Here is a 72,089-nt window from a genome sequence, read left to right on the forward strand (position 1 = left end):
GAAAAAAAAATGAGTGCAAAAAAAAAACCCACAAAAGAGGCTGGAGGAGGGGAGAGAGAGGGAGGGAGAGGGCGCCCTGGGATTTTTTTTGTGAATGGACGGCTCTCTGGGAGCGACAGTGTGTGTGTGTGTGTGGCTGGCACTGTGTACCTGGAATGTGCAACCCAAAGCCCTGGCAGCCAATGGCGGGCGTCGTGTTGGACAAGGACGGCGCGGCGGCCCGACCAATGGGAGGCGGGGTCAGGTGGGCGGGCGGCGGCGGCGGCCAATGGGCGGGCGCGCAGGGCGCTGGGGAGGGGGCGGGGCGCCGGGCGGAAGGTTCCTGAAGATGGAGGCGGCGGAGCCGGAGCCGGAGCGGCAGCACGCGCGCGCTCCGGCCCACCGACCTGACACTCGCCGCTTTCTCTCTCTTTCTTCACCCTCTTTTTTTTTAATTTCGCCCCCCGAAATTTTCAACCCCTCCCTTAAAAAAAAACCGGGAGCACGGTCGACAGCCCGGTTTTAACCCCTTCCCCACCCACCCCCCTCTCGCCTGTCCGCCTGGGGGTGGGGGAGAGATGCGGGCGGAGCCGGCCGGTAGGCCGGCAAAGTTTGGAAATATTTTGCACCGACTGCCTCCATTTTTTTTGTGATGGGGGGGAGGTTTGCAACTTTGAGCTTGCGTGTATTTATTTATTTGATTTGTTTAAGAAGAAAAGCTGATTTTTTTTTTGCTTGCAGGTACCATTCAGTAAAAAAAATTTCCCGGGGGCTCGCGAGTAGCATCCGGGTGATTGCGTGGAAATGGCGGGAGCTCAGGGCTAAAAAAAAAGGAAGGGAAGGGAAGGGGGGTTTAAACCGAGCCTGGGCTTCTCAGCAGGGCGAGAGGGAGATGGCGAGGGGGAGGGGAGGGGACGCCTTGCAATGGCTTGTTTGCAATCGGTAGATTTTTTTTTAAACGTATCTTAAGTACCCCGCCTCCCCAAAGCCACACACTGCGAACATTAGGCTTTTAAAAGAGGAGATGATCGGAGGGAGAGAAGCAGGCTTAACCTCCGCAGCCAAGAGTGTCACCAGCTACGCTCACAACTTGGCCAGACGACGAGGTAAATCTGCTCGAGAACTGTTTTTTTTTGCAGAGTGAGTCAAATTAAGGTTTTTATTTTAAAATGTAATTTATGTAATATAGATTTATTAATTTTACGCATCTGGCAGCCCATCCCAATGCGAGGAGCTCGGCCACGCTATGTGCCTTTTAACCCTCGCGGTTTCAGAGGGAGCCAGCTTTTATTTTTTAAAGGGACAACAAGCCATTGCTTCCATCGAAGCCTCGGGGTGTGAAGCTTGAGTGACAAGCGCTGGTTCCCGAATTGGATCGAGATCTCTGATCCAACAAGGCTTCGGATCGGGACTCCACGTGTATTTTTTTTTAAAGAAAATATGTTTTCTCTTACTAGTTTGACGATTCCCCCTCCTCTCCCCTCCCATGCAATTCCTGCTTTTCTAGTTTCTGAAGCTTCGTGGATGGCTGTTTACGGCGTGAGTTGGGGGCTCCAATCACTGGTAACGTGAGGTAATGAGATTTCGCAACTTTCTGCGGTGCAGAGGGGGATGTTTTGGACATTTTTAGTTGTGCAGCAGGAGATTGTTGTGATCTCGCCAAGTGCTGAACTGTTTACGTTTCGATCGTGCCGCTACCTTTTCTGATAAATAACGTAACATTTTTCTTTGCATCACAACAGTTTTACGTTTATCAATCCGTTAATCGAAACTATTTATTTTAGTTTTGAAAACGAGGTCGGTAAAAACATTGTGCAGCAGTTTTATCTGGTTTTTACTGTATCGATTTCGGGCTGTTTACTGATTTTGTTGTTTATGTTTTGTTTTTTCCTCCTGGGTGTCAGATACCCTCCTTGTTCTTTCTTACAGGCTTGTGCTGAGTTTTTTTTTGGTGTTTTGAAACGGGCGGGGTCGTATCGCAGGAGAGCCCCGCTTGTTTTGGCTGATCTTGGCGTTGTTATTGAAATCTGTTGTCCGGGGCTCTTTTCATGTTGTACTACTGAGAGATGAGTTAAGCAGTGCAATATTAAAAGGGCATTGGCTGGCAGCGTTCTCCACCCCCCTTTCTCTCCCAAGTTGAGGAGAGAATGAAACACTTCAACCACACGCGTACAACCAAGACTGTTTTGTGCCGATTCTGTTTGTGACCAGGTTCTTGGATGATTATCAATTTTGGGGCAACTTGCCCTCAACAGGTTTTCCTCAACCTCGATTGTAGTATAAATCCGATTAAAGGTAGATTTTATTTCTGAAAGGCAGTCTTACCGGGTGCTGACTGTTTATTTGGAATGTTACCATTATGCTTTTATAAAGAGTAAATTTGTTTACTGGAAGCTCCACAGATCAAACTTCCACACCCCTTCCCTTGTAATCGTGTAGTTTGTTGATGTAGATTGGAGTGGGTTTAACCCACAGTGCATTGAGCCCTGGGTCAGGGTTAACTGCTGTCGGAGGCTCTGACGATATTGCACTACTGTCCACACAGTCAAGCAGTGCAATAGTATTGTCAAAGCGTCAGGCACCAGAGAACGAGCTCTCTCATCTGTCGCCATTCTAGGACACGAAGGAATAAGAATTGCCGAATGGCCACAACCTGGCTTCATATGGCTAAATTTGGGGCAGCCGAGTGTTTGGCGAAAGTAACAGTAACATTGGCTGGATTTCACGATAATTTGTCGGGATTTAAAATCCTTGTGTCTGAGTCTCTGTTTTAGTTCTGCTGCAATTACTTGAATGGGTGTGCGTTTGCTGAGCCGTTCAATAATTATGTATGTCATATTTTTAAAAGTTGAATGAAATGGGCGTTTATGAATTATGCATAGCAGCTTGAGTTACCTTTCTGATATCTAGACATGTAGTTAGTGCCCCTCTAACTTTTCTGGTGAATTTCCCCCCTCACCCCTGTTGCCATTGCGGTGAAGTGTCAGTGATTTCAAAGCAAAAGCGTCGATTGTCCGTAAATGACAGCAGCCTGATACTGGGTGCAGTCACCATGTGACTCTGGAGGGACATGTTCCGCAGCTGGAGTTGGGATGTATGTATGTTATAAATGGCTAGTTACTCTCCTCCATGTTGGTGCATAGAGTGCATTGACTGCTTATTTCTGCGGGTTACTGATGGGTCCGATTCTAACAGTTGCAGTCTCGAGACAAACTTGCAATGGTCGGATTTGCTAAACTACCCAATGAGTTGAGAGAGAATCAGTTAATATTCTAAAGGCTTCAACTAGTAATTTTTGTATATAGATAGCGAGAAGGATAAAATACAAGAGAGCGAAAGAACATAAGATTAGTTATAACCTAGAATAGGAAGTTTAAATCACAACAGTGCATTTGATAAATCTGGATATCGCTGAAAATAATGCACACGTTTCTATTCGTTTGAAACGCTTCGAAAACATTAAATAACGTTGATGTTTTAATGTATCTTTTGATGTTTTAATGTATCTTTTTAATGTGCTTAAACCGGTGGGGAATGGCAAGCAGTTAGTTCCATAATGGGACGGTTGAAGAGCGAATCCGTCGCGCTTTCAATGCTTTCGTGAAGCGATGGGATTCTTTTAAGCCCCTCTCAGTGAATCGTGGGGTTACCCATTTTCTACAGAGCAGCAACGTAGCCTTCCCAGCGCGGATGTCCCAATCTGGATTTTCATTGTGGGCCTGGCTAAGCCGCTAGGGGAGGGGGAATGAATTCGCAATCGGGTTGAAATCTCCGGAGACCCCCTGTGCACAGGGTGTCGTTTTGTGTGGGGCGGGAGATTGATTCATAAACCGAAACTGCAGTTTCTGTGAGGCCTCTTGAAAGTCTGTGAAGGGGAGGGGGCGGGGGGATGGGAAGTTATCCTGAGGAGGGGGAGGGGTTGTTTTTAAAGTGTATTGGATGGCAGGTCACACTGTGGGGGGAGGGGCGAGCCTTCTGCTGGGGTATTTTTTTTTAAAAGCTTTTCCTGCTCTTTTAAAGCATATGTTGCTCCAAAATGTCCCGGTTTGTGTGCGTGCGTGATTGTCCAGCAAAATTAGGTAATGGGACTGGGCGCGGAGATTTGGTAATTCACTCTGGGATTTTGTCTCTGCTACAATGACTATGGTTTCGGTGCCGTCCGTGAACAGGTCGTAGCTTGCCTGCTAGTTTTTATTTTTTTTTAAATGCATGTCGAATACTTCGTGTAAGAGCTTGCTGAGTGTTATTGAAGTACATGGGGTTGGAATGCATGGCACAGCAAGGCTGCTGGAGCGGATTCTATTCGGGTGTAGCTGCCACCTCGATCCAGCCGGTTGCTTTTCTTAATTTAAATGACCAACCCTCTGCATCTTTGAACTCTCAATTTGGGAAGTGGGCGAGTTGGTTCCCCCAAAATATAAAAGATTCTGCACCCGTTCACAGTACGCAAACATAAACAGCAGGTTTAAAAATCGGTCGGCGTGTGTGCGAATAAGAACTCTCCTTGAATCGTCCCGTCCCTCGGGTTTCTGTCCTTTTTCTGTTCACTGACAGGTGCCAGTGTGATGTACCGATCCTTTTTAAAGGGGGAGGGAAAGGGAAAAGAGTTAAACATTGTCCAACTTTTGAATGTGTTTCTCACACGCTTCTAAAGTTAGGAAGGTTGTAGTTGCTATGTTTTATTGATCTGAACTCGGTATTTAAAAATTAACACATTCGGTAAACTAATTAATGGGCTTCCTCCTCGTTTCTTCCCCCGCCCCCCGCCCCTTTTTGACCTCTGGTCAGCACTTTGTACGAGGGATGTACATGTGTAGTTTTGAAGTGGCCTAATTTGAAACATTAAATTGTGTGTACTGCCAGAGTATTGCACCCTAACTATGCCAAGAACTGTGCTCCGTACAGCAATCGGCCATTTCTAAACAAGTTCTCTTGTCCCGGCCTAGTTGGTTATAAAATAAATGTCAACGATTTACTTGTTCCTTCTATCGAGCCCAAAGTGAAACGTGTCTGTTTAACACGCGTTAACTCGCCCCGTACTTGGGCTGAAATCTGAATTGTACTGTCTCCGATATTAAATTTCACTGCATCAGGAGGAACCCCCGTACTGTCAGTAAATGTTCACTCGTAATGTTTTACTGGAACTCTGTTTGCCTCCAGCTCAGCAGCAGCATACTAGTGCCGTTTTTAAAACTTGCTGACCCTTGTTGGAAATGGGTGCGTCCTTATAGAAGATGGTATTCTGGTTTTATAAATTGGTGAGGCGCTGGCGAATTTCCTGCACCTCACTTTGCTGGAATCTCACTAAAATAAGCCCTGTTGATAATACACTAAATAACAGGATGTGTGTGTGCGTCGGTCGATAGAAATACAGAAATCACTACAGTTCTAAAGGGACACTTGGGATGACAAACTATAAGTGCAGTGAAAGCCTTAGTAACACCTTAAAGCTCTTTCCATTGTATCTGTGCTGCTGGCGAGCACATAAACAATCAGATCTGCTCTTGTATATCAGACAGATTTCAGAAAGCCTAAAGCTGGGTGAGTGAAATTTTCAGACACTTGAAGGTTGAAGACACGTAGCAGTACAGTGATAGATGTTCTCCTTCCAAACATGGATTGTGTGTGAGGAGAGCTGTAGAGGTGTAACACTAGAATGATGGGTACAGGGCTGTTACTGGTGGGCAGCAATGGAGTTCATTTGATATGTTTCATTTAAAAATTATCATGACCTTGCTGGAATCACACGAAAATTAACTTTTTTCAGTTTCAGCCCTACTGATGCTAATACACTAAATAACATGAGTCCTCAGTTTGTGTGTGTGTGTATATGTGTGTGGTGTGTATATATGTATGTGTGGTGTGTGTGTGTATATATGTATGTGTGTGGTGTGTGTGTATATATGTATGTGTGTGGTGTGTGTATATATGTATGTGTGTGGTGTGTGTATATATGTATGTGTGTGGTGTGTGTATATATGTATGTGTGTGGTGTGTGTATATATGTATGTGTGTGGTGTGTGTATGTATGTGTGTGGTGTGTGTATATATGTATGTGTGTGGTGTGTGTATATATGTATGTGTGGTGTGTGTGTATATATGTGTGTGTGGTGTGTGTATATGTATGTGTGTGGTGTGTGTATATGTATGTGTGTGGTGTGTGTGTATATGTATGTGTGTGGTGTGTATATATGTATGTGTGTGGTGTGTGTATATATGTATGTGTGTGGTGTGTGTGTATATATGTATGTGTGTGGTGTGTATATATGTGTGTGGTGTGTGTATATATGTATGTGTGTGGTGTGTGTATATATGTATGTGTGTGGTGTGTGTATATATGTATGTGTGTGGTGTGTGTATATATGTATGTGTGTGGTGTGTGTATATATGTATGTGTGTGGTGTGTGTATATATGTATGTGTGGTGTGTGTATATATGTATGTGTGGTGTGTGTATATATGTATGTGTGGTGTGTGTATATATGTATGTGTGGTGTGTGTATATATGTATGTGTGGTGTGTGTATATATGTATGTGTGGTGTGTGTATATATGTATGTGTGGTGTGTGTGTATATATGTATGTGTGGTGTGTGTGTATATATGTATGTGTGGTGTGTGTGTATATATGTATGTGTGTGGTGTGTGTGTATATATGTATGTGTGGTGTGTGTGTATATATGTATGTGTGTGGTGTGTGTATGTATGTGTGTATATATGTGTGTATATATATATATGTATGTGTGTATATATGTATGTGTGTATATGTGTATGTGTGTGTATATATGTATGTGTGTGTGTATATGTGTGTGTGTATATATGTATGTGTGGTGTGTGTGTGTGTATGTATGTGTGGTGTGTGTGTGTATATATGTATGTGTGGTGTGTGTGTGTATATATGTATGTGTGGTGTGTGTGTGTATATATGTATGTGTGGTGTGTGTGTGTGTATATATGTATGTGTGGTGTGTGTATATATGTATGTGTGGTGTGTGTATATATGTATGTGTGGTGTGTGTATATATGTATGTGTGGTGTGTGTGTATATATGTATGTGTGTGGTGTGTGTGTATGTGTGTGTGGTGTGTGTGTATATATGTTGGTGTGTGTGTATATATGTATGTATGTGTATATATGTATGTGTGTATATATGTATGTGTGTATATATGTATGTGTGTATATATGTATGTGTATATGTGTATGTGTGTGTATATATGTATGTGTGTGTGTATGTGTGTGTGTATATATGTATGTGTGGTGTGTGTGTATGTATGTGTGGTGTGTGTGTGTATATATGTATGTGTGGTGTGTGTGTGTATATATGTATGTGTGGTGTGTGTGTGTATATATGTATGTGTGGTGTGTGTGTGTATATATGTATGTGTGGTGTGTGTGTGTATATATGTATGTGTGGTGTGTGTGTGTATATATGTATGTGTGGTGTGTGTGTGTGTATATATGTATGTGTGGTGTGTGTGTGTGTATATATGTATGTGTGGTGTGTGTGTGTATATATGTATGTGTGGTGTGTGTGTGTATATATGTATGTGTGGTGTGTGTGTGTGTATATATGTATGTGTGGTGTGTGTGTGTATATATGTATGTGTGGTGTGTGTGTGTATATATATGTATGTGTGGTGTGTGTGTGTATATATGTATGTGTGGTGTGTGTGTGTATATATGTATGTGTGGTGTGTGTGTGTATATATGTATGTGTGGTGTGTGTGTGTATATATGTATGTGTGGTGTGTGTGTGTATATATGTATGTGTGGTGTGTGTGTGTATATGTGTGTGTGGTGTGTGTGTGTATATGTGTGTGTGGTGTGTATGTATGTGTGGTGTGTGTGTGTGTATTTTGTGTGTGTGTGTATGTATTTGGTGTGTGGTGCGTGTATGTGTGTGTGCGTGTGTGCTTGGTGTGCGTGTGTATTTGGTGTGTGTGTATGTATATTTGTGTGTGGTGTATGTGTGTGTGTATTTGGTGTGTGTGTATTTGGTGTGTGTGTATTTGGTGTGTGTGTATTTGGTGTGTGTGTATTTGGTGTGTGTGTATTTGGTGTGTGTGTATTTGGTGTGTGTGTATGTGTGTGTGTGTGTGTGTGTGTGTATGTGTGTATATGGTGTGTGTGTGTGTGTATATGGTGTGTGTGTGTGTGTATATGGTGTGTGTGTGTGTGTGTGTATATGGTGTGTGTGTGTATATGGTGTGTGTGTGTGTGTATGTGTATATGGTGTGTGTGTGTGTATGTGTATATGGTGTGTGTGTGTGTATGTGTATATGGTGTGTGTGTGTGTATGTGTATATGGTGTGTGTGTGTGTGTGTGTATATGGTGTGTGTGTATGTGTATATGGTGTGTGTGTATGTGTATATGGTGTGTGTGTATGTGTATATGGTGTGTGTGTATGTGTATATGGTGTGTGTGTGTGTGTGTGTATATGGTGTGTGTGTGTGTGTATATGGTGTGTGTGTGTGTATGTGTATATGGTGTGTGTGTATATGGTGTGTGTGTGTGTGTGTGTATATGGTGTGTGTGTGTGTGTATATGGTGTGTGTGTGTGTGTATATGGTGTGTGTGTGTGTGTGTGTATATGGTGTGTGTGTGTATATGGTGTGTGTGTGTGTGTATGTGTATATGGTGTGTGTGTGTGTATGTGTATATGGTGTGTGTGTGTGTATGTGTATATGGTGTGTGTGTGTGTATGTGTATATGGTGTGTGTGTGTGTGTGTGTATATGGTGTGTGTGTATGTGTATATGGTGTGTGTGTATGTGTATATGGTGTGTGTGTATGTGTATATGGTGTGTGTGTATGTGTATATGGTGTGTGTGTATGTGTATATGGTGTGTGTGTGTGTGTGTGTATATGGTGTGTGTGTGTGTGTATATGGTGTGTGTGTGTGTATGTGTATATGGTGTGTGTGTATATGGTGTGTGTGTGTGTGTGTGTATATGGTGTGTGTGTGTGTATATGGTGTGTGTGTGTGTATATGGTGTGTGTGTGTGTATGTGTATATGGTGTGTGTATGTGTATATGGTGTGTGTGTGTGTGTGTATATGGTGTGTGTGTGTGTGTGTGTATATGGTGTGTGTGTGTGTGTGTGTGTATATGGTGTGTGTGTGTGTGTATATGGTGTGTGTGTGTATGTGTATATGGTGTGTGTGTGTGTGTATGTGTATATGGTGTGTGTGTGTGTGTATGTGTATATGGTGTGTGTGTGTGTATGTGTATATGGTGTGTGTGTGTGTATGTGTATATGGTGTGTGTATGTGTATATGGTGTGTGTATGTGTATATGGTGTGTGTATGTGTATATGGTGTGTGTATGTGTATATGGTGTGTGTGTGTATATGGTGTGTGTATGTGTATATGGTGTGTGTGTGTGTGTGTGTATGTAGATGGTTGTGTATGTGTGTATATATAAACGCACATTGGTATGTTTGCACATTTTATGTACAGGGTGGTGACTAGGGGCTTGGGCCTTTCTGCAGCATTGTTAGCCCCCGTTCTGCTTGCATCGTGCCAGTAAGTTAGACATCACACTCATTCCTATCCTGTGACTAACCCATTTGCCACATCATCTTATTCGCCGATGACGAATTTCCAGGCAAATATTAGTCATCTCACATTGTAGATTTTTTGTTGTTGTTTCTAGTGCTCTTTGAAGTAAAAGTGGTATCGTGCGTTCATTCATTTGGTTTTGTTGCAGTTTAAGGGCTTATATCGACTAACGTGCGGGCGATCTCTGTATGAAGGTGGACGTACAGTTGGGGCTGTAGGCCTATCTGATATCTGGGTAAAAGATGGGGTTTTATCGAGGACGAGAACTAAACATTGGCGACTTGGCTTCCCAGCTTGTGTGCCAGTTTCTGTTGGGTGAAACCGAACTCCAGGAAATGGTGACTGTTTACAGCACTTACTGGGATGAAATCGGTGCTATGCATCCTCTCGGTCTCCATTTCGAATTTTCACCGGATATCGGAGGTTGACTCTCGCTGCTTTTGGGCTCTCGTTAGGTGGGCGGCTGAGATTGGGAAATCCGTGGTGCTTTGTGCTGATCAGCATTGCTTGAAGTGGGTCCGTCCATCCCCCATGCAGGACTCTCCCTCCCAGCAACTCTGAGCGTTGGCCTCTTCATTTTTGGCCTCCATATCCCTACATCCTCCAGTGTGGGTTACCAGATTTAAAAAGCCGAAGGCTGACCCTTTTTTAAATTGTAATTTATTTTTTACGAGACCAAAGATTCAGCGGTCCCAATTAGTCTACGTCGCTTCAATTACCAAATAAAATAGTCACTTTTAAAGTTTTGGCTTCATAACGAATTCAATTTAAATGTAATTTTGCTGATGTGTGTGTGTGTGTGACTTCATCGCTCGCTGCCCTTGCACTGTGATTGGCCGAGTTGCCTGTCGCTCAAGGGTTGTTTTGCAGGAATAGTGTCTGCTCCGAGTCCGGCTCAGCCCTGCCTCCGTACGGTCCGAGTCTCGCTCTCCGCCCCAGCCACCCACTACCCCCATTGCTCCGCAGGCCCCTCTCCTTGACTTCGGTTCTGCCCGCCGGGGTGCCTCCCAAAAGTCGCCACCTGCCCAGCTCTGTCCCGCACCCGCACCTCCCCATTCACTGGAGCTGACGAGAAACTCCTTGTGCAGTGCGAAGCGCCATCACACAACGGCGCCCGGGGAGCGCGCTCCCCTCCAATGTCCCGACCTGAGCTTATTCTTCCCACACCCCGCAACTGTTGAGCGGGAGGGGCAGTGGCGCTTTAAGGGCAGAAGTTGTATACTTTACCCCAGAAGCCCAAAAAGGTCCGGGCGGAGGGGAGGGGAACTTACTGTAAATGCTGAAGTGATGCTGTTGGGGAACGGTGTTGTAACATCCGTCGATATTCTAACTCATATAATCGGCAAAATCCTCTCCTGCTCCGGTATGTCACCGAACTGCGAAGTTCCTTGGGATTTCTTGCTGACTTTTTAAAAGGCGCTACATAAATAGAACTTGTCCCGTTTATAACGCATCTAGTTCCATGTTGGTGCTTTCCATACCCGGCAGTGCACGAACTGAGGTGGGGAAGGGAAGAGAGAGAATCTGCAGCCTCCCATCGAAGATGAGATGGGTGGGTGGCGGTAGATAAAGAACCCCCGGATCGTGTGCAGAAAGAATCTAAATCTGTGTTACAGCGAAGTGACGGCATACTTCCTATGTTTTTCTGAATCAGTAAATTTAGACTTTATAGTGGGGGTGGACTGTAGGTTAGAAATGAGTGTCTAGTGCCCCGTATTGTGCACACTAATCTCCATCTGATTCATTCTGAACGAAATAATCTGCAAAAAAAAATCCCCTTCATTCCTAAGCAGCAGTTGTCCATTTAACAATGCGAAGCATCGCCCGGCTAAAGAAACCGACATCGGTGTTAATCCTAGTGATCTTCAGTTGTATTCATTCAAACCAAACACACATCCAATGGGCTCCAGTTTCTTGGTGCCCCCATCCCAAACTGGACCTTCAGTACCACTCGGCTACCCAACCATGGGCATAAATATGGTTTCACAGACGGGGCGAGCACAGCAGCAGCCGGGGCAGTAAATGTACAAGTTACAGAGCCCGAACATCTCCGCAAAAATCCCAAGGGAGTCCGATTAATGTCTGACAGTGTCCCCAATGAGAGATTTAGGACCGTGAATCGCACCGTATTCTCACAATTATTTTCAAACCCTGTTTGCATCTGTCTCTATATAGTTGGGCGATGCTGCTATCCCCGTGTGCGTTATGTTTGTGCTGATTGCCTGTCTGATCTGCTTACTTTGTGCAGCGTCGAGGTGCAGTGGGGCCCTGGACGTACGGGCTATCACTCCCCAGCAGCAATATCGCGCCACAGAGGAAGGGAATCGCTGGGGTGAGGCTACTGGCTGCACTGTCAACAGGAAGGGGCTTGTGCATCACCCGGGGTCGCCTGTAACAGAGGCCGATCTCCCGTAGGCGGAATGCAGGCCCGGCTAGTGTGATCTGACTGGGAGTCGGCTCAATGGCCTTCTCCCTTGTATAACGCGTTACTACAAAAACTGCCATGGCCCAATGCCCTTCCTGCGCCTTCGCTTTGACGGGGAGCACCGCCTGCTGTAAATGGTGATCAGTGAGCAATGCGGTGTCGGACAGTGTGGTGACCCCGCGGAGCCAGAGAATGAGATGAGCCTGGTATTTAGATCCCCAGTGGTTAAAACAAAAAGCGTTGTGAATGATTAGACAGGAGCTCTGTATATATCCGCCGGGCTCTCCCGGCCCCTCACCCCCTTGCACTGGGCCCTTTTAGGAATTTTGCAACAACAAAAAAAAGGCGCGCATTCTTGAGAGTCGATTTCGCCAAATGATTTGTGCAACTCCGGCATCGCCGATAAAGATCAAAGTGTAGCCGCCTCTTGACAGCGGCATGTGGAACGTGAGGAATCTTTATGGCTGAAGGAAGCAAAGAGCAGGCAGGACCCGGCGACATCAATGGCAAGCGCATGAATTACTCAGGAATGCACGAATTAGACCATTGTCTCCCCCAGCCCCCGACCCATTCCATTCTAATCTAGTGCAAGCCTGGCCGGGGAAAGAGGCTTAAAGTGTCAAGTCATGAATTGATCTCCGATTCACAGGGGTTGAGAATTTCAGCCTGCGGCTATCGCTGTGCAGGAGATGCCCTGTGGGGTCAATATGCTTCCCATATCCCCCAAAGACCCCTGATAAACACAATCTACTTCCATTAGATGGCGAATCTTTTATTCTGATGCTATTGGGCTGGGCGCTTTTTTGGAATGGGTCCACGCTGCTGGTGGGGAATTTATATTGCAATGTGTTCGGACACTAAACTAGAGTTTGTTGGCGAGAGAGCCCACAGACACGTTTCTATTGCAATAAATGTCGGTTTGTGACTCCACCCCGGAGCGGGGTCCACCCGCGGGGAAGAGGGTGGGAGAAGACGTTCTGGCCCAGCTCTGCTCAGAACTGTGAAATCGGGCTGAGGCGAGGCCGCCCCCGGAGCTGGGACCCTATCTATATTGCGTCTGCTTTGAATTTTTCGCTTAAGTAGTGCAATATCGCTTATAGGGTTTTGGCCTTGGGTTCAATCGTCATCCGCCCGGATAGAAAACCAGGAAGCGGGAGGCGAAGTCCATTCTCACCGAAGACCATCCACGCCGCTCAAATATTCTGCTCTACCTTACTATTTATATTTATATTTAAAATAATAGTGCGACGGGTTAAGCTTCCCGCGTTAAGTGCTTGGTGACCAGGCCGGGAGAGGGCAGCTTTGAGCCATGTATCAGATTGGGGGTGGGGTCGGAGCGTGGAATGGCTGGGTGGGCTCGGCTGCTGATTTCAGGTGGTCTCTTGCTTCTGTTGGACTTTGAGGCCCCCGGTGGGATGGTGAGGGAGGGACTGGATTTTTAACATTCCTCGAGCTCCATTGAAGCCATCCGCTAATCTCGACTGCTTTCTTTTCTGTGTGTGTTTTAAGGCGGACAGGACCCGGAGAAATACTCACACTCACTCACTCGCATACAGCCATGTCCGCAGATCAAACCTCAATGCCCCCGAAACCGCGGTCCTTGCGATGACGTACAGCCAAGCGATTCGGAAGAGCTGCGGGAGGGGACGCTCATAGATAGCGGGAAATAGAATTAAACTCGGACGATTTTAAATAACAAAAACCCAAGGAAATATAATCGGTCGGGCGCTTCCCCCAGGCATACACTGTACCTTGAATATTTATATTCGCAAACTTCAGATGAACATTGCAGGGAAATTAAATGTGTGTGCAACTAATGACTACTGTGTTTCTGTTAATCAACTAGAATGTAACATTTGTGATCATAATAGAATTTTTTAAAGTAACAAGTTGTGAGGGATTCGCTAAGTCCGGGATGATTCTAAATGCAACATTTCCTCCTCTCCTTCCTGATGCAGTTCCTCAGGCGCCTGAGGCTCTGTCAGTGTTGCGCTACTGTGGAGCTGTCGCTAGCAGTGCAATATTGAAAGAGCATCAGTGCCTGAGAAAGTTCGACTGTTGTGTGTGTTTTTAAAAAGAAGCAAGGGAAATACGATCTGTACCGTGCGACATCTCTATGGAAACCGGCCGATAGCCCGAGCTAGGGCAAAGCGTGCATTACAACTGAAAAGAACGGGAGCCCAACCCTTCAAAACGGGGGAGCGAGTTGACTTGGAGGGAAAGGGGACAGAGACCCGAAGGGCTCCAGCCATTATGCGTCAGCCTTCCCCTCATGGTGCGGTTGGCATGTGTTCCATATATTGTGCTGGCTAGTGGGTCTATTAAAACTCTACCATTGACAGGGTTCTGAAAACCCAAGCTTGTCGTCTAATCACTGCTTCCTGCTTTGCCTCGTCTTTTCCCGAAGTATGGTGGTACCCCCAGGGCTTTGGCCATTCACCACGGGGTCTAAAAAGAATGATTTCAATCTGAACTGACCGGGTTCCTGACCAATATTTATCCCTCGGTCAACCCCACTAAAACGGGGACTGTTTGTGAGATCTTGCTGTGCTACATTCCAGCGGTGACTATACAGTCAAGAAGTGCTGCATTGGCTGTAAGGCGCTTTGGGACGTTCTCGGGTCGTGAAAGGTTTTTATATAAATGCAAGTTATTTCATTCACGGAATTGGTGTGTGCCTTGTTCATAATCAGCGTCTAGTCTCCTCCTGCAACCCCCACCCCGTCCAAAGCTGATGTGCAACTGCAATGGATCAGTTACCTTCTCTTACTGGCAGGAGAGACTTTGAATTAAGAATGTGTGTTGCATCAACAGAGAAAACATTGGAGCCAGACCAGGCGATGTGTTTTCTGTCAGTTGATGGAGGATCTCGCTCTGGCCTGGGACTCATTGTCTTCTCTCTATTTGTAACTTCTTAAGCTTCTGGGAGGAGGGTGCGGGGTGGAGGGGGTGCTGAAGTGTCAGATAAGCCTGGAATGGATACTTCACACGCGGGATAGCGGCCTTCCCATAACAAGGAGCACTGGGGGGGGGGGGGGGGGGGGCTTGCTATTTATTTGCGCTGACCTCCCGCGCACAAGTGGTCAGTCACGATCCGCGACAGCTGCCGGGATGTGGCGGCGGCGTTTGAAGTTTGGCAGAGGTCACGGCCCCGGAGGCCCCCTGAAGTGCTCCGCGCCGAGCTTTCTCTCCCCGCGGCCAACTGCATCACGCCTCATTTACCAAATGTGAGCTTTGTTCATTTAAAAAAATCTGTGGCTTGGAATATATTTTGAAAATTGGAGGGAAATTTACAAATGTGTGTGAATATTTACTGACCGCTGCCTTTTTGAGGCGAGGCTGTTGGTCAAAGATATGCAGTGTGTTTATTATAGGCTGTCGCCAGTGGAATATAGTGGGCGGGAGATCGAGCCCGAGGTTGAGTGCTATTGAAACTCCTAAATCCCCCCTCTTCCATTTTAAATTAGTGCCGCGGGGTGAGCTTCAGCCTTTCCGTCAGGGAGAGGAATTCTGGAGGTTTCCGGCTTCGCCATTGACGGAAAGCCGTGTCTGACTCCATTCACCTGCACTCTCAGTTAATGGCGATTGTTGCTGTTGTAAGCATTTGCTTACAGTGAGCTGCGTGCTCGAAGCATTGCTGTGCAAGGTATCCCAGTGCAGGCGCGGGGTCAGTTCTGTGGATTGCCTTCTCTGCCGGCCAGGCCTCTCGCATATTACTGACACAGAAATCCTAACCAGCTTGGTTGGGTGCGAGTCTGTGGGTCTCTGTGCCGCATCAATGTACAATATATGATCCACCCAGGAACCCTCTGCAATCTGAACATTTTATACAACTGTCAAACTGTTATCTCTTTGGTGGTTGGGGGGCGTGGGGAAGAGAGGCTCGTCTCTATTCCCCCCCCCCCACCCTTTCTCATCTCTTCCCCCCCCTTCTCATCTCTTTCCTCCCCCCCCCTTCTCATCTCTTTCCTCCCCCCCATCTCATCTCTTTCCCCCCCCCTCTCCTCTCTCTTTCCCCCCCCCCTTCTCCTCTCTCTTTCCCCCCCCCTTCTCCTCTCTCTTCCCCCCCCCCCCCTTCTCCTCTCTCTCCCCCCCCCCCCTTCTCCTCTCTCTCCCTCCTCTCCACACCCCCTTCTCCTCTCTCTCCCCCCGAAGCTGCTGGCAAATTTCCGTTTTCTTCCCCTTTCACGGACCCCCTCGTTTACTCATCCACAGCACCACCCCCTCCCTCTCCCCACTTTACAGCCGAAGTCACTGAATAAGGACCCGAACGGGAGCGCGGGCTCGGGCGCTGAGGTCCAATGCAGAACAAATTGAGGACCCAACCCGTGACCTTCTAGCCTGTGGCTCAGTGCCGCTTCAGGCACCTCTCCTAACGTTACTCCAGCGCAAACCCACTAACCCTGATCCCCAGTGGGAAACCTGCAGCTGCTGCCTGCGGCCTTCCCACTACACGCTTCAGGTTAAATACGGGGCGGCGGGGAGACCACTCCGAACTAAAATATGAGCAGAGACGTGACAGTTACCTGGGGGAGGAACTGATCGAATAAACCACAAACTTTCCTCACAAGCCGGCGAGCTATCGCCTGTGAAATGTAACGGCATCACGGCCCACCGGCAATTTTATAATATCTCCCAAAGGTACAGATCCAAACATTGTGACTGGTGGGGTTGCTCTATTGCTAGAATGACACAGCACAGAAGGAGGCCGTTCGGTCCATCGCGCCCGTCTCGACTCTTTGATAAGAGCTACCAATTAGCCCTGCAAACTGTTACCCATTTCAAGTATTTATCCAGCTCCCTCTTGATCGTTATTATTTAATCTATTTCCACTGTTCTTTCAGGCAGTGCATTCCAGATCATAACTCACTGTTTTTTAAAAAAAAACCTCACCTCACCTCTTTTTTGCCATTACCTTAAATCTGTGTCCTCCAGATCCCAACCCTTCTGTCACTGGAAACAGTTTCTCCTTATTAACTCTCCTTCAAGATTTTGAACATCTCTATCAAATCTCCCCTTAACCTTCTCTGCTCTAAGGAGAATAACCCCAGATTATCGAGTTTCTCCACGTGACAAGTCCCTCATCCCTGGTACCATTCTAGTAAAACTCTTCTACACCTTCTCTAAGCCGTTGACATCCTTCCAACAGTGGTGCCCAGAATTGGGCCCAATACACCAGCTGGGACCTAATCAGAGATTTATAAAGGTTTAGCATAATATCCTTGCCTTTGTACTCCATGCCTCTGTTTATAAAGCCAAGGACCTCGTTTTTAACAACCTGGTGTACAACGGTTGCATTCCCTCCCCTGAATTGAATAATAAAAAAGTCGAATCGCGGACTTGGAGGACGTCAAAAGAATTTATAATCCCAATTTCAGGCTGCTCTGACCATCAGCCCCGGACGATGGAGTATGTGCAGGGTTATTCATCGGGACAAAGGCCTGGGCTCGTCTCAAGTTCTCCTTCATTATATACCTGTGATGTGCACCGGCCACTTTAAGCGTATATAGAATGTAACAAAAATAGATTATTTTATATATGGTACATACATTTTAAGCCGCTAACTATTATCGAGAAACTGTTGATAAAGTGGATCTCACCCCCTCACTTTGGGTTGCATTTTGTAATTAATTGTCTATTTGGACCCCTGAGCCATGTAGTTATTTTATTTGCTTTGTCTGTGTTTTACTTCCCATTGATTTTGTTTTTATTATACCTCGATGTTAATTTGCTGTAGCGAGAGCCTGTTTGCACCGACGAAGCTCCATTTCTGCTCGACTGCTGCAATTGGGAAGAAAGCAACATTGACCCAGGTCAACCGTGTCATGATATTGCAACATTTCAATCTGCCCAAACCGATCCGAAGTATTTATTTACAGGTGCCGGCAGCTCCGCAACAGTAACGACTCAGAAATTCAAATAAACATGGTCTTGTTTCACCAAACTGTTGTCCTACTGGTTTATCTGTGTTGTTGAAAAACATTAAGCTATGTACCCACAGGGTCAGGATCCTGTACAGGCCACTTCATAGAAAGATCGGTTTGTGATCTCATCATTATACTCTCATGCATTTTCCCACACATTTTATTTGATAATCGATGAAAACACTCACACAATACGGTCCAGAGCACAGCTCCCTATCCAACGTTATCGCCTGCCGCTAGAGACAGTTGACTACAAACTGAACATCGTTAAATTAGATATCAATGATAACCACTGCAGAGGTTTTATCACCGCCCCATTCAATCATCGGCAGCTGACTCATGATAATTCCGGTTAGATAACGTTTATGTTTATTTTCAGGTAAACTCAAAAGAGTTTTATGCACAATTGTGGAGCAGTGGAGGCGTGTCCTGCTCAGTAGGAGCTGAGCTGCAGAGAGAGGAGTTTTTTTTAGATAACTGGATAGATAACCCGATTTGAAATGAGCAGTGATCAAATCGTTTTATATTTGACACGGTTTAAGATGAGGAAATTCGGTCACTGTGATCCCGAGTCTGAATATTTGACCCTCTTTCAAACGGGTCCGATCAAGAACGTTGATCTAATCTGGTTCAAATTACATATTTTACATTTCCCTCGTCAAATTCTCTTTAGAAATTATAAACTCACGAGAACCAAACGACGATGAATGTTTTGTCTCCCGTCTCTGACCTCGCCAGTAACCTGCAAAATAATCCCATTTACATCCAGGGCCCCTGTACTGTTACACTCAGGGGTCTGTACTGACTGTTACACCTGCGCGCTCTACTAACGGTTACACCCGGGCCCTCTACTGTTACACTTGGGGCCTGTAATGACTGTTACACTCGGGGGCCTGTACTGACTTTTACAACTGAGCCCTGTACTGTTACACCCGGGCTCCTGTGCTGAATGTTACTCCCGGAGCCCTGTACTGACTGTTACACCCGAGGTCCAGGTACTGTTACACCAGGGTCCTGTATGACTGTTACACCCGGGCCCCTGCACTGAATGTTACTCCCGGGGCCCATGTACTTTTACATCCAGGGTCCCTGTACAGTTACTTCCAGGGCCTGTACTGACTGTTACACTCGGGCCCTTTACTATTACACCCGAGCCCTGTACTGACTTACACCCAGGGCCAGTACTGACTGTTACACCCGGGACCCATTTACTGCTACACCCAAGGCCCCTGTACTGTTACACCCGGGGCTCTGGACTGACGGTTACACCTGGGTCCTCTACTGTTACAAATCATTACAGGCCCCAAGTGTAATAACTGAGCCCTGTACTGTTACACCTGGGTTCCTGTGCTGAATGTTACTCCCGGGGTCTGTACTGTTACATCCGGGGCTCATGTACTGTTACTCCCAGGGCCTGTACTGACTGTTACACTCAGGCTCTCTACTATTACACCCAGGCCCTATACTGAATGTTACACCCGGGCCCTGTACTGACTGTTACATCCGGGACCTATACTGACTGTTACACCTGGGCCCTGTAATTACTTACACCCGGGACCCATTTACTGTTACACCCGGCGCCCTTGTACTGTTACATCCAGGGTCCCTGTATTGTCACACCCGGGCCTTTGTACTGTTACACCTAGGCCCTCTACTGTTACACTTGGGGCCCTGTACTGACTTTTACAACTGAGCCCTGTACTGTTACACCCGGGACCCTTTGCTGACCATTATACCCGGCACCCTGTATTGATTCTTACAACCGGGCCTCTGTACAGACTGTTACACCCGGGGCCAGTACTGATTGTTACACCTGGGCCCTCTACTATTACACCCGAGCCCCTGTACTGTTACACCCGGGATCTTGTGCTGACTATTACACCCGGGACCCTGTATTGATTCTTACAACCGGGCCTCTGTACAGAGTGTTACACCCGGGGCCCCAGTACTGACTGTTACACCTGGGGCCCATTTACTGTTACACCGGGGCCTGTCCTGTTACATGCAGGAACCCTTGTATTGTCACACCTGGGGCCCATGTACTGTTACACCCGAGCCCTTTACTGCTATTCCTGGGGCCAGGACTGACTGTTACACCCCTGGCCCCATGCTGTTACATCCAGGGACCCTTGTACTGTTACACCCGGGGCCCATGTACGGTTACACCCAGGGTCCTTTACGGTTACACCCGGGGCCTGTACTGCCTGTTACACCTGGGCCCTGTAATGTTACACCCGGGCCTGTACTAACTGTTACACCCGGGGCCTGTACTGTTACACCTGGGGCCTATGCTGACTGTTACCCCCGGGGCCTGTAAACATAGAAAATAGATGCAGGGAGTAGGCCGTTCGGCCCTTCGAGCCTGCACCACCATTCAATAAACATGGCTGATCATTCACCTCAGTACCTCTTTCCTGCTTTCTCTCCATACCCCTTGATCCCTTTAGCCATAAGGGCCATATCTAATTCCCTCTTGAATATATCCAATGAACTGTCATCAACAACTCTCTGTGGTAGAGAATGCCACAGGTTAACAACTCTCTGAGTGAAGAAGTTTCTCCTTATCTCAGTCCTAAATGGCTTACCCCTTATCCTTAGACTGTGTCCCCTGGTTCTGGAATTCCCCAACATCGGGAACATTCTTCCCGCATCTAGCCTGTCTAGTCCAGTCAGAATCTTATATGTTTCTATGAGATCCCCCCTCATCCTTCTAAACTCCAGTGAATAAAGGCCTAGTTGATCCAGTCTCTCCTCATATGTCAGTCCAGCCATCCCGGGAATCAGTCTGGTGAACCTTTGCTGCACTCCCTCAAAAGCAAGAACGTCCTTCCTCAAATTAGGAGCTCAAAACTAAACACATTATTCCAGGTGAGGCCTCACCAAGGCCCTATACAACTGCAGTAAGACTTCCCTGCTCCTATACTCAAAACGCCTAGCTATGAAGGCCAACATACCATTTGCCGCCTTCACCGCCTGCTGTACCTGCATGCCAACTTTCAATGACTGATGTACCATGACACCCAGGTCTCGTTGCACCTCCCCTTTTCCAAATCTGCCGCCATTCAGATAATATTCTGCCTTCGTGTTTTTGCCCCCAAAGTGGATAACCTCACATTTATTCACATTGTACTGCATCTGCCATGCATTTGCCCACTCATCTAACCTGTCCAAGTCACCCTGCAGCCTCTTAGCATCCTCCTCACAGCTCACACCGCCACCCAGTTTAGTGTCATCTGCAAACTTGGAGATATTACACTCAATTCCTTCATCCAAATCATTAATGTATATTGTAAATAGCTGGGGTCCCAGCACTGAGCCCTGCGGCACCCCACTAGTCACTGCCCGCCATTCTGAAAAGGACCCGTTTATCTCGACTCTTTGCTTCCTGTCTGCCAACCAGTTCTCTATCCACGTCAGTACATTACCCCCAATACCAAGTGCTTTAATTTTGCACACCAATCTCTTGTGTGGGACCTTGTCAAAAGCCTTTTGAAAGTCCAAATACACCACATCCACTGGTTCTCCCTTGTCCACTCTACTAATTACATCCTCAAAAAATTCCAGAAGATTTGTCAAGCATGATTTCCTTTTCATAAATCCATGTTGATTTGGACTGATCCTGCCACTGCTTTCCAAATGTGCTGTTATTTCATCCTTAATAATTGATTCCAACATTTTCCCCACTACTGATGTCAGGCTAACCGGTCTATAATTACCCATTTTCTCTCTCCCTCCTTTTTAAAAAAGTGGTGTTACATTAGCTACCTTCCAGTCCATAGGAACTGATCCAGAGTCGATAGACTTTTGGAAAATGATCACCAATGCATCCACTATTTCTAGGGCCACTTCCTTAAGTATTCTGGGATGCAGACTATTAGGCCCCGGGGATGTTTCGGACTTCAATCCCATCAATTTCCCTAACACAATTTCCCGCCTAATAAGGATATCCTTCAGTTCCTCCTTTTCACTAGATCCTCGGTCCCCTAGTATTTCCGGAAGGTTATTTGTGTCTTCCTTCGTGAGGACAGAAAAAATATTTGTTCAACTGGTCTGCCATTTCTTTGTTCCCCATTATAAATTCCCCTGAATCTGACTGCAAGGGACCTATGTTTGTCTTCATGAATCGTTTTCTCTTCACATATCTATAGAAGCGTTTGCAGTCAGTTTTTATGTTCCCGGCAAGCTTCCTCTCATACTCTATTTTCCCCCTCCTAATTAAACCCTTTGTCCTACTTTACTGAATTCTAAGTTTCTCCCAATCCTCAGGTTTGCTGCATTTTCTGGCCAATTAACACTATCCTTAACTTCTCTTGTTAGCCACGGTTGAGCCATCTTCCTCATTTTATTTTTACTCCAGACAGGCATGTACAATTGTTGAAGTTCATCCATGTGATCTTTAAATGTTTGCTATTGCCTATCCACCGTCAACCCTTTAAGTATCATTTGGCAGTCTATTCTAGTCAATTCACGTCTCATACCATCGAAGTTACCTTTCGCTAAGTTCAGGACCCTAGTCTCTGAATTAATTGTGTCACTCTCCATCTTAATAAAGAATTCTACCATATTATGGTCACTCTTCCCCAAGAGGCCTCGTACAACAAGATTGCTAATTAGTCCTTTCTCATTACACATCACCCAGTCTAGGATGGCCAGCGCTCTAGTTGGTTCCTTGACATATTGGTCCAGAAAACCATCTATATGTAGCTTAAAGGCGCCCATGATAACTGCTACCTTTATTGCACGCATCCCTAATTTCTTGTTTGATGCTGTTCCCAACCTCACTACTGCTGTTTGGTGGTCTGTACACAACTCCCACTAACGCTTTCTGCCCTTTGGTATTCCGCAGCCTCACCCATACAGATTCCACATCATCCAAGCTAATGTCCTTTCTTACTATTGCTTAAATTTTCTCTTTAACCAGCAACGCTACTCCACTTCCTTTTCCTTTCTGTCTATCCATCCTGAATGTTGAATACCCCTGGATGTTGAGTTCCCAGCCTTGGTCACCCTGGAGCCATGTCTCTGTGATGCCAATTATATCATATTCATTAATTGCTGCCTGTGCAGTTAATTCGACCACCTTATTATGAATACTCCTCACATTGAGGCACAGAGCCTTCAGGCTTGTCTTTTTAACACACTATGCCCTTTTAGAATTTTGCTGCAATGTGGCCTTTTTGATTTTTGCCTTGGGTTTCTCTGCCCTCCACTTTTACCTTTCTTCTTTCTATCTTTTGCTTCTGCCCCCATTCTACTTCCCTCTGTCTCCCTGCATAGGTTCCCATCCCCCTGCCGTATTAGTGTAACCCCTCCCCAACAACACTAGCAAACACTCCCCCTAGGACATTGGTTCCGGTCCTGCCCAGGTGCAGACTGTCCGGTTTGTACTAGTCCCACCTCCCGCAGAACCAGTTCCAATATCCCAAGAATTTGAATCCCTCCCTTCTGCACCACTCCTCAAGCCACATATCTATCTGAGCTATCCTGTGATTCCTACTCTGACTAGCAAGTGGCACTGGTAGCAATCTTGAGATTACTACCTTTGAGGTCCTATTTTTTAATTTAACTCCTAACTCCCTAAATTCAGCTTGTAGGACCTCATCCCATTTTGTACCTATATCGTTGGTACCTATATGCACCATGACAACTGGCTGTTCACCCTCCCCCTTCAAAATGTCCTGCAACTGCTCCAAGACATCCTTGACCCTTGTACCAGGGAGGCAACATACCATCCTGGAGTCTCGATTGCGGCCGCAGAAAAGTTTATCTATTCCCCTTACAATAGAATCCCCTATCACTATAGCTCTCCCACTCTTTCTCCTGTGCAGCAGAGCCACCCCTGGTACCATGGACTTGGCTGCTGCTGCCCTGCCCTGATGAGTCATCCCCCCACCCCCCAACAATACCCAAAATGGTGTATCTGTTTTGGAGGGGGATGACCACAGGGGACCTCTGCACTATCTTCCTTCCACTGCTCTTCCAGTTGGTCATCCATTCCCTATCTGTCAGTGTAACCTTTACCTGCGGTAAGACCTACTCACTAAACGTGCTATTCACGGCATCCTCAGCGTTGCGCATGCTCCGGAGTGAATCTACCCGCAGCTCCAGTGCCGCAATGTACTGCCTGTTACACTCAGGGCCCTGTACTGTTACACCCGGGGCCTGTACTGACTGTTACACCCGGGCCCCTGCATTGTTACACCCGGGACCTGTACTGACTGTTACACTCGAGGCTCCTGTACTGTTAAACCCGGGATCCTGTGCTGACTATTACTCCTGGGACCCTGTACTGACTTACACCCGGGGCCCATTTACTGTTACACCTGGGGCTCATGTACTGTTACATCCAGGGCCCTTGTACTGTTACATCCAGGGAACTTGTACTGTTACACCCAGGGTCCCTGTACTGTCACACCCGGGGCCCTTGTACTGTTACTCCCAGGGCCCATTTACTGTTACACCCGGGGTCCCTGTACTGTTATACCTGGGACCTGTACAGTTACACCCGGGGTCCCTGTACTGTTATACCTGGGACCTGTACAGTTACACCCGGGGGCCCTTGTACTGTTACACCCGGGGTCCCTGTACAGTTACACCCGGGGCCCTTGTACTGTAACACCCGGGGTCCCTGTACAGTTACACCCGGGGCCCTTGTACTGTTACACCCGGGGTCCCTGTACAGATACACCCCGGGCCCTTGTACTGTTACACCCGGGGTCCCTGTACTGTCACACCTGGGGCCCTTGTACTGTTACACCGGGGGTCCCTGTACAGTTACAACCGGGGCCCTTGTACTGTTACACCTGGCCGGGGTCCCTGTACAGTTACACCTGGGGCCCTTGTACTGTTACACCCGGGGTCCCTGTACTGTCCCACCCGGGGCCCTTGTACTGTTACACCCGGGGCCCTTGTAATGTTACACCCGGGGCCCTTGTACTGTTACAGCCTGGGTACTTGTACTGTTATACCTGGGCCCTGTTCTGTTACACCCGGGGCCTGTACTAATGGTAACACACGGGCCCTCCACTGTTACACCCGGGACACTGTGCTGACTATTACACGCAGGACCCTGTACTTATTCTTACAACCGGGCCTCTGTACAGACTGTTACATCTGGGCCCTCTACTGTTACATCCGGGGCCTGTACTGACTGTTGCACCCGGGACCCCTGTACTGTTACACCCGGGCCCTGTACTGTTACACCCGGGCCCTGTACTGACTGTTACACCCGGGGCCCCTGTACTGTTACACCCGGGGCCTGCATTGACTGTTACACCCGGGGCCTGTGCTGACTGTTATACCTGGGGCCCTGTACTGTTGCACCCAGGCCCTGTACTGTTACATTCGGAGCCTTGTATTGTTACACTCGGAGCCCATTTACTGTTACACCTGGGGCCCATGTACTGTTACATCTGGGGTCCCTGTACTAATACACCTGGGCCCTGTACTGTTACACCCGGGACCCCTGTACTGTTCACCCGGGGCCCATCTACTGTTACACTCGGGCCCTGTACTGTTACACCTGGAGCCCTGTATTGTTACACCCGGGCCCTGTACTGTTACACCTGGGCCCTGTACTATTACACCCGGGCCCTGTACTGTTACACCTGGGGCCTGTACTGTTACACCTGGGCCCTGTACTGTTACACCCAGGACCCTGTACTGTTACACCCGGGGTCTGTACTGACTGTTACAACCGGGCCCTGTACTGACTGTTACAGCTGGGGCCTGTACTGTTACACCTGGGGCTCCTATACTGTTACACTCGGGGCCTGTACTGTTACACCCGGGGTCCCTGTACTCTTACACCCGGGGCCTGTATTCACTGTTACACCCGGGGCCTGTACTGACTGTTACACCCGGGCCCTGTACTGTTACACCCGGGGCCCTTGTACTGTTATACCTGAGGCCCGGTAATGTTACACCTGGGGCCTGTACTGACAGTTACACCCAGGCCCTGTACTGTTGCACCCAGGCCCTGTACTGTTACATTTGGAGCCCTGTATTGTTACACTCGGGGCCCATTTACTGTTACACCTGGGGCCCATGTACTGTTACATCTGGGGTCCCTGTACTAATACACCTGGGCCCTGTACTGTTACACCCGGGACCCCTGTACTGTTCACCCGGGGCCCATCTACTGTTACACCCGGGCCCTGTACTGTTACACCTGGAGCCCTGTATTGTTACACCTGGGCCCTGTACTGTTACACCCAGGCCCTGTACTATTACACCCGGGCCCTGTACTGTTACACTCAGGGCCCTGTACTGTTACACTCGGGGTCTGTACTGACTGTTACAGCCGGGCCCTGTACTGACTGTTACAGCCGGGGCCTGTACTGTTACACCCGGGGCTCCTATACTGTTATACCCGTGGCCTGTACTGTTACACCCGGGGTCCCTGTACTCTTACACCCGGAGCCTGTGTTCACTGTTACACCCGGGGCCTGTACTCTCTGTTACACCCAGGCCCTGTACTGTTACACTCGGGCCCTGGACTGTTAAACTCGGGCCCTGTACTGTTACGACCGGGCCCTGTACTGTTACACTCGGGCTCTGTACTGTAACGACCGGGGCCCCTGTACTGTTACGACCGGGGCCCCTGTACTGTTACACCCGAGCCCTGTACTGACTGTTACACCCAAGCCCTGTACTGTTTCACCCGGGCCCCTGTACTGTTACACTCGGGCCCTGTACTGTTATGACCGGGCCCCTGTACTGTTATGACCGGGCCCTTGTACTGTTACACCCGGGCCCTGTATTGTTATGACCGGGGCCCCTGTACTATTACACCCAACCCTGTACTGACTGTTACAGCCGGGGCCTGTGTTGACTGTTACACCCGGGCCCTGTACAGTTACACCCGGAACCCTGTACTGTTACACCCGGGGCCCCTGTTCTGTTACATCGAGGCCCTGTTCTGTTACACCCGGGGTTCCTGTACTGACTATTACACCTGGGGCCCTGTACTGTTACACCTGGGCTGTTACACCCGGGGTCTGTACTGACAGTTACACTCGGGCCCTGTGCTCTTACACACGAACCCCTGTACTGTTACACCTGGGTCCCTATACTGACTGTTACACTGGGGGGCCTGTACTGTTACACCCGGGTCCCTGTACCGTTACACCCGGACCACTGTACTGTTACACCCGAGGCCTGTAATGTTACACCCAGGCCCCTTGTACGGACTGTTATACCTGGGGTCCTGTACTGTTATACCCGGGGCCCCTGTACTGTTACACCCTGGTACTGTTACAGGTCTGCAGTTCTGAAGTCAGTCGAAGCATCAGACTAACTAGTATATCGAGTTACTTTAGAACTGAAATGCAGTAAACACACATGTATTACCACATAAAAATAAAAACGGGGAAGGTGGCTCAACCGTAGCTAACAAGGGAAATTAGGGATAGTGTTAAATCCAAGGACGAGGCATATAAATTGGCCAGAAAAAGCAACAAACCTGAGGACTGGGAGAAATTTAGAATTCAGCAGAGGAGGACAAAGGGTTTAATTAGGAGGGGGAAAATAGAGTATGACAGTAAGCTTGCAGGGAACATAAAAACTGACTGCAAAAGCTTCGATAGATATGTGAAGAGAAAAGATTAGTGAAGACAAATGTAGGTCCCTTGCAGTCAGAATCAGGTGAATTTATAATGGGGAACAAAGAAATGGCATACCAATTGAACAAATACTTTGGTTCTGTCTTCACTAAGGAAGACACAAATAACCTTCTGGAAATACTAGGGGACCAAGGGTCTAGCGAGAAGGAGGAACTGAAGGAAATCCTTATTAGTCAGGAAATTGTGTTAGGGAAATTGATGGGATTGAAGGCTGATAAATCCCCGGGGCCTGATAGTCTGCATCCCAGAGTACTTAAGGAAGTGGCCCTAGAAATAGTGGATGCATTTATGGTCATTTTCCAATATTCTATAGACTCTGGATCAGTTCCTATGGATTGGAGGGTAGCTAATGTCACCCCAATTTTTTAAAAAAGGAGGGAGAGAGAAAACAGGGAATTAGAGACCGGTTAGCCTGACATCGGTAGTGGGGAAAATGTTGGAATCAATTATTAAAGATGTAATAGCAGCGCATTTGGAAAGCAGTGACGGGATTGGTCCTAGTCAGCATGGATTTATGAAAGGGAAATCATGCTTGACAAATCTTATGGAATTTTTTGAGGATGTAACTAGTAGAGTGGATAAGGGAGAACCAGTGGATGTGGTGTATTTGGACTTTCAAAAGGCTTTTGACAAGGTCCCACACAAGAGATTAGTGTGCAAAATTAAAGCACATGGTATTGGGGGTAACGTATTGACGTGGCTAGAGAACTGGTTGGCAGACAGGAAGCAAAGAGTAGGAATAAACAGGCCCTTTTCAGAATGGCAGGCAGTGACTAGTGGGGTACCGCAAGGTTCAGTGCTGGGACCCCAGCTATTTACAATATACATTAACAATTTTGACGAAGGAATTGAATGTATTATCTCCAAGTTTGCAGATGACACTAAGCTGGGTGGCAGCGTGAGCTGTGAGGAGGATGCTAAGAGGCTGCAGGGTGACTTGGACAGGTTAGATGAGTGGGCAAATGCATGGCAGATGCAATATAATGTAGATAAATGTGAGGTTATCCACTTTGGTGGCAAAAACAGGAAGGCAGAATATTATCTGAATGGTGACAGATTAGTAAAAGGGGAGGTGCAACGAGACCTGGTACATCAGTCATTGAAAGTTGGCATGCAGGTACAGCAGGTGATGAAGAAGGCAAATGGCATGTTGGCCTTCATAGCGAGAGGATTTAAGTATAGGAGCAGGGAGGTCTTACTGCAGTTGTACAGAGTCTTGATAAGGCCACACCTTGAATATTGTGTACAGTTGTGGTCTCCTAATTTGAGGAAGGACATTCTTGCTATTGAGGGAGTTAAGCGAAGCTTCACTAGACTGATTCCCAGGATGGCAGGACTGACATATGAAAAAGACTGGATCGACTAAGCTTATAGTCACTGGAATTTAGAAGAATGAGAGGGGATCTCATAGAAACGTTTAAAATTCTGACAGGATTGGACAGGTTAGATGCAGGAAGAATGTTCCCGATATTGGGGAAGTCCAGAACCAGGGGTCACAGACTAAGAATAAGGATAAACCATTTAGGACCAAGATGAGGAGAAACTTCTTCACTCAGAGAATTGTGAACCTGTGGAATTTTCTACTACAGAAAGTTGTTGTGGCCAGTTCGTTAGATATATTCAAAAGGGAGTTAGATGTGGCCCTTACGGCTAAAGGGATCAAGGGGTATGGAGAGAAAGCAGGAATGGGGTACTGAAGTTGTATGATCAGCCATGATCTTATTGAATGGTGGTGCAGACTCGAAGGGCCGAATGGCCTACTCCTGCACCTATTTTCTATGTTTCTGTGTTTCTATGTCGCCAGACGATATTGTATCTCAAACCTGTCCTGTCTCTGCACCTCTGTTCCTGATAAACGTCCTTTTCCCTCTCGCTTATTCTCTGTCTATCTTTACCTATGATTCTGCCTCTGCCTCTCCCATGTCGATGGGCCTTGATCAGTTGCAATGTTGAATTACCTTTGCTTTTCCTATAGTGGAATGGATTTGAGACAACTGTCTGATTTTATTTTGTCGCAGAGGTTAAACGTCATAGAATTAAAAAAATGTAACCTATGTACGTTTCCTTGTGTGCTGAAGATCGAGAACATGAACTAAAATGATCAAAAAATAAAATGTAATTTTAACATTGTAGATCATTGCATTCGCCTGAGATTTGTAGAGTAATCAACCCCCTAATACAAGAGTGACATGATTTTGTATATGGCACATGTTTAGCTAAAATACAGTACATTTAACAATTTGTTAATGTTGTATCTTCTAGGTATCATACACAAATATATTTCCTCTGTAACATCACACAATGAAATGACTAAAAACAATCAGAACCGTTTTATAGAAGTGTGATTATTCTACTATTAGGGTACTGAAACATTTAATACAGCTCAAGATGGCATCACAAGAACTTGAGATCTGAAATATTGAAGTAGAGTTCAACACGCAGAAGGTCTGAAACCTGAACCTGTCTTCTCCAAAATGCTGGCTGTTTATTTCCAGCATTTTCTGTTTTTATTGCATATATATATATGCACATCTCAATAAATGTTATACACACAAGGAAATATTATATGAGGACGTGGCAATTTGACAATTTGAATTCTGTTTTTAAAATCTGGAACTATGAAGGTGGTACCAGGAAAAGTTACCATGAAGCTGTCAGATTGTCATAACCCCCCAATTGATTCACTGATGTCCTTTAGGGAAGAGTCCTTACCCAGTCCTTACTCACATGTGACTCCAATCCCACACCAACTGGTTGACTCTCAGCTGCCCTATGAAATACACAGTGGTATCAGGGCCACACCCACCACCCCGAGAATGATTTTTTTTAAATACCCCTATATATACACAACCGACTTCTACCTAATTAACTTCAGATACCTGGAGATAATTACTATGTAACTCGATCTTCTGCCGAAGCGCACAAAGCGTCGCAAGGGATTGGTTAACCAATGAAAACAAATTACTTGAATGTGAAGATGTCTCCAATTTGTCAAAATACAGCACCAATAAGTTTGTTCCAAGCAAGCGGCCAGCTTTAAATAACTGAACAAACGCGAGAGAGTGCACATTCCGTGCTATTTCTGTACAATTCTTGAGGCGAGATTTGATTCATTGGAAATGGGGACCACACGGACACTGACTTCTCAAATTACACCTTGGAATCTTGTCAATTTCAGGTCCCTCTCTCCCCTCTCTTCCCCTGCCGCCATCCCCCCATCCCACCCCTCCCCAGGTTGGGATGGATTCAGAGTCATTGAGCAGATTTTCGGGAACCCGATTGCCCCTCTCCCACTCTCTCCCAGCTCCAGTAAAAAGTTACAATATATATGTGATCTCACTTGGTTTTCCACCGTCCCTCAGCGCTAACCCGGGCCGCTCCGAGCACGGCTAAAGAAATCCGCCTGACTATACTCGAGGAGCAAAAAAAGAAGTCTCCAGTTCCTCACTCAACAATCGCGGAAAGAACACTTAAAAAAATGCTAACATTTATTTTCTTTAAAAACTGGTAACGTTTAGCAACAGTATCAATTACACCTTAATACTGACACCCCGCTCTCAGCGTGACATGCTTTTAACAATATTCAAATAATCCTACAGACTAGTTCCTTTTTAGTTTTTATAATTAAGTAAAAGTATATTGGGTGGTTATTATTTTTTTTAATGGAATTACTTTTAAAATTACACGCAGCTGCCACAGAACCGGGAGGGGGAGGGGGAAACTTGACTTAAAAAAAACAATTAACATATCACGCCTCTTCGATTGCTTTAAAACCGAACGTAATCCCCGGATATATATTATTAATTACTAATGTACAATCAATTGGTTGGGGAGGAAATTACAAAACGGAAGTGTAACAGACTAACAGAGCTGGTATGTGATGATATCATATTCTAAACTGATACCTCTGTAAGCCATTGGCTGGTTTAAAGCTCTTTGGCCAGGCCAGGAATGTACACATTTGGGCCCATATCTGTTTAGCACACACCTCTGGTGCGTTAAACGGAGATTTTATAACTGGTTGGGTTAGCCTCATAACTCTGGGTGTCCTGGCCAATATTTGTACCTCAATCAACATAACAAAAACATTATCTGGTCATTATCACGTTGCTATTTGTGGGAACTTGTTGTGCGCAAATTGGCTGACGCGTTTCCCACATTACAACAGTGACTACACTCCAAAAGTACTTTGTTGGCTGTAAAGCACTTTGGGATGCCCTGAGGTTGTGAAAGGCGCTATATAAATGCAAGTCTTTTTCTTTTGGGGAAAGAGTATGGGCCTACATTCAGCTTATCCAGGACACACTCACTGATATTGGGCAGTAACGAATCGGCAGGATGTGACTAGTGGTGTCCCACAGGGACCTGTGTTGGGGCCTCAAATATTCATCATATTTATTAATGACTTAGATGATGGGACAGAGCCAAGTCTGCCAATGACACAAAGACAGGCGGCGTTGTAGCAGTGCAGCTTGAAGCATAAAATTACAATTAAAATTATTTGAGGAGTGAATAGCAAAATTGCAGTGTAGATTAGACCAAATGTCAGAACAATTAAAGGTGTGGAAGTTACAGCTCTCAATAAAACTGGTGGAATGATTTAGAATGAAATGAAAATAAAATATGAACAGAGGGCTGGGTTAACCAATTGGCAAGGCGCATAAAATATGAGAGCATCTTATATGGTGAGAGTAGAATGGTTTATACAGTTAATATTTTGTAATAATAGGTATGTTCAGCCAATCCAGTGCTAACTGTGAATGCCCAAATGAAAGTGTGGCAACAAAACGTGAGCTGGTAAATGTGATGGGAAACTGTCTCCCAACACAAGTGGCATGTGCTATTGTCCAATCTAATGGGACAGTTCCTGAAGCGAGAGAACATTGGAACATTATAGTTAGGGCATCTGCAATGTTCTTACCTACTTTTAAAACCTGATGATAGATACCATCTGCTCCTGGGAATTTCTCACACTTTAGTTGTCATTATTTTCTTACTTTGATATTTTATTATTTTGATTAAGTTAATTTTGGTGAATCCACGTCCCTACTTTCTTCTGTGTCCATCACTGGCAAGTCCAGCATTTATTACCCATCTCTAAATGCCCTTGACAAGGTGGTGGTGTGCTGCCTTATTAAACCGCTGCAGTCTGTGCATTAGTTTCCTTGGGGTGTCCGGCATGCTGTCCTCTTCCTCTACTGTAAATACTGAAACAGAGTAATTATTCAACATGTCCGCCATTCCCTTATTTGCATTTACAATATCACCACAATCAGTTTTCACTGAGTGAGAGAGCGAGAATAAATGAATGAGAGAGAGAGAGAGAGAGAGAATGAATGAATGAGAGCGAGAGCGAGAGAGAGAGAGAATGAAGGAAGAAAGAGAGAGAATGAATGAATGAATGAGAGAGAGAGAGGGCCCACATTGTTCCTGACCACTCTTTTTCCAGTACAATTGAAAAAAAGTTGTGTTGATTGTGAATTCCCTGTGCAACGTTCTCTTTTTAGTAGCTCTTACTATCTGTTTTGTCACCTTTTGTTGTTCTTTGTATCTCTGCCAGTTGCCAGGATCTTACATTTTTATATGCTTTTTCTTTCAGTTTTATGTTGTCTATCATGCTCTCTCTCCTCTGAGTTCACTAGCCTCCAATCCTCCCTCCATGAAAACTCCCAACACATATTCATGGCTAGCTATTGGATCTTGCCATCTCTTGTGGCCTCGCTACTCCCATCGTGTCAATCGTAGATAAGGCTATCTCTGACCACTTCCTTATCGCTCTCCACCCACATCCCACTTCTACCCCCCAACCCTACTTCATTCTGTTTCTCCCCACTCTCTTACAACTGCACCTATAAAATCCCATCTGTCCAGCTTTGGCCCTCCATTCACCACGACATTTCTGCAGCTACCGATCTGCTCCACCAAACCCTCACCACCATCTTTGATGCCCTAGTCCCTATTGAAATAATCACTCTCTCTCACCTCGGCCATTCCCCCTGGTACAGCCCTCATCTTTGCTCCCTTAAGTCCAAGGGATGAAGACTTGAACGGATATGGCGGACAATTGGCTTAGCCATTCACCGCCAGATCTGGCTGAACCACATAAAGCAGTATTGAGTCATGCTCTTATCTGCCAAAATTGCTCACTTTTCAGAATCATTCTAGAACTGCAAAGATAAACCCAGGCTTCTCTTCTCCACTCCTAACCCTCTTCTTAAACCCATCTCCCCTGTCTCCACCCTCATCTCTGACAATAAGTGTGAGGAGCTCATGGACCTTTTAGTCTCTAAGATTGAGACCGTCTGTTCAGCTGCCTCTGCCACTGCCCCTCCTTCCCCTAGCCCACTGGGCCAAACTTCCTCTAAGGTTCCCCCCTGCCCTAGCCATGAACTCACATCTTTCTTCAGATTCTCTCCAATCTCCCTTCATGACCTTTCCGAGCTCATTCTGTCCATGAGACCCACTTACTGCTCCCTTGACCCTATTCCCACCAAACTGCTAACCACCCAACTTCTTTTTCTGGCTCCTATGTTAGCTGACATTGAGGAGAGAGAAGGGTTCTCTCTCCTCAGATACTGTCCCCATCTCTCTCAAATCTACCATCATCACCCCTCTCCTCAAAAAACAATCCTTGACCACTCTGTCCTTGCAAACTACCGCCTCATCTCTAACTTTCCTTTCCTCTCCAAAGTCCATGAACGTGTTGTCGCCTCCTAAATCCTTGCCTGCCACAATACCGAAACGGCTCTCATCAAAATCACAAATGACATCCTTTGTGACTGTGACAAAGGTAAACTATCCCTCCTCATCCTTCTTGACTTGTCTGCAGGTTTTGACATGGTTGACCACTCTATCCTCCTCCAACACCTCTCCACCATCGTCCAGCTGGGTAGAACTGCACTCGTCTGGTTCCATTCTTAACTATCTAATCCTAGTCAGAAAATCACCTGCAATGGCTTCTCTTCCCACCCCCGCATTGTTACCTCTGGTATCCCCCAAGGATCTATCCTTGGCCGCCTCCTATTTCTCATCTACATGTTGCCCCTTGGCGACATCATCCAAAAACACAGCATCAGTTTCCACATGTACACTGATGCCACCCAGCACTACCTCACCACCACTTCTCTCGACCCCTCTACGGCCTTTAAATTATCAGACTGCTTGTCCAACATACAGTTCTGGATGAGAAGAAATTTTCTCTTAATTAAATATTGGGAAGACCAAAGCGATTGTTTTCAGCCTCCGCCACAAAATCCGTTCCCTGGCCACTGACTTCATCCCTCGTCCTAACATCTGTCTGAGGCTGAATCACACTGTTTGCGACCTTGATATCATATTTGACCCTGAAATGAGCTTCCGACCACATATCCGCAGCACAACATCGCCTATCTCTGCTCTTGCCTCAGCTCATCCACTGCCGAAACCCTCATCCATGCCTTTGTTACCTCTAGACTTGACTATTCCAATGCACTCCTGCTTGGCCTCCCATATGCTACCCTACTTAAACATGAGGTCATCCATCACCCCTGTGCTCGCTGACCTACATTGGTTCTCGGTTAAGAAATGCCTTGATTTCAAAATTCTTATCCTTGTTTTCAAATCCCTCCATGACCTCGCCCCTCTCTATCTCTGTAATCTCCTCCAACCCCACAACCCCCTAGAGATATCTGCGCTCCTCTAATTATGCCCTCTTGAGCATCCCTGATTATAATCGCTCAACCATTGGTGACCGTGCCTTCCATTGCCTAGGCCCTAAGCTCTGGAACTCCCTGCCTAAATCTCGCCGCCTCTCTACCTCTCTTTCCTCCTTTAAGACGCTACTTAAAACCTTACTCTTTGACCAAGCTTTTGGTCACCTGCCCTAATTTCTCTTTATGTGGCTCGGTATCAAACTTTCTGTCTTATAATACTTCTGTAAAGTGCCTTGGGACGTTTTACTATGTTAAAGACTATATAAATACACGTTGCTGTTGTTGTTGTTATTGTATTGTCCATGAATTGTAGGTCACTCTCCTTGTGTGCCATAAGGGCGCAGTTGTCAGCAAAGAGTGCCTCTAGGATGAGTCGTTTCCGTACTTTGGTCTTTGCAGCAAGGCGGTGGAGGTCGAACAGTGAACCATCTAATCGATATTTCAGGTAGACCCCAAACTCCAAGTCTTTTATGGCATAGTTCAAGACACAGGTAAAGAATAGGTTGAACAGAACTGGAGCGAGTACACAACCTTGTTTCACTCCATTTGAGATGGCAAATGGGGCTGTGGTTGTGCCGTCTGAGAACACTTCACCTGTCATGTTGTCATGAAACAACTCAATGATGTGGACAAGCTTCCTTGGGCACCCAAGTTTCGTCAAGATTGATCACAGCGCTGCTCTGTTGACAGTATCAAAAGTCTTGGTGAGGTCAATAAATACAGCGTACAGGCTAGGCAACAGATGGTTAGCCAACAGAATTGTTTGGCCTAACCATCAGCCTTAGTAAAACCGAGGTTCTCTATCAGCCTGCCCCTGGCACCACAGCACCTGCTCCCACAGTCTTCATCAGCGGTATACAGCTTCAAGTACCTTGGCAGCACCATATCAAGTGATGGATCCTTGGACAAGGAGATTGATGCAAGGATCTGTAAAGCCAGCCAGGCACTTGGTCACTTGCACACTAAGGTGTTGAGTCACCACCACATCCGACTGTCAACTAAACTGTTGGTGTATAGAGCAGTTGTTCTCTCATCTCTCCTTTATGGATGTGAGACCTGGACACCCTACAGGCGTCACATCAAAAAGTTGGAAGCTTTCCATATGCGCAGTCTCAGATCTATACTCCACATACGCTAGCAAGACCGGGTGTCAAACTTTGAGATTCTGGAGAGAGCACAGTCAACTAGCATCGAGGTGATGATCATGCGAGCCTAGTTCCGGTGGGCTGGACATGTCATCCGCATGGATGAGTCAAGGATCCCTCGTCAGCTTCTTCACGGTGAGCTCTGTGAAGATCGTAGACACCAGGGGTGCCCCCACAAGCGCTACAAAGATTGCATCAAGGCTAACCTCCAGTACTGTGGCATCCGACCAAAGGACCTCGAGAATATAGCAGCTAATAAAATCCAGCGGCGAACCCTCACGGGGACTGCCTGCCAGACCTTCGAAGAAAGCCGATGTCAATACCTGCAGGACACTAGAGAAAGACGACATCAGGTGGCAGTACTGTCAGCATCAGGCACATCGAACTTCCCTTGTCCGACGTGCAAGAGACTATGTGCATCCAGAATTGGCCTATACAGCCACTTGAAGACACATGCCATTGATGATTAGCACATCAACGTCTTTATTGAATACGACAGACTATCAAGATTGTCCATGGCTTTTTTGGGCAAGTAGAGCTCTTGCACCCGCCCCCAGGGGTACAAACTGGCTCAGCATCAAACAGTAAATAACTCATCTGTAAGTTTTTAAAATATTCATTCTTGGCATGTGGGTGCCCAGGCAAGGCTGATATTTATTGCCCATCCTTTAGTTGCCCAGATTTGATACCACTGAGTGCTAGAGGGTAGTTAGGAGTCAACTACATTATATGGGATTGGAGTCCCTCACATATAAACCTGACCAGGTAAGGACAGCAGGTTTCCTTCCCTAAAGGACCATAGTGAACCAGTTGGGTTTTTGCGATTACACGACAGCTTCATGGTCGCTTTTATTGTTACTTTTATTCTCTTGCCAAATTCCCAAAGTACCAGAGTGGGATTTGAATTCACCTTCTCTGGATTACTGGAGCATGGGCACAGAGCTTGGAGACGGAGCTGGGTAAATTGTAATCGGAGTGGATCGCAAACAGAGTGGAAGCTGGGAATTTGGTGATAGTAGGAATTTGGTGGAGAGGAGGAAGAAGGTTTCTAACGTCCAACTCAAAGAAGAAGTGGAGCCACAGAATCCGAGGATTCTAAGTTAAGTATCTAATACTTGAGCACGTAAATCTAGGCTGATGCTCCAGTGCAGTGCTGAGGGAGTGCTGCACTTGGAGGTACCGCCTTTTGGATGAGACATTAAACCAAGGCCCCATCTGCTCCCTCAAGCGGACGTGAAAGATCTGATGGCAGTATTTCGAAGAAGAGCAGGGGAGTTAGCCCAGGCGTCCTGGGTAATATTTATCCCTCAATCAACATAACAAAAACAGATTATCTGGTCATTATCACATTGCTGTTTGTGGGAGTTTGCTGTGCGCAAGTTGGCTGCCGCATTTCCCACATTACAACAGTGACTACACTCCAACGGTACTTCATTGGTTGTAAAGTGTTTGAGACTTCCAATGGTCATGAAAGGTGCTATATAAATGCAAGTCTTTCTTTCTTCCTTTAGCTTCTTTGTGAGTCGTATCTCAGTGATTCTTGTTAAGCTGGAGAAAATAATGTAGTCTTTGGCTAGTTTGCTTTGAGGAGCAAATAGAAAAATTGCAGTGTAGTTTAGACCTAGTTAACAGCAATTATATAAATCACCTTGTATCTAAGTATTTATTTTAAATTTCTAATTAGAATGGAGGGACAGCTATGACCCGTAGCCTGCAATTCCTGCATCACGTGAGAACTTTAGGATGCTTTAGAATCCCCGGAGCCCATGTTTGCAGGAAGTGCCTTCAGCTGTTCGAACTTACGCCAAGGGTTTCTGAGCTTGAGGGGCAGCTGGATTCGCTACAGGGCATACTGATCCAGTGTTTCCTGGATCACAGATTCTAGGAGGTGGTCACCCCACAGCCAGATAGAGTTCAGAATAGCAAGTGTGTGGCCACCCGGAAGGGTAGGAAGAGCTAGGCAGTGCAGGAATCCTCCGGGAGTGTGGCATTCTCAAACCAATATTCAGCATTGAATACTGGTGAGGTTGACCACACCTCCAAGGAGTGTAGTCCCGGATCTGACATTGTGAGGCAAAGGACTGCACAGGGGGTGACAGCAAAGTGCAGTAATTGGGGATTCGATAGTCAGGGGGACAGATGAGCAGTTCTGCTACCATATGCTATTTTGCCTTCCTGGTGCCAGGGTAAGGGACATAACAGAGAGGGTGCAGAACATTCTGCAGGGGGAAGGGAATGAGCCAGAAGTCGTGGTCTATGTCGGGACCAACGACATAGGGAGGAACATGGTTGATGTCCTGCAGTCAGAGTTTTATCATCATCATCATAGGCAGTCCCTCGAAACGAGGATGACTTGGTGCCACGCCAAAAAAGGATGAGTTCCCAGGTGTTTCAATGAAGGACCTAATATTCCAGGTTCTGAACTACATGTTGAAGGGTGGAAGATGCCTGTGCATGGATTTTTTTTTTTAACGTGTGGTGGCTGTTGCACACCAGCCACCACACAGGTTTGACAGAGCTAGGTCTTGGTCCAGTGGCAAGGATTAACCAAGATGACTGGAGACCTGCTCTGCTGTATGGACCTAGTGCGCACACATATCACAGGCCCGTGCCCATCAGAGTTTAAAGAACTAGGGAAGATGTTAAAAAGCAGGACCTCAAAGGTCATAATCTCTGGATTACTCCCAGTGCCACGCGCAAGTGAGAATAGATTAAGGAAGCTATGACAGGTTAATTCATGGTTAGAGACATGGTGCAGGAAGGGAGGGTGCTGGGATATTGGGACCAGTCTGTGGCAGCAGGGACCTATTCAAGATGGATGGATTGCACCTGAACAGAAGTGGGACCAATATCCTTGCGGTCAGGTTAACTAGTGCAGTGAGGTTGGGTTTAAACGAATTCACCAGGAAGTTGGGCACCGGGATTTACTGTTAAAAGTAGAAACAAGGTGCACAGAGAGACAGTTAGAGTTAGAAATAATACAGTATTAGATGGGATCATAGAAAATACAAAGAGATCTAAGTTAGGTTTGGAGTGCATGTGTGTAAATGCACAACGTGTGGTTAATAATGTTAGTGAGCTGCAGGCGCAAATAGTCACATGGGAATGTGATGTAGTGGTGATAACTGAGACCCAGCTCAAACAACGGGAGGATTGGATACTTAATATTCCTGGGATAGGGAAGGAAAAAAGGAGGAGGGGTAGCAGTTTTTATTATGTATGCAATTCTATGTAACCAGTATTATACTGCTACCAGAGGGCGTACCTGTTGGAATCCCAAGGGATCCCAGCATCCCTTGGGAGCACTGTATATAAGCAGGCCTCCCATGCTGTACGAGCACTCTGGAGTTAGATAAAGGAACTAAGGTCACACTTACTCATGTCTACAGTACTCAGTTACATTACTTTACTTGAGACATAACAACTGGCGACGAGATAACGAACCACCACACGAAAATGCAGAGAACTGTTGGCATCTTGGAGAAATTCTCAGAAGGGGACGATTGGGAGGCCTTCATGGAGCAACTCAACTAATACTTTGTGGCCAACGAGCTAGAAGGGAATGCGAACGCTGCCAGACAAAGGACGATCCTCCTCACCGTTTGCGGGGCAACAACCTATGGCCTCATGAAGAATCTTCTCGCTCCGGTGAAACCAACAGCCAAATCGTATGAAGAACTGTGTACGCTGGTCCCAGAGCACCTAAATCCGAAGGAGAGCGTTCTGATGGCAAGGTATCGATTTTACACATGTCAACAGTCTGAAGGCCAGGAAGTGGCAAGCTACGTCGCCGAACTAAGGCACCTTGCAGGACATTGTGAAGTTGATGGATTCCTGGAGTAAATGCTAAGAGACTTTTTCATGCTTGGCATTGGCCATGAGGTTATCCTTCACAAACTATTGACTGTTGAAACACCAAACCTGAGCAAAGTCATAACGATAGCCCAGGCATTTATGTCCACCAGTGATAACACCAAACAAATTTCACAGCATAAAGATGTTTCGGCAAGTACTGCACACAAAGTAATGTCGTTTTCAGGCAGAAATGCATATGGCAGAATGTACACGCCTGCAGCTGCACGACCTCAGATGACCCAGAGTCAGCCTTCAAGTGTTAATGCAAGGCAGTTAACACCTTGTTGGCGCTGCGGAGGCGATCATAGAGTCCATCAATGCCGCTTCAAACACTATGCATGCAAAGGCTTTGGAACAATGGGACACCTCCAGCGAGTGTGCAGATGAGCTGCAAACCCTGCAAACCACCACGTTGCAGAGGAAGACCGATCCATGGCGGATCAAACTGAACTAGAGACTCAAACCGAGGAGGCAGAAGTGTATGGAGTATACACCTTCACCACGAAATATCCACCGATCATGTTAAAAGTCGAATTGAACGGAATTCCAGTATCCATGGAACTGGACACGGGTGCGAGTCAGTCCATCATGAGCAAAAAGGTCTTCGACAGGATGTGGTGCAACAAGGCACAAGGCCCAAGCTGAGCCCTATTCATACCAAGCTGAGAACTTACACTAAAGAGTAATTGGCAGCGCAGTGGTAAAAGTCTCCTATGATGAGCAGTGCACAAACTCCCACTATGGATTGTACCAGGAGATGGCCCCACACTGTTCGGCAGAAGCTGGCTGGGAAAAATCCGCTGGAACTGGGACGACATCCGAGCGCTTTCGTCCATCAATGACGCCTCATGTGCCCAGATTCTGAGCAAGTTTCCATCGTAATTTGAGCCAGGCATCGGAAGTTTCTCGGGGCGAAGGTGCAGATCCACCTGGTTCCCAGTACACGACCCATCCACCACAAGGCACGGGCGGTGCCATATATGATGTGACAGAAAGTGGAGATCGAGCTGGACAGGCTGCAAAGAGAAGGCATCATCGCATCGTGGAGTTCAACGAGGGTGCCAGTCCAATTGTTCCGGTCCTCAAGAGCGATGGAACGGTCAGAATTTGTGGGGACTATAAAGTATCGATTTACCAGTTTTCCCTGCAGGATCAGTACCCGCTACCCAAGGCAGACGACCTATTTGCGACGCTGGCAGGAGGAAAGACGTTCATTAAGTTGGACCTGACCTCGGCCTACATGACGCAGGAGCTGGAGGAATCTTCGAAAGGCCTCACCTGCATCAACACGCACAAAGATCTGTTCATCTACAATAGATGCTCGTTTGGGATTCGATTGGCCAAAGGAACATGGAGGGCCTGCTAAAGTCGGTTCCGCGCACCATGGTTTTCCAGGATGAGATATTGATCACATCCTGGGACACCATCGAACACTTGAAGAACCTAGAAGAGGTTCTAAGTCAGCTAGATCGTGCGAGACTCAGTTTGAAACGCTCGAAGTGTGTTTTCCTGGCGCCAGAAGTCGAGTTCTTAGGGAGAAGAATCACGGCAAACGGCATCAGACCCAAGACGGAGGCCATCAAGAACACGCCGAGGCCACAGAACGTGATGGAGCTGCGGTCATTCCTGGGACTCCTTAATTATTTTGGTAATTTCCTACCCGGGTTAAGCACCTTGCTAGAACCTCTACATGTTTTGCTACGCAAGGGAGATGACTGGTTATGGAGGAAATCACAAGAGGCTGCTTTTGAGAAAGCCAGAAATCTGTTATGTTCCAACAAACTGCTTGTTCTGTATGACCCATGTAAACGTTTAGTGCTAGCTTGCGATGCCTCTTCGTACGGGATCGGGTGTGTGCTACAACAAGCAAACGAATCGGGAACATTGCAACCGGTCGCCTATGCGCCCAGGAGTTTGTCCAAGGCCGAAAGGGCCTACAGCATGATTGAAAAAGAAGCTCTGGCATGCATTTACGGGGCAAAAAAATGCACCAGTATCTGTTTGGTCTTAAGTTTGAGTTAGAAACTGACCATAAGCCACTCATATCGCTATTCTCAGAGAGCAAAGGGATTAATACTAATGCCTCTGCTCACATCCAAAGATGGGCGCTCATGCTGTCTGCATATAACTATGCAATCCACCACAGACCAGGCACAGAGAACTGCGATGATGCTCTCAGTCGGCTACCATTACCCACCACCGATGGAAATGGCACAGCCTGCAGACTTGCTCTTGGTGATGGATGCATTTGAATACGAAAAGTCACCCGTTACGGCCCGCCAGATCAGGACCTGGACCAGCCAGGATCCTTTACTGTCCCTTGTAAAAAATTGTATCCTCCATGGGAGCTGGTCCAGCGTCCCAGCGGAGATGCATGAAGAGATCAAGCCATTCCAGCGGCGCAAAGACGAAATGTCCATACAGGCGAACTGTCTTTTGTGACGTAATCGCGTGGTTTTGCCTAAGAAGGGCATGGAAACGTTCATACGCGACCTACACAGTACCCACCCAGGCATAGCAATGATGAAAGCTATAGCCAGATCCCATGTGTGGTGGCCCGGCATCGACTCAGATTTGGAGTCTTGCGTGCGCCAATGCAACACTTGCTCACAACTGAGCAATGCACCCAGGGAGGCACCGCTAAGTTCGTCGTCATGGCATTCCAAACCATGGTCTAGGATCCACATTGACTTTGCTGGCCCATTTCTAGGCAAAATGTTTTTGGTTGTTGTGGCTGCTTATTCAAAATGAATTGTATGTGTAATTATGTCTGTAAGCATGTCCACTGCCACCGTCGAAAGCCTACGAGCCATGTTTGCCACGCATGGCCTGCCTGATGTCCTTGTCAGTGACAATGGGCCGTGCTTCACCAGTGCTGAATTCAAGTAATTCATGACTCGCAATGGGATCAAGCACGTCACATCTGCCCCATTCAAGCCCGCATCCAACCGCCAGGCAGAACGGGCAGTCCAAACCATCAAGCAAAGTTTGAAATAAGAACATAAGAACATAACAATTAGGAACAGGAGTAGGCCATCTAGCCCCTCGAGCCTGCTCTGCCATTCAAAAAGATCATGGCTGATCTGGCCGTGGACTCAGCTCCACTTACCCGCCCACTCCCCATACCTCTTAATTCCCTTATTGGTTAAAAATTTATCTATCTGTGATTTGAATACATTCAATGAGCTAGCCACAACTGCTTCCCTGGGCAGAGAATTTCATAGATTCACAACCCTCTGTGAGAAGAAATTCCTTCTCAACTCGGTTTTAAATTGGCTCCCCCGTATTTTGAGGCTGTGCCCCCTAGTTCTAGTCTCCCCGACTAGTGGAAACAACCTCTCTGCCTCTATCTTGTCTATCCCTTTCATTATTTTAAATGTTTCTATAAGATCACCCCTCATCCTTCTGAACTCCAACGAGTAAAGACCCAGTCTACTCAATCTATCATCATAAGGTAACCCCCTCATCTCCGGAATCAGCCTAGTGAATCGTCTCTGTACCCCCTCCAAAGCTAGTATATCCTTCCTTAAGTAAGGTGACCAAAACTGCACGCAGTACTCCAGGTACGGCCTCACCAATACCCTGTACAGTTGCAGCAGGACCTCCCTGCTTTTGTACTCCATTCCTCTCGCAATGAAGGCCAACATTCCATTTGCCTTTCTGATTACCTGCAAACTAACTTTTTGGGATTCATGCACAAGGACCCCCAGGTCCCTCTGCACCGCAGCATATTGTAATTTCTCCCCATTCAAATAATATTCCCTTTTACTGTTTTTTTTTCCAAGGTGGATGACCTCACATTTTCCTACATTGTATTCCATCTGCCAAACCTTAGCCCATTCGCTTAACCTATCTAAATCTCTTTGCAGCCTCTCTGTGTCCTCTTCACAACCCGCTTCCCCACTAATCTTTGTGTCATCTGCAAATTTTGTTACACTACACTCTGTCCCCTCCTCCAGGTCATCTATGTATATTGTAAACAGTTGTGGTCCCAGCACCGATCCCTGTGGCACACCACTAACCATCGATTTCCAACTTGAAAAGGACCCATTTATCCCAACTCTCTGCTTTCTGTTGGCCAGCCAATTCTCTATCCATGCTAATACATTTCCACTGACTCCGCGTACCTTTATCTTCTGCAGTAACCTTTTGTGTGGCACCTTATCGAATGCCTTTTGGAAATCTAAATACACCACATCCATCGGTACACCTCTATCCACCATGCTCGTTATATCTTCAAAGAATTCCAGTAAATTAGTTAAACATGATTGCCCCTTCATGAATCCATGTTGCGTCTGCTTGATTGCACTATTCCTATCTAGATGTCCTATCTAAATGCGTGTCGGAAGGCTCCCTGCAGATCGGCCTGTCCCGAGTCCTGCTCAGCTACCGCACCAGACCCCACTCACTCATCGGGGTTCCCCAGCTGAGCTGCTCATGAAAAGGGCAGCCAAAACAAGGCTCTCTCTTGTCCACCCTGATCTCCATGATCACGTCGAGGACAGGCGGCATCAACAAAGCATATACCATGGTCGCACAAATTTGACACATGATATTGAAGTCAATGACCCTGTATTTGTACTCAACTATGGACATGGTCCCAGATGGCTTGCTGGCACTGTCGTAGCCAAAGAAGGGAGTAGGGTGTTTCAGGTCAAATTCGCAAATGGACTAACTTGCAGAAAGCATTTGGACCAAACCAAACTGCGATTCACAGACAGCCACGAGCAACCTGAAGAGGACACCACCAACTTAGACCCTCCAACACACACACAAGTGGCAACTGACATCACGGTTGACTCACCATCCCCAGCAGCCCAGCAAGGCCAGCTGTACAGCAGCCCAGCGAAGAGTCAACCAACTCACCTACACCTGCATTTGTACTGAGACATTCGACTCGGGAGCGAAAAGCCCCAGATTGTCTCACCCTGTAAATAAGTGTACTATTGACTTTGGGAGGGAGTGATGTTATGTATGCAACCCTATGTAAGCAGTATTATACCGCCACCAGAGGGCGTACCTTTTGGAGTCCCAAGGGATCCCAGCATCCGTTGGGAGCACTGTATATAAGCAGGCCTCCCATGCTGTACCAGCACTCTGGAGTTAGAATAAAGGAATGTATACAGTACTGAGTTACATTACTTTACTTGAGACATAACAGTTTTGATTAAGAAAAGTATTACAGTGCTAGAAAGAGAGAAAGTCTTTGAGGAATCAAAGACAGAATCTATTTGGTTGGAGTTAAGAAACAATAAAGAAGCTATTCCGCTACTCGGTATATTTTATAGGCCACCAAATAGTGGGAAACATAGAAACAGAGAAACATAGAAAATAGGTGCAGGAGTAGGCACCACCATTCAATAAGATCATGGCTGATCATGCAACTTCAGTACCCCATTCCTGCTTTCTCTCCATACTCCTTGATCCCTTTAGCCGTAAGGGCCACATCTAACTCCCTTTTGAATATATCTAACGAACTGGCCTCAACAACTTTCTGTGGCAGAGAATTCCACAGGTTCACAATTCTCTGAGTGAAGAAGTTTCTCCTCATCTCAGTCCTAAATGACTTACCCCTTATCCTTAGACTGTGACCCCTGGTTCTGAACTTCCTCGACATTGGGAACATTCTTCCTGCATCTAACCTGTCCAATCCCATCAGAGTTTTAGGAGATAGAGGAACAGATTTGCAAATAAATTACTGAGGGTACAAGAACTATAGAGTAGTGATAATGGGAGACTTTTGCTACCCCAATATTGAATGGGGCAGTGATTGTGTTAAGGGCAGAGAAGGAGTTTGATCAGTATGTTTCCTGCCCAATGAGGAAGGAGGCATTGCTGGATCTAGTCCTGGGGAATTAAGTGGGTCAAAGTGGAGAATGTCGCAGTTGGAGAGCGTTTCAGGAATAGTGATCATAGTATCGTAAGGGTTAGATTAGTTATGGAGAAGGCCAAGGAGCAATCTGAATAAAAATACTTAACTAGAGGAGGGCTAATTTCAGCAAATTGAGAAGGGATCTGGCCAGGATAAATTGCAGTCAAAGACTGGCAGGGAAAAATGTAATGAAGGAATGGGCCTCCTTTAAAGAGGAGATCGTTTGCGCACAGTCTAGGTACATTCCCACAAGGGGATGGGAGGGCAACCAAATCCAGAGCTCCCTGGATGATGAAGGAGTTGGAGGGTAGGATGAAGCAGAAAAAGGGAGCACATGACAGATGTCAGCCTGATAATACAAGGGAGAATCAGGCTGAATGTACAAAGTACAGAGGAGAAGTGAAGGAGGAAATAAGAGGGGCAAAGAGACAGTACGAGAATAGATTAGCGGCTAACATAAAAGGAAATCCAAACGCCTTCTATAGGTATATTAACAGTAAAAGAGTTGTCAGAGGAGCGGTGAGGCCGATTAGGGACCAAAATGGTAGAGGCAGAAGGCATGGCTGAGGTATTAAATGAATACCTTGCATCGGTGTTTAGGAAGGAAGAGGACTTTTCAAAAGCTATGGTAAACGAGGGGATTGCTGGGATACTGGACGAGATAAAAATAGATAAAGAGGAGGTACTGGAAAGGCTGGTGGTAATTAAAGTGGATAAGTCACCCGGTCCGGGTGGAATGCATCCTTGGTTACTGAGGGAAGTAAGGGGAGAAATTGCAGAGGCTGTGGCCACAATCTTCCGATCCTCCTTAGATACAGAGGACTGGAGGATTGCAAATGTTACAACTTTGTTCAAAAAGGGGAGAAGGATAAACCTGGCAATTACAGGCCCGGCAGTTTAACATCAGTGGTGGGGAAGCTTTTAGAAACTATACTCCAGGATAAAATTAACAGCCACTTGGATTAGCACGGATTAATAAAGGAGAGCCAGCATGGATTTGTTAAGGGCAAATCATGTTTGACTAACTTGATTGAGTTTTTTGATGAGGTAACAGAGAGGGGGGGGGGGGGGGGGAGGTGAGGACAGTGCAGTCGATGTGTACATGGACTTTCAGAAGGCGTTTGACAAAGTGCCACATATTCGGCTTGTTAACAAAATTGAAGCCCATGGGATAAAAGGGGCAGTAGCATCATGGATATAAAATAGGCTAAAGGATAGAAAACAGAGCGTTGTGGTGACTGGCTGTTTTACAGACTGGAGGGAGATATACAGTGCGTTCCCCAGGGTTCAGTACTCGGACCAAAGCTGCTTTTGATGTACCTTAATGACTTGGATTTGGGGGTACAGGGAATACTTTCAAAATTTGCAGATGAAACGAAACTTGGAAGTGTAGTAAACAGTGAGGAAGATAGTAATAGACTTAAAGATGTGGACAGGTTAGTGGAATCCATGGATACCAATGTTCCCGGTTTTTATTGGGCGTGCATGCGTGGTTTTCCTGATTTAAAAGCTGGTGAGCTGGCTGTGCGAGGCGGAGCAGCTTAAAGGGAAAATTGGGAGTCACATGGCAGATGAAATTCAACGCAGAGAAGTGCGAAGTGATACATTTTGTTAGGAAGAATGAGGAGAGACCATACAGGCTAAATGGTACAATTTTAAAGGGGGTGCAAGAACAGGGAGACCGGGGGAGGTGGGGGGGTGTGCTTGTGTACAAATCTTTGAAGGTGGCAGGACAGGTTAACAAGTAGTTAATAAAGCCTACTGAAGCTTTATAAGTAGAGATATAGGCTGGAATTTGTTTTACCTGGGTGGGTCAGGTGTGAGCGATCGGCGTGGGGGATCGCGACCCTGTTCTTGCTTCCATCCCACTGCAGGAATCGACTTTGCGCTAATGGGGCCAATTAATCCTGCCCGACGCGTTACCCGGCCCTATTGAATGATGCGTGTCTAATGATATCATCGATGACGTGTTTTCAGCTGGGATATGTAAAGGAGCCATGGCACATTGCATTTGAAGGTTCAACTAGGAGTGTGCAGTAACTGCACTGGAGGCTTTGATTGCTCCAAACACTTGGAGACATGACTGCACAGTGACAGAGACCCAGGTTCTCCGATGACTCCCTTCATATGCTTGTGAAGGGAGTGAGAGCACGCAGGGAGCTCATCTTCCCTTCCAATGGGTGGAAGAGACTGCAATGACTCAAGAGGCTGGTTACTGTAAACTCACTCAGGTGCAACCTGATACATCTTTATTCCAGCCCGAGAGTGCCTGCATGACAAAGACACTCAGCTTATATACAGGTGAGCAAGCACACATGCCACATGCGTACAGCCCGATGACCTCCGACCGCAGTGCCCTCTGGTGTCTGGTGACCCTCAAGCATTAAAACATAATAACATCCCCCTTTTAAAATCTTAACACCAGTCTTTTTACAAATTAAGACGGTCTGGGGCTTTCCTCTCACGAGTTGATCGTCTCAGTTCAACTTTGGCTCTGGGCGAGTGTTCTGAGTCCGTTGAGACTGAGGGCTGAGTAGCTGATCTGATGGGAGTGGTCATGGCCACATCAGCCTGAAGGTTCAGAGTCAGTAATGTCAGCAGAGTCCTCTGATGAGTGAACAATGGTTGGGTGGTCGCTGACTGCATCTTCCTCACTCGGCTCCAGTTTATCCGTGTGCCGCAGTTTAACTTGGACAAGGTGTTTCCTGCATGTTTGCCCATTCTTGAGCACAACAATCAACACTCTGTTACCCTCCTTGGCTGTAACAGTGCCGGCGATCCACTTTGGACCTTGACCATAGTTCAGTACATAAACCGATCGTTGACCGAGATGTCACGTGACACGGCAACACGATCATGACACCATTGCTGACTTTGACGTCTGTTTTCAACACGATCATTCAAATCAGGATGAACAAGAGAAAGTCTGGTCTTGAGATTTCTCTTCATCAGTAGTTCAGCAGGAAGAACCCGAGTAAGCATATGAGGTCTTGACCTGTAACTGAGCAATATACATGACAACCGTCTCTGCAGTGAGCCCTGAGTTACACGTTTCATACTTTGCTTGATCGTTTGAACGGCATGCTCTGCTTGAAACAGGCTTGAATGGAGCTGATCTCACATGTCTGATGCCATTGAGTTTCATGAACTCCTGGAACTCAAGACTTGTGAGGCAAGATCCGTTGTCACTCACAACAATGTCAGGCAAACCATGAGTAGCAAACATGATACGAAGGCTCTCAAAGGTAGCTGTAGACGTGGTGGATGACATAATAACACACCCTATCTGTTGTGTATGGAGAAAGAGTCAGACTGAACACTGTGAGCTCAAAGTAAAGTGTGACCTTAGTCTTTTATTGCAGGTCTCCAGAGTGCCTCTCCAATCCGTAAAGCCTCCTAAATACCTTTGCTCCCAAAGGATTATGGGAGCCCTTGGGACTCCAGGGGATGAGCCCTCTGGTGGCTGTACAGAGTAAATACAAGTCCACATATATAACAACACTCTCCCCAAAGTCAATAGTGTAACTATTTACAATGTAAGTCGATCTGGGGCCCTTCTTGCCCTGATTGATCGTCTCGGTGTGAAAGCTGGTGTTGTTGAATCATTTGCTGGGCCCTCGCTGGGCTGCTGTGCAGCTGGCCTTGCTGGGCTGCCTGCTGTATTGGGTCTTACAGGGCTGCTGTGGATGAAGGGTTCTGCTTCATGGTCAACTGTGGTGCCGGTTGCCACTGGTGTGTATGTTGGGGGATCAAAAAAGGTAGGGTCCAAGGTGGGTTGCTCAGGATAGTCCGTGAATCTGAGTTTGATTTGGTCAAAGTGTTTCCGGTGAATGAGTCCATTCGAAAGTTGGACTCGAAACATGCTGCTTCCCTCTTTGGTCATGACAGTGCCGGGAAGCCACTTGCGACCTTGTCCATAATTTAATACAAATACAGGATCATTGATTTCAATCTCGCGTGACACATTTGCGCTATCATGATATGCACTTTGTTGAAGCCGCCTGCTCTCTACCTGTTCATATAGATCAGGGTGAACTAACAAAAGCCTTGTCTTAAGTGCTCTTTTCATGAGCAGTTCAGCAGGTGGGATCCCAGTGAGTGAGTGGGGTCTCGTGCGGTAGTGAAGCAGGACTCGGGATAGGCGAGTCTGCAGTGAGCCTTCAGTTACCCTCTTCAAGTCTTGCTTGATGGTTTGCACTGCTTTCTCTGCCTGACCATTGGACGCTGGTTTAAACTGGGCAGATGTGACATGTTTAATCCCGTTACGGGTCATGAATTCTTTGAACTCAGCACTGGTAAAACATGGCCCGTTGTCGCTCACCAGGACATCGGGTAAGCCGTGTGTGGCAAACATGGCCCGCAGGCTTTCAGTAGTGGCAGCGGATGTGCTGGCCGACATTATCTCACATTCAATCCACTTGGAGTACGCATCTACAACTACAAGGAACATTTTACCCAAGAACGGGCCTGCATAGTCGATGTGTACTCTAGGCCACGGTTTGCAGGGCCAAGACCATAAACTTAGCGGCGCCTCCCTGGGTGCACTGCTTAGCTGCGAGCATGTATTACATCTGTGAACGCAGGACTCTAAGTCCGCATCGATACCGGGCCACCACACGTGGGATCTGGCTATCGCTTTCATCATTACAATGCCTGGGTGGGTACTGTGGAGGTCATTGATGAAGGTGTCTCTGCCCTTCTTGAGGACCACTACTCGATTGCCCCACAGAAGGCAGTCTGCCTGTATAGACATTTAATCTTTACGCCACTGGAACGGCTTTATCTCTTCCTGCATTTCCACTGGGACACTGGACCAGCTCCCATGAAGCACACAGCTTTTGACTCGAGATAATAAGGGGTCCTGGCTTGTCCAGGATTTGATCCGCCGGGTAGTGACGGGTGATTGCTCCCTCTCAAATGCTTCCATAACCATGGCTAGATCTGTGGGCTGTGCCATTTCCACCCCCGTGGTGGGCAATGGCAGCCTAATGAGAGCATCGGTGCAGTTTTCTGTGCCTGGCCTGTGGCGGATGGCATAGTTGTATGCGGACAACGTGAGCGCCCATCTCTGGATGCGGGCCGATGCGTTGGTATTTATCCCTTTACTCTCGGAAAACAGGGATATAGGTGGCTTATGGTGAGTTTCCAATTCGAATTTTAGCCCAAACAGGCATTGATGCATTTTCTTTACCCCATAGACACACGCTAACGCTTCTTTTTCAATCATGCTGTAGAATCTCTCAGCCTTAGACAGACACCTGGATGCATAAGCAACCGGTTGCAGTTTCCTGAAATCATTAGCTTGTTGCAATACACACCCGACGCCATATGACGACGCATCACATGCTAGTACCAAACTCTTACATGGATCATACAACACAAGCAATTTCTTTGAGCATAACAATTTTCTCGCTTTTACAAAGGCATTTTCTTGGCTTTTGCCCCAAACCCATTTGCTCCCTTTTCATAGTAAGATATGTAGTGGTTCTAGCAGTGTGCTGAGACCCAGTAAGAAGTTACCAAAGTAGTTCAAGAGTCCCAGAAACGACCGCAGCTCCGTTACGTTCTGTGGCCTCGGTGCGTTCTCGATTGTCTCCGTCTTCGCGTTGGTGGGCCTGATGCCGTCCACCGCAATCCTCCTTCCCAAGAACTCCATTTCAGGTGCCAGAAAAATGCACTTCGAGCATTTTAACCTGAGCCCCACGCGGTTGAGTCGACTAAGAACCTCCTTCAAGTTCTGCAGATGCTCGACTGTGTTCCGACCTGTGACCAAGATGTCGTCCTGGAAGACCACGATGTGCGGGACTGACTTCAGTAAACTTTCCATGTTTCTCTGGATTATCGCCATCGCTGATCGAAATCCAAACGGGCATCTGTTATAAACAAAAAGACCCTTCTGCGTGTTGATGCAGGTGAGGGCCTTCGACAATTCCTGCGTCATGTAGGCTGAAGTCAGATCCAGCTTCGTGAACGTCTTTCCTCCCGCCAGCGTTGCAAAGAGGTCGTCGGCCTTTGGTGGTGGGTATTGATCCTGTAGGGAGAAACAATTGATAGTTACTTTGTAATCGCCACAGATTCTGACGGTGCCGTCTCCCTTGAGGACTGGGACAATAGGACTGGCCCACTTGCTGAACTTGATCGGTGAAATGATGCCCTCTCTTTGCAGCCAGTCTAGCTCGATCCTACCCTTTCTCTCATCATGTTCGGTACTGCTCTCGCCTTGTGATGGATGGGTCACGCACCAGAATTAGGTGGATCTGCACTTTTGCTCCTTGAAATTTCCCGATGCCTGGTTCAAACAGTGAAGGAAATTTGCACACGAAGTGTCGTCATCGGGCAATAGCGCTCGGATGTCGTCCCAGTTCCAGCTTATATTTCCCAGCCAGCTCCTGCCGAGCAGCGTGGGACCATCGCCTCGTACCACCCAGAGTGGTAGCTTGTGCACCGCTCCATTGTAGGAGACCTTTACGGTAGCACCGCTGATTACAGGAATCAGTTCTTTCGTGTAAGTTCTTAGTTTTGTGCAAACTGGAGTTAAGACTGACCCTGAGGCCTTGTTGCACCACAACCTTTTGAAAGTCTTTTTGCCTATGATGGACTGGCTCACGCCCGTGTCCAGCTCCATTGGCACCGGGAGTCCATTTAGTTCAACATTCAGCATTATCGGGGGACAATTCGGGGTGGATGTGTGCACCCCATGTACCTCTGCCTCCTCTAGCTGAGGCTCTGGTTTGTCGTGATCTTCCGTGGATCTGTCCTCCTCTGCAACATGGTGGTTTGCAGGTTTAACAGGCTTAGCAGCTTGCCTGCACACTCGTTGGAGGTGTCCCATTGTTCCACAGCCCTTGCAAACGTACTCTTTGAATCGGCATGAATGGAAACGATGATCACCCCCGCAGTGCCAACGAGGTGTTAATGGTCTTGCATTCATCACCTTTGATGGTGGACTCAGACATCTGTGGATGTGCAGCTGCAGGTATGTATGACCTGCCCTGTACGTTATGATTCGAAAACAACATCACTTTGTTCACAGTACTTGTAGCAGCACTTGTATGCTGAGAGATTTGCTTCGTATTGTCACCGGTGGCAATCAACGCCTGGGCTATCGCTATGGCCTTACTCATGGTTGGGATCTCTACAGTCAAAAATTTGCGAAGTATGGTTTTGTGGCCAATGCCAAGTACGAAAAAGTCTCTGAGCATGTGCTCCAAATGTCCTTCAAATTCGCAATGTCCTGCAAGGCGTCTTAGCTCGGCAACATAACTCGCCACTTCTGGCCTTCAGACCCTTTGTAGGTGTAGAACCGGTACCTCGCCATCAGAACGCTTTCCTTCAGGCCCAAATGCTCTCGGACCAGTGTGCACAAATCGTCGTACGATTTCTCCGTGGGTTTCGCTGGAGTGAACAGATTCTTCATGAGGCCATACATTGGTGTCCCACAGATGGTGAGGAGGATCGCCCTTCGTTTGGCAGTGTTCTCTTCCCCATCTAGCTCATTGGCCACAAAGTATTGGTTGAGTAGCTCCACAAAAGTTTCCCAATCATCTCCCTCCGAAAATTTCTCCAGGATGCCCACTGTTCTCTGCATCTTTGGGGTTTGCTATCTGTATCTCGTCACCAGTTGTTGTGTATGGAGAAAAAGTCAGACTGAACACTGTGAGCTCAAAGTGAAGTGTGACCTTAGTCTTTTATTGCAGGTCTCCAGAGTGCCTCTCCAACCTGTGAAGCCTCCTTAAATACCTGTGCTCCCAAGGGATTATGGGATCCCTTGGGACTCCAGAGGATGAGCCCTCTGGTGGCTGTACAGAGTAAATACAAGTCCACATATATAACACTATCCACTTAGAATATGCATCCAATACGACAAAAAACATCTTTCCTAGGAACGGGCCCGTAAAATCAATGTGGATCCTCGACCATGGTTTGGATGGCCATGACCAAAGACTCAGTGGAGATTCCGCTGGTCCTTTACTTAGCTGCATGCAAGTAATTACACTGATGCACACATGATTCCAGATCAGAGTCAATTCCAGACCACCATACATGAGACCTAGCAATGGACTTCATCATGACAATACCAGGATGAGAGCTATGAAGTTCACATACAAATTTTTTCCACCTTTCTTAGGCATGATGACACGATTACCCCACAGTAAACAGTCTGACTAAATGGACAGCTCATTCTTGCGACGGTTATAAGATTTGGTCTCCTCACGCATCTCCATAGGTATGGCAGAACAATCACCACTGAGTACACACCATTTCACAACCGATAAAATAGTGTCATGGCTGGTCCAGATCCTAACTTGTTGAGCAGTGACAGGGGTTCCTTCACTCTCAAAAGCATCCATTACTAACAGTAGATCTGCAGGATGGGGCGTCTCCATCTCAGTTGTGGGTAAGGGCAAACGACTCAGTGCATCTCAGTACCAGGTCTATGACGAATGACGTAATCATAGGCAGACAATGTCAGCGCCCACCTTTGAATGTGGATGATGCATTGGTATTAATACCTTTGTTTTCTGCAAACAATGAAATGAGTGGCTTGTGATCCGTTTCTAGTTCAAAACAAAGATCAAACAGGTACTGGTGCATTTTTTTTTACCCCATCCACACAGGCCAAAGCTTCTTTCTCTACCATACTGTAAGCTCTTTCCATTTTAGACAGACTTCTCAAAGCATACGCAACAGGTAGTAGCTTGCCCAATTCATTTGCTTGTTGGAGTATGCAGCCAACCCCATATGATGAAGCATCACAGGCCAATACAAGATGCTTACCCAGATCATAATGAAAAAGCAACTTGTTTGAACATAGCAGATTCTTGGCTTTCTCAAAGGCTCTATCTTGAGATGCACCCCAGACCCAGTTGTCACCTTTTCTTAGTAACACATGCAGTGGCTCTAGTAAAGTGCTCAATCTGGGTAAGAAATTAACAAAGTAGTTGAGTAGCCCAAGGAACGAATGCAGTTCCATCACATTCTGAGGCCTGGATGCATTTTTGATGGCCTCGGTTTTTGAATCAGTGGGCCTGATGTCATCAGCAGCAATTTTCCTCCTGAGGAATTCAACTTCAGGTGCCATGAATACACCTGAGAGTTCCAGCCTGAGTCCCACTTTGTCCAAGACTTCTTCAAGATTGTTCAGATGTTCAGCAGTGTCGCAACCTGTGACCAGAATGTCATCTTGAAACATGACAGTTCAAGGAACGGTCTTCAGTAAACTCTCCATATTCCTCTGAAATATGGCTGCAGCCGAATGAATCCCAAAAGGACACGTGTTGCAGATGAACAGTCCTTTATGGGTGTTGATGCAAGTGAGTTTCTTTGAAGTGTCGACAAGCTCCTGGGTCATATAGGCCGACGTCAGATCCCGTTTCGTGAATGACTTTCCATCAGCTAGCATGGCGAACAGGTCATCAGTCTTTGGTAATGGATACTGATCCTGTTTCGAAAATCGGTTAGTCTCCACAAATCCTGACAGTGCCATCACTCTTCAACACAGGAACAATGGGACTAGCCCACTCGTTAAACTTGACTGGTGATCTGATCCCTTCACACTGGAGTCTGTCAAGCTCAATTTCAACCTACTTCCTCATCATGTACGGAACAGACTGAGCTTTGTGATAGACAGGCCTTGCATTGGAGTCCAGGTGAATCTGTACCTTGGCTCCCATAAAATTGCCAATGCCCGGTTCAAACAAAGAAAGAAACTTTTTCAATACTTGAGCACACAAAGTATCATCCACCGAGGACAACACCTTGACATCATTCCAGTTCAGCTTGATTTTCTTGACCCAATTCCTGCCGAACAGCATTGGACTATTACCTGGGACGATCCATACTGGTAGCTCGTGAACCAGACCGTCATATCACACCACGATTGTTGCACTGCCGAGCACCGGTATGAGTTCCTTAGTGTAAGTACGCAACCTGGCATTGACTGGACTCAGCTTCGGTTTTGCAGCCTTAGTGTCCCACAGTTTGTCGAATGTCCTTTGGTTCATTATCAACTGGCTCGCACCCATGTCCAGCTCCATTGATACAGGCACGCCATTCAGCTTCACATTAACGACTAGCGGCTGGCTCTTGCTCAGGAATGAATACAGTCCATTCACTTCCTCCTCGGGTTGTGTATCCGGGCCATCACTGAACTCATCCTCATCAACCACGTGGTGAGCCGCACCACGCTTGCTCCGTTGTGGACACATCCTGTGAAGATGCCCCACTTTCGAACATCCGTTGCATGAGTAATGTCTAAACCGACACTGATGAGGCCGATGATTGCCCCCACAACGCCAACAGGGTGAAATCTGGTTCGAACTTGTTGGCGGGCTCTGAGCAGCGGCAGGTTTCACATAAGCAGCTCTGCCCTAAAATGACGCCATCATGTTTACTGTACTTGCCGTGGAACTCCGATTCGTCGATGATATCTGCCTCAAATTATCATCTGTCATCATGCATGCCTGGGCAGTCGCGATGGCCTTTTTCAAATCCAGCGTCTCTGCAGCCAACAGCTTCCTGAGGATCGCATCATGGCTGATCCTATCACGAAGACATCACGCAGCATGTCTTCCAGCATGTTCCCGAACTTACACGGTTCAACAAGACGTCGCAGGTCGGCGACAAATCCCGACACGACCTGGCCCTTAGCACGAACATGCGTGTAGAAACGGTAGCGTGATATGATGATCCCCTCTTGTGGCTTCAGATGGTTACCCACCAATGTACACAATTCCTCGTACTCTTTTTCCACCGGACGTACAGGCGGGAGAAGATTCTTCATGAGGCCGTAAATTTTCAGACCACAAACGGTGAGGAGAACTGCCCTGCACTTAACTGCGTAGGCCTCTGCCTCGATGCCGCTGGCCACAAAATACTGATCCAGGCAGTTCACCAAATCCGCCCAATCCTTGCCCTCCACGAATCTCTTCAGGATTCCAACAGTGCCCATTGTGCATGCGAAGGTTCTTAAATTACCTCGTCGCCAATTGTAATGACTCAAGAGTCTGGTTACTGTAAACGCACTCAGGTGTAAGCTGATCCATCTTTATTCCAGCCCGACAGTGCCTGCGTGACAAAGACACCCAGCTTATATACAGGTGACCAAGCACACATGCCACATGCCTACTGCCCGATGACCTCCGACCACGGCGCCCTCTGTTGTCTGGTGATCCCCAAGTATTAATACATAACAGAGACCTCCCCAACAGACCAAAGGAGCCTGGCTGCAAATTGCAGAGGAGGTGAACAGCAGAGATGTGATCAGGTGGACCTGGGTGCAGTGCTGGAAACATTTCAATTATCTCATTAGATTAGGAAAGGTGAGTACAAAGCCACACTCAACTTCATCCTGCTGTGCCTCTCATCACATCCCTATCACTCTGCCTTCCCAACACTACTCCTGCACATCCTTACATTAACATTCATTGCATGTCCACCCATTCCTCTCTCTCTATCTACATTATCACATCCCCGTCTGAATGACCACCCCTCACACTCAGCCTCATCGCACTACAATCATACTAACTAACATGCAGGGAGGCCACTTGGCATCCCAATTCACCATAGTCTCCCTCTAAAGACGTAACCCATCCATTCCTTACACTCATTCCATCACTCTCACTCAACCTTCACTTCATTCCCTCCTTGCAGGAAAGGAAAGCCCACAATAAGAGGAAGAGGGGGAGAACCAGAGGTGGGCCTCCATCATTTGTCACCCTCACAACAGCAGAGGAGGCTGCGTTGGAAGTATCAGGAGTGGCCGAGCAGCTGGAACTGGGAGATGGAGAGAGAAGGACATCTCAGAAACCTGGTGACAGAATTATATATCATACAGCTACATGGCATACATCAGTCACTCAAAAACATAAGAAATAGGAGCAGGAGTAGGCCATTTGGCCCCTCGAGCCTGCTCCGCCATTTAATAAGATCATGGCTGATCTGATCTTGGGCTCAACTCCACTTCCCTGCCCGTTCCCCATAACCCTTCACTCCCTTATCGTTCAAAAATCTGTCTATCTCCGCCTTAAATATATTCAATGAGCCAGCCTCCACAGCTCTCTGGGGCAGAGAATTCCATAGATTTATAACCCTCTGAGAGAAGAAATTCCTCCTCATCTCAATTTTAAATGGGCGGCCCCTTATTCTTAAACTATGCCCCCTATTTCTGGATTCCCCCACGAGGGGAAACATCCTATCTGCATCTACCTTGTCAAGCCCTCTCAGTATCTTATATGTTTCAATAAGATCACCTCTCATTCTTCTAACCACCAATGAGTATAGGCCCAACCTGCTCAACCTTTCTTAATAAGTCAACCCCTTCATCTCACGAATCAACCAAGTGAACCTTCTCTGAACTGCCTCCAATGCAAATATATCCCTCAAATACGGAGATCAAAACTATACACAGTATTGTAGGTGTGGCCTCACCAATACTCTGTACAGTTGTAGCAGGACTTCCCTACTTTTATACTCTATCCCCCTTGCAATAAAGGCCAACATTCCATTTGCCTTCCTAATTACTTGTTGTACCTGCATGCTAATTTTTTGTGTGTCATGCACAAGGCCCCCCAGATCCCTCTGTACTGCAGCACTTTGTAATCGCTCTCCATTTAAATATGGGGACTCATGTCAGCATGTCCATAATGGTATCTGTAACCATTCTTCATATGGCATATCTAACCCATCTCTTCAGTCTCCCACAGGTCCATCAAGAGCTGACGCCGTCCCCCGCCCCTCGCCCTCCCCCCCCCCCCCCCCCCCCGCTGTCCAGGAGGAAGAGGAAGACAACTCCTCAGGAGAGCCTCCAGCCTGAGGGTTGCATCATCAGCAGATATGAGCACACCCAGCGCCAGCGTAGAGTTGGACACCTCAGTGAGTCCCACGTGAGATAGAGTAGTAAACATAGAAACATAGAAAATAGGTGCAGGAGTAGGCCATTCGGCCCTACGAGCCTGCACCGCCATTCAATAAGATCATGGCTGATCATTCCCTCAGTATCCCTTTCCTGCTTTCTCTTCATACCCCTTGATCCCCTTAGCTGTAAGGGCCATATCTAACTCCCTCTTGAATATATCCAATGAACTGGCATCACCAACTCTCTGCGGCAGGGAATTCCAGAGGTTAACAACTCTTTGAGTGAAGAAGTTTTTCCTCATCTCAATCCTAAATGGCCTACCCCTTATCCTAAGACTATGTCCCCTGGTTCTGGACCTCCCAAACATCGGGAACATTCTTCCCGCATCTAACTTGTCCAGTCCCGTCAGAATCTTATATGTTTCTATGAGATCCCCTCTCATCCTTCTAAACTCCAGTGAATAAAGGCCTAGTTGATCCAGTCTCTCCTCATATGACAGTCCAGCCATCCCTGGAATTAGTCTGATGAACCTTCGCTGCATTTCCTCAATAGCAAAAACGTCTTTCCTCAGATTAGGAGACCAAAACTGAACACAATATTCCAGGTGAGGCCTCACTAAGGCCCTATACATCTGCAGTAAGACCTCCCTGCTCCTATACTCAAATCCCCTAGCTATGAAGGCCAACATTTGCCTTCTTCACCGCCTGTTGTACCTGCATGCCGACCTTCAATGACTGATGAACCATGACACCCAGGTCTCGTTGCACCTCCCCTTTTCCTAATCTGCCCCCAAAATGGATAACTTCACATTTATCCACATTATACTGCATCTGCCATGCATTTGCCCACTCACCTAACCTGTCCAAGTCACCCTGTAGCCTCTTAGCGTCCCCCTCACAGCTCACACCGCCACCCAGTTTACTGTCATTTGAAAAATTGGAGATATTACACTCAATTCCTTCATCCAAATCGTTAATGTATATTGTAAAGAGCTGGGGTTCCAGCACTGAGCCCTGTGGCACTCCACTAGTCACTGCCTGCCATTCTGAAAACAACCCGTTTAGCCCGACTCTCTGCTTCCTGTCTGCCAACAGTTCTCTATCCACGTCAGTACATTACCCCCAATACCATGCGCTTTGACTTTGCACACCAATCTCTTGTGCGGGACCTTGTCAAAAGCCTTTTGAAAGTCCAAATACACCACATCCACTGGTTCTCCCTTGTCCACTATGCTAGTTACATCCTCAAAAAATTCCAGAAGATTCGTCAAGCATGATTTCCCTTTCATAAATCCATGCTGACTTGGACCGATCCTGTCACTGTTTTCCAAACGCCCTGCTATTTCATTCTTAATGATTGATTCCAACATTTTCCCCACTACTGATGAGAGGCTAACCAGTCTATAATTATTCGTTTTCTCTCTCCTTCCTTTTTTAAAAAGTGGTGTTACATTAGCTACCCTCCAGTCCATAGGAACTGATCCAGAGTCTATAGAATGTTGGAAAATGATCACCAATGCATCCACTATTTCTAGGGCCACTTCCTTAAGTACTCTGGGATGCAGACTATCAGGCCCCGGGGATTTATCAGCCTTCAATCCCATCAATTTCCCTAACACAATTTCCTGCCTAATAAGGATATCCCTCAGTTCCTCCTTCTCACTAGACCCACTGTCCCCTAGTACATTCGAAAGGTTATTCGTGTTTTCCTTCATGAAGACAGAACCAAAGTATTTGTTCAATTGGTCTGCCATTTCTTTGTTCCCCATTATAAATTCACCTGAATCCGACTGCAAGGGACCTACATATGTCTTCACTAATTTTTTTCTCTTCATATATTTATAGAAGCTTTTGCAGTCAGTTTTTATGTTCCCTGCAAGATTCCTCTCGTACTCTATTTTTCCCCTCTTAATTAAACTCTTAGTCCTTCTCTGTTGAATTCTAAATTTCTCCCAGTCCTCAGGTTTGTTGCTTTTTCTGGCCAATTTATATGCCTCTTCCTTGGTTTTAACACTATCTTTAATTTCTTTTGTTAGCCAAGGTTGAGCCATCTTCCCCGTTTTATTTTTACTCCAGACAGGGATGTACAATTGCTGAAGTTCATCCATGTGATCTTTAAATGTTTGCCATTGCTTATCCACCGTCAACCCTTTAAATATCCTTGGCCAGTCTATTCTAGCCAATTCACACTTCATACTGTCGAAGTTCCCTTTCCTTAACTTCAGGACCCTAGTTTCCGAATTAACTGTGTCACTCTCCATTTTAATAAAGAATTCTACCATACTATGGTCACTCTTCCCCAAGGGGCCTCGCACAACAAGATTGCTAATTACCCCTTCTCATTACACATCAACCAGTCTAGGATGGCCAGCTCTCGAGTTGGTTCCTCGACATATTGGTTGAGAAAACCATCCCTAATACACTCCAGGAAATCCTCCTCCACCGCATTATTACCAGTTTGGTTAGCCCAATCAATATGTAGATTAAAGTCGCCCATGATTACTGCTGTACCTCTATTGCACGCATCCCTTATTTCTTGTTTGATGCTGTCCCCCACCTCACTACTACTGTTTGTTGGTCTGTACACAACTCCCACTAGCGTTTTCTGCCCTTTGGTATTCCGCAGCTCCAGTCATACTGATTCCACATCATCCAGGCTAATGTCCCTCTTTACTATTGCATTAATTTCCTCTTTAACCAGCAATGCCACCCCGCCTCCTTTTCCTCTCTGCCTATCCTTCCTAAATGTTGAATACCCCTGATGTTGAGTTCCCAGCCTTCGTCACCCTGGAGCCATGTCTCCGTGATGCGAATCACATCATATCTGTTAACTGCTGTCTGCGCAGTTAATTCGTCCACCTTATTCCAAATACAGCTCGCATTGAGGCAGAGTCTTCAGGCTTGTCTTTTTAACACACTTTGCCCCTTTAGAATTTTGCTGTAATGTGGCCCTTTTTGTTTTTTGTCTTGGGTTTCTCTGCCCTCCACTTTTACTATTTTCCTTTCTATCTTTTGCTTCTGCCTCCATTTTATTTCCCTCTGTCTCCCTGCATAGGTTCCCATCCCCCTGCCATGTTAGTTTAACTCCTCCCCAACAGCACTAGCAAACACTGCCCCCAGGACATTGGTTCCGGTCCTGCCCAGCTGCAGACCACCCGGTTTGTATTGGTTCCAGCTCCCCCAGAACCGGTTCCAATGTCCCAGGAATTTCAATCCCTCCTTTCTGCACCATTCCTCAAGCCACATATTCATCTGAACTATCCTGCGATTCCTACTCTGACTAGCATGTGGCACTGGTAGCAATCCTGAGATTACTACTTTTGAGGTCCTACTTTTTAATTTAGCTCCTAGCTCCCTAAATTTGTCTCGTAGGACTTTATCCCGTTTTTTACCTGTATCGTTGGTACCTATGTGCACCACGACAACTGGCTGTTCACCCTCCCTTTTCAGATTGTCCTGCACCCGCTCCGAGACATCCTTGACCCTTGCACCAGGGAGGCAACATATCATCCTGGAGTCTCGGTTGCGGCCGCAGAAACGCCTATCTATTCCCCTTACAATCGAATCCCCTATTACTATAGCTCTCCCACTCTTTTTCCTGCCCTTCTGTGCAACAGAGCCACCCACGGTGCCATGAACATGGCTGCTGCTGCCCTTCCCTGATGAGTCATCCCCCTCAACAGTACTCAAAGCAGTGTATCTGTTTTGCAGGGGGATGACCGTCAAATGGTCTATCACAAGTCATAAGTGAGCAAGAGTAGATGGTGGAGACAGGGACAGCAGTGGAAACTCCTCGCCGGAGGGCGCAGGACTCTCTCAGCTCTGCTCAGCTACATGCAGACGCTGAGCCTCGAGGGCCATCCAGAAAGCGGGTGATCCTGGAGTTGCAGGAAGAAGTGCAGGAGGCTTTGACAGGTTTTGCTACTGCGATGTCTGCAAATGTGCAGAGAATAGAGGAGTCCATCGCCAACATGAGCACCACCGTGTCGCTGGCGATGATGACTGTAGGCTCTTCCATTGAAAGGATGGCCACCTGCATGGAGCAGCTGATGCGCCACTCACAGGAGCACATGGTCTCTATGGAGAATAGATGGCTATCTATGGAGAATATATGGTTATCTATGGAGAATTGATGGCAGACGCTCATAGATCTCCTCTCTAGAAGGGATGTTAATGTAGACATGGGTCCTCATGGCACCAGTGCTGTGCAGCAAGGTGCTCTCCAACTCCTTGCTACCAGGATTGTGCGGGTGGCCCATGAGAGGGATGAGGGTGAGAGGGCACATGGAAGTGTGGGCTCCTCTCCAAGTGCTTACACTTCTCCCTCATTGCGTCTCCCTCAGTCAGAGCCCCAGATGCCTCCTTGAATCACGATGCCCCAGTCTGGCCTTGCAGTCAAAGGAGCAGTAGACCTTGGCGAGACCATCACAGACTCCAAAACCCAGAGGTTGTCAGCCAAAAGTGTCTAAGCAGTTGCAGCAGGGAAGTGAGCAGCCTGCCTCTGCCGCTGCTGAAACCACAGAGGTAGCACCTTGTAGAGGCACGTGTAATGGAAAAAAGACACACAAGTAGATTCACAAGGGTACCCACTTGTGTTATTCAATGTTAATCTCAAGTTTCCATTAATGCAAATCTTTATTTTCACCAGACTCCGACCTTGGACAAATTTGTGTGCACATTTGGAAGTGGCTTAGTGAGTTGGAGTGAATGGTGAGACATAACGTTACCTCCAGTAATGGTGGTCAGTGTGAAAAGAACGGATTGGTCATTTTAGGGATCTTTATGGTGTTGCTTTGGGGTGGGGTGAACCTGGTGCACCATGTGGCAGCCATATGTGTGTAATGCGTGAAGTTAAGTAAATCTGGCCATGATGAGACCATTCCTGGTCTCCCAGGCAGCAATGTACTCGGGTGCTGATGGGATCTGAATTGCAGGTTCCTCCAGCTCCTGGTCCGCCTCGTCCTCCAGCGAATGCTCCTCCTGCTCCTCCTCCTCTGAAGAGACTGTGCGCTCAGTGCCTTGCTCCTCATGCAGTGCTAACCTTCACTGCTGTGCTATGTTTTGCAGGGCGCAGCAGACCATGATGAGTCTGGAGACTCTGGCTGGTACATACTGAAGGGCTCCTTCAGGTATGTCAAGGCTTTTGAAGTGCAATTTTGAGCATGCCTATTGTCTGCTCTATGACACATCTGGTGGCAATATATTATATTTCTCCTCGGCCTCCTCAAGGGCATCATGAACCATGTCTTTAGTCGATAGCCCTTTGCCCCAAGCAGCCAGCCAGAAAGTCTGTTTGGAGGAGCAAATAGCTGACGGAGGGTGGACTGGCAAAGGATGAAAGAGTAATGGCAGCTGCCAAGTAATTTGACGCACACATGCATGATGATCTTCCTATGGTTGCAGACGAGCGGCACATTGAGGGAGTGGGAGCCCTCGCGGTTGACAAAGGTTCCTGGGTTATGATGGGGTTCCCTGACGGCCACATGTGTGTAGTCGATGACGCCCAGCATCCGCAGGGAATGCAGTTACATGGATAGACGAGAGAAGATCTAGATAGAGTAAATAAAGAGAATGCTTCCAATGGTAGAAAGGTCAATAACCAGAGGGCACAGGTTTAAGGTAATTGGCAAAAGAACCAGAGGCGACATGAGGAAAAAACGTTTTATGCAACGAGTGGTTAGGATTTGGAATGCATTGCCTGATAGGGCGGTGGAGACAGATTCAGAATTAGCCTTCAAAAGGGAATTAGATAAATACCTGAAGGAGAAAAAATTGCAGGGGTATAGGGAAAGAGCAGGGCAGTAGGACTAACTGGATTGCTCTTCGATAGAATCAGTGTGGACTCGATGGGCTGAATGGCCTCCTTCTGTGCTATACGATTCTTTGACTCTATGAATCTATACTAGTCCAAAAACATAACTATACTCAAATTCTCATTTGTCAGCCCAAATTATGGAACCCGAGCAATGCTCATAAACCATCAGCTCATCTTAGAGCTTTACTGCGTCGAGCTTTGTGGAACTCGCTACCACAGGGAGTAGTTGAGCCGAAGAGCTAAGATGCATTTAAGGGGAAGCTGGCTAAGTACATGAGGGAGAAAGAAATAGAAGGATATGCTGTAGGGTGAGATGAAGTATGGTGGGAGGAGTCTTGTGTGGAGTCAACATCATAGGCAGTGATGTTGCCTCGGAATTGAGGAAGACTTGCTTCCACTCTTACCATGAGTCCTTAGGTGGCTGAACAGTCCAATACGAGAACCACAGTCCCTCTCACAGGTGGGACAAACAGTCGTCGCGGGAAGAGGTGGGTGGGACTGGTTTACCGCACACTCTTTCCGCTGCCTTCGCTTGATTTCTGCATGCTGTCGACAAGACTGAAGGAGCTCAGCGCCCTCCCGGATGCACTTCCTCCACTTAGGGCGGTCTTTGGCCTGGGACTCCCAGGTGTCGGTGGGGATGTTGCTCTTTATCAGGGAGGCTTTGAGAGTGTCCTTGTAACGTTTCCGCTCCCCTCCTTTGGCTCGTTTGTCATGAAGGAGTTCCGAGTAGAGTGCTTGCTTTGGGAATCTCATGTCTGGCATGCAACCTATGTGGCCTGCCCAGTGGAGCTGATCAAGTACGGTCAGTGCTTCAATGCTGGGGATGTTAGCCTGGATGAGGACTCTAACGTTGATGCGTCTGTCCTCCCAGGGGATTTATAGGATCTTGCGGAGTCATCATTGGTGGTATTTCTCCAACAACTTGAGATGTCTACTGTACATGGTCCATGTTTCTCAGCCATACAGTAGGGCGGGTATTGCTACAGCCCTGTAGAACATGAGCTTAGTGGCAGTTTTGAGGGCCTGGTCTTCAAATACTCTTTTCCTCATGCAGCCGAAGGCTGCACTGGCGCACTGGAGGCAGTGTTGGATCTCGTCGTCAATGCCTGCTCTTGTTGATGGGAGGCTTCCGAGATAAGGGAAGTTGTCCACGTTGTCCGTGGATCTTGATGACTGGGGGGCAGTGCTGTGCGGCGAGGACAGGCTGGTGGAGGACCTTTGTCTTACTGATGTTTAGCGTAAGGCCCATGCTTTAGTATGCCTCAGTAAATGTGTGGAGTATAACCACCGGCATAAACCAGTTGAGGTGAATGGCCTGTCCTGTGTTGTAAATGCGATGTAAGTCTATATAAACCTTATGTGCGACCAACACGGTTTCCATAATTTGGACTGACGAATGAGAATTTGGGTATGGTTACATTACTGGACTAGTATAGAATCATAGAATAGTACAGCACGGAAGGAGGCCATTCAGCCCACCGAGTTCGCACTGACTCTTTCGAAGAGCAATCCAATTAGTCTCACTCCACCCGTTCTTTCCCCATAGCCCTGTAATTTTTCTCCTTCAAATATTTATCCAATTCCCAATTTGAAGACTACTTTTGAATCTGTATACACCGCCCTATCAGGAAAAAAAATAATTGGTTCGCTGAGCCTTCAGTTCTCCTTTCAACTGACCTAAATCACTGCAAAACCTTCTAGTTGTGTCTTCCAAAAGATCTCATTTATTCATGAGCAAGAACCATGTCCTAGTTTCTCAAAGATTGTGATGCATTCCCAGTGAAGAATGTTGATTGTGAAAAGTTGACAGGTGTGTTTAAAAGCTGATGGTTGCCACGAGCAACCCATTTTTCACTGTACCCTATTCCTCCTCTGCGGGGCATCAATGCAAAGTTGGCCATTTGACAGCCCACACACAAAGTTGTTGCTCTGATGCCTTTTCCACTAACCAATGTCTCAGTGCTGAACTTGACCCAGAAGTAGATTTGCTTCAGCTGACAGTTCACAGTAGCCAGCACAAATCACAGACCCCCAGTAAAGAGTGTTCCCCCAACCTGGCAGGCAAATGTCACCCCCAGAACTGGGGCCATGGCGCTCACAGCTAATGCTTACCAAACCTGTAACCCTCCGAGCCTGGCCAGTGATACAGGTTTTGCTGGTGTCTCTCAAGTCAAATCATGGGGAGCTGCCTTAAATTCCATTGCTGTTGATAAGCATTGAGCTATGTTGGAACAGAGACAGCGTTGTATTCTTCTTAGTGTCGTTGGAATGTTAGCAGAGAGTAGGAGAGAATAAATATTTGCTTTTAATGTAATTCCAACCCATTTACACCAGCATGACACTGGTATAATAGTAGGGCAAACAAAGCCTTTTGATGTCCCCTGTGTGTATCCCAGTAACAAAAAGCACTGGAGTGGAGATTGAAGTCAACACGTCAAAGTCCTCACTCAACACCTGGATAATCAGATTTCGAGAGTTGGAGGTCTGAAGGGTGCAAACACAGCAAACCTTGAACCGATAGCCACAGATGTGAGTGAAGCTCTTCTGAAACTCCGTTTAGTAATGAAACAACAGAAATGTAACAGCTCTACCTACAAAAGGCCGACATAAGCACCCACTTAGGTGAAACATTGGAGAAACAAAACTGAGGGCACTGCATCTGCCTCTCTCCCCCTACCCGCTTCCCAAAGATCTGCCTGTTCACCCATCTCATTCCTCATTAGACTGGAGTCTCCCATGCTGTAGCTGTGACAAAAACACATTCACCTGCCTTAGCCTCTATTCTGTGAGGGTGATCTTGCACCCAGCACAGGTCAATCAGTGGCAGCCTATACGTTACAGCCAATTAAACTGGTCAATTCAAACGTCCCTTCCAGAAAACTGATGGGGCAGAAAAAAATAACTTTTTAAACTATATAATTAAATAGGAAAAAGCAAAATACTGCAGATGGTAGAAATCTGAAATAAAAATGGAAAATGCTGGAAAACACTCAGCAGGTCAGGCAGCATTTGTGGAGAGAAGAAGGCAGGGGTAGGAGGTAGGGGTAACGGTAGTGTTTCAGGCCCAAGGATTCTGACAGAAGGTCATCGAGTGCAGTAATGCAGGAGTCAGTGTTGGACTAGGGGGGCACTGAGTGGAGTAATGTAGAGGTCAGTGCTTGGATCCTTGTTGTTTATTATCTATACAAATGACCTGGATGCGGAACCAGTGAGTACTTTGTTAAATTAGCAGACAATTTTAGAATAGGGAATGCGGCAGGGACAGTGGCTATAATTACGTTTTTCAGGAAGTAATTTGATTCATTATGGAGTTGGGTAAAAAGAAAGACTTGCTTTTGTATAGCGCCTTTCATGACCACTGGATGTCCCAAAGCATTTTAAAGCCAATGAAGTACTTTTTGAAGTGTAGTCACTGTTGTAATGTAGGAAAGGGGCAACAAGTTCCCACAAACAGCAATGTGATAATGACCAGATAATCTGTTTTTGTTATGTTGATTGAGGGATAAATATTGAGCAGGACACCAGGGATAACTCCCCTGCTCTTCTTCGAAATAGTGCCATGGGATCTTTTACATCCACCTGAGAGAGCAGACGGGGCCTCGGTTTAATTTCTTATTTGAAACACAGCACCTTCCTCAGTACTGCACTGCAGTGTCAGCCTAGATTGTTTTGTCTGTGGAGTGGGACCTGAACCCACAACCTTCTGACTCAGAGGCAAAGGTGCCACCCATTGAGCGACATCTGACACTAAAAAACAGCAGCTGTAATTTAACACTGGCACATACAAAGTATTGTATATTGCAAGGAAGAATAAGCAACATGGGAATACAATGATGGAAATAGAATTTGGGGCAGTGGTTTGTCCCATCTGGAGTATTGTGTAGAGTTCTGGTCACCATATTACAGGGAGGTCCGAATAGAACTAAAGAGAATGCAGCAAAGAGCTATCAGGCTGAGACCTTTCATCAGACACCTGAACTATGAGGGGAAACTATAGAAACTGAGTTTGTTTAAGAGAAGATAAAGGAGAAGGCTGAGAGGTGACATTTAAAGAGATATTTCACAACTTTCAAGAAAGGAGGAAAGGGTGCAAGAGAAAAGAAAGCCATCCCTGGCTAACTAAAGAAATAAAGGATGGTATCCAATTAAAAACAAGGGCATACAAAGTGGCCAAAACTAGTGGGAGGACAGAAGATTGGGAAGCTTTTAAAAGCCAGCAAAGAATGACTAAAAAAATGATTAAGAAGGGGAAGATAGACTATGAAAGTAAACTAGCACAAAATATAAAAACAGATAGAAAGAATTTCTATAGGTATATAAAAAGAAAAAGGGTGGCTAAAGTAAATGTTGGTCCCTTAGAGGACAAGGCTGGGGAATTAGTAATGGGGAACATGGTGATGGCAGAAACTCTAAACAAGTATTTTGTATCAGATTTTACGGTAGAGGACACTAATAATATTCCAACAGCGATAGTCAAGGGACTATTGGGGGGGAGGAACTTAACACAATCACAATCACTAAGGAGGCGGTGCACAGTAAGATAATGGGACTAAAGGCAGATAAATCCCCTGGACCTGATGGCTTGCATCCGAGGGTCTTAAGAGAAGTAGCGGCAGGGATTGTGGATGCATTGGTTGTAATTTACCCAAATTCCCTGGATTCTGGGAAGGTCCCAGCAGATTGGAAAACTGCAAATGTAATGCCCCTATTCAAAAAATGAGGCAGACAAAAAGCAGGAAACTATAGACCAGTTAGCCTAACATTTGTGATTAGGAAAATGATGGAGTCCATTATTAAAGAAGCAATAACAGGACATTTGAAAAAGCAAAATTTGGTCAGGGAAAGTCAGCATGGATTTATGAAGGGGAAGTCCTGTTTGACAAATTTGCTGAAATTCTTTGAGGATGTAACGAACAGGGTGGATAAAGGGGAACCAGTGTATGTGGTGTATTTGGACTTCCAGAAGGCATTTGACAAGGTGCCAAACAAAAGGTTACTGCACAAGATAAAAGTTCACGGGGTTGGGGGTAATATATTAGCATGGATAGAAGATTGGCTGACAAACAGAAAACAGAGAGTCGGGATAAATGGTTCATTCTCTGGTTGGCAATCAGTAACGAGTGGGGTGCCGCAGGGATCAGTGCTGGGTCCCCAACTATTTACAATCTATATTAATGACTTGGAAGAGGGGACTGAGTGTAACGTAGCCAAGTTTGCTGACGATACAAAGATGGGAGGAAGGGCAATGTGTGAGGAGGACATAGACAGGCTAAGTGAGTGGGCAAGAATTTAGCAGATGGAGTATAATGTTGGAAAGTGTGAGGTCATGTACTTTGGCAGAAAAAAAAATCAAAGAGCAAGTTATTATTTAAATGGAGAAAGATTTGCAAAGTGCCGCAGTACAGCGGGACCTGGGGGTACTTGTGCATGAAACACAGGGGGATGGTATGCAGGTACAGCAAGTGATCACGAAGGCCAATGGTATTTGGCCTTTATTGCAAAGAGAATGGAGTATAAAAGCAGGGAAGTCTTGTTACAGCTGTACGGGGTATTGGTGAGGCCACACCTGGAATACTACATGCAATTTTGGTTTCCATATTTACGAAAGGATATATTTGCTGTGGAGGCAATTCAGCGAAGGTTCACTAGGTTGATCCTGGGAATGAGGGGGTTGACTTATAAGGAAACTTTGAGTAGGTTGGGCCTCTACTCATTGGAATTCAGAAGAATGAGGTGATCTTATCGAAACGTATAAGATTATGAGGGGGCTTGGCAAGGTGGATGCAGAGAGAATGTTTCCACTGGTGGGGGAGACTAGAACTAGAGGGCATGATCTTAGAATAAGGGGCCACCCATTTAGAACTGAGATGAGGAGACATTTCTTCTCTCAGAGGGTTGTGAATCTGTGGAATTTGCTGCCTCAGAGAGCTGTGGAAGCTGGGACATTAAATAAATTTAAGACAGAAATAGACAGTTTCTTAAACAATAAGGGGATAAGAGGTTATGGGGAGTGGGCAGGGAAGTGGAGCTGAGTCCATGATTGGATCAGCCATGATCTTATTGAATGGCGGAGCAGGCTCGAGGGGCGTTATGGCCTACTCCTGCTCCTATTTCTTATGTTCTTATGTTCTTATAAAGCTTTTTGAAACTATGAAGGGGTTTGATAGGATAGAAGTAGAGAAAATGATTCCACTTGTAGGGAATTCTAAACTCGGGGTCATAAATATAAAATAGTCACCAATAAATCCAATAGGGAATTCAGGAGAAACTTCCTTACTCAGAGTGGTTAGAATGTGAAACTCGCCACCACGATGGGCTGAACGGCCACCTTCTATGCTGTATCATTCTATGACATGCTCAGAGGACGGGATTGGAGGTGGGTCAGCTGTGAAATTTAAAATGATTGACAGCGGGCAGGGGAGGCAATTTATGTGATTAAGACCTTGTTAAAAGGCTATTAAACATAAATTTGTGGTCAACTTACCATTTTTCTGGGAACCTCATGGATGGGCTTTACAAGCCCAATCAACATGAACTCACTTCTGCAGAGCAGACTGGAACCAGCAGCGGGTTCGGAACCTGCTACCAACATCTCCTGCCTTGCTCCCCCTCCATAGCTAAAATCGCTACCGTGGAGTAGTTGAGACGAAGAGCATAGATGCATTGAGGGGAAGTGAGATAAGTAAATGAGGGAGAAAGGAATAGAAGGATATGCTGATAGGGCCAGATGACGTAGGATGGAAGGAGGCTTGTGTAAAGCATAAACACCAGCACAGACCAGTTGAGTCGAATAGCGTGTCTCTGTGCTGTAAATTTGATGTAATTCTATGTAAAACTAAGAGGGGACATTACTGAGGTATTCAGGTTCCTTAACGGTGTTGACAAGTTCAACCATGAAACTTTGTACATTACGGCTCTGAAAATGAGAACGGTGTGAAGCGAGGGGAGGGCATGGGGTGATGCTCAGGGGAGGGACTAAGAGTGGACAGATCGGATAGAACTACTTCACAGAGTGTGATGAACCTTTGGAAGGGACTACCCACGGAGGAGATCGAAGCTGATAACTTCAGCGATTTTAACAGGCAATTCGACAGGCAAGAAAATCAATTGAGGTATCAGGAAATGAACTGTGCATTCTGTGTTTGATCTCTGGAGCCAGCCAGATGGACAAAAGTGGTCTTTTCCTGTCCTGTTCCTATTTAATTAGTGCAGGAAGACTTTGAAAGGGTTTTGAGAGTGATGGCAGACTTGTCCCTTTTTGCTGTTAGGACAATATGGAGAAGCAATATATCCATTATATATTAGGTTCAGCGCATGGGGTGGGTGTTTTATTAAAAGCACCTAC

At 46.6% G+C, this 72,089-nt stretch overlaps 1 long non-coding RNA gene across 1 annotated transcript; it reads left to right on the plus strand.

Moving 5' to 3' along the window:
- Nucleotides 1-909: 909 nt before the first annotated feature.
- Nucleotides 910-17,868, plus strand: LOC139268254 (uncharacterized). Its single transcript, XR_011593995.1, has 3 exons — nucleotides 910-1,085; nucleotides 1,487-1,552; nucleotides 17,699-17,868. It is a non-coding gene; the product is annotated as an uncharacterized lncRNA (long non-coding RNA).
- Nucleotides 17,869-72,089: the final 54,221 nt, after the last annotated feature.

Source organism: Pristiophorus japonicus, chromosome 8 (assembly GCF_044704955.1).
Source record: "Pristiophorus japonicus isolate sPriJap1 chromosome 8, sPriJap1.hap1, whole genome shotgun sequence".
In the NCBI taxonomy this organism is placed as follows: domain Eukaryota; kingdom Metazoa; phylum Chordata; class Chondrichthyes; family Pristiophoridae; genus Pristiophorus; species Pristiophorus japonicus.